Source organism: Castanea sativa, chromosome 11, assembly GCF_040712315.1.
Source record: "Castanea sativa cultivar Marrone di Chiusa Pesio chromosome 11, ASM4071231v1".
In the NCBI taxonomy this organism is placed as follows: domain Eukaryota; kingdom Viridiplantae; phylum Streptophyta; class Magnoliopsida; order Fagales; family Fagaceae; genus Castanea; species Castanea sativa.
In genome coordinates, this window is record NC_134023.1 from 44,144,207 (window position 1) to 44,210,371 (window position 66,165).

Sequence of the window (66,165 nt, forward strand, 5' to 3'; positions counted from 1 at the left end):
AAGTCGAATGGGATTTGTGTATTGAAAACATAATGTAGATCGTTGGATTTTTTTTTATAGGAATTTACAATTACTGATATTTAATTTAATGGAAGATTATATATAACTAAAAAAGAAAAGGTAAGATTTCAAAAAAGTTATACTCAACCAAATCTCTTAAAAATAGCAACTTAAACAAATAGATCATTGAGAGATGAATGGTCTTCCATTACTGATATTTAATTTAATGGAAAATTATATATAACTAAAAAAGAAAAGGTAAGATTTCAAAAAAGTTATACTCAACCAAATCTCTCAAAAAAAGCAACTAAAACAAATAGATCGCTGAGAGATGAATGGTCTTCCATTAAGTATAACGCACTATTTGTTTTAACGTTAATATTTTCTGTAAAATGAATTACTTTTTAAAAAACATTTTTTTAAAATGTACTTCATTTTTTTTTTTTGATAACAACCTTAAAAATGACATTTTTTTGGGGTTTGGTATGCACAAAAAATTATTAAATATTTCTTGTATAATTCAAAACATGAATACTATCTAAAGAGCCAACTAATATAGATATTTTGAAAAACCTAGTATAAATTTGATTTTCCAACTAAAAGGATTGATAATATTCAAGTTCTTGATAAACTTATACTATTAAAATTAGTTGTCCAATATTATATTGTAAACACCCTATTGGTGTCATTGATGATTTTATTTTCTAACAGTTCATTTCCAATTTGCCTTGATGTACAAATTTACGCCTACACTCACACGACTCTTGGCTTTGAGATTAGTTAAATGTATGTAATCTATCATTACGGTTTTCTTTTTTGGAAATCTATCACTGGTTTTACTTAGTAGTCCAGTTGCTGGTATTATGAGATAATTAATTAAGACAATTATAATAATCTATCATTGGGGTTATATATATATTATTTTGAAGGCATTGGGGTAATATTTTTTTAAAATCTATTATTAGTTTTACTTAATAGTCCAGTTGCTGGTATTATGAGATAATTAATTAAGACAATTATAATAATCTATCATTGGGGTAATTTTTTTTTAAATTTATTAATAATATTATTAGTTTTACTTAATAGTCCAATTGTAAGTTTTAACATAGTACTTAGGGTCCGTTTGGATATAGTTTATTTTGCTAAAAACTAAAAAAGCTGTAGTAAAATAATTTTTAAATGGGTGAATAGGGCCGTGGAGACCAATTTTTAATATTTTTTTCTGAATAAAGTGGTTGTGGGTCTCGTGAACAGTGCGTAAACAGTGCATACACAGTGTGAACAGTGCATGAACAGTCACTTTGTCCCCTAAAGCTGAAACGCATGCAATAGAAAAGCAGAAGAAGAAGAAGAAGAAGAAGAAGAAGAGGAAAATGCTGAAAATGCAGACACAAGTTCATCCAGATCCAAACACATACTTAGAGTCTGTTTAGATACCGCTGAAAACTAAAACTGAAAATACTATAACAAAATAATTTTTAAATGTGTGAATAGTATCGTGGGACCCATTTTTATTGAAAAAATTACTGAAATGTGAGATTTGTGGGTCCTGTGAACAGTATACGGGACTCACTGGTGTGACACATTTCAATGCAAATCTTGGAGTTCAAAGAGGTAGTGGGTCCTGTGTACCACTGGCAGGTCTGTGGGAGACGTTCACATGCTTTTCAATTAAAAAAAAAGAAGAAGAAGGAAAACACAGACGCTAGCATTTTCATCCGTATCCAAACCAACACTTAGTAGTACTATCTTATACAGATCTATCTATCTTTGAGCATCTATCTATCTTATGCAAGTTTCTCTCTTAGTATCTGTCCATTCATAAATGGATTCATTAGACCCCAATTCAAAATTTTACTCAAAATTTTACTCTCTCTCTCTCTCTCTCTCTCTCTCTCTCTCTCTCTCTCTCTCTCTCTCTCTCTCTCTCTCTCTCTCTCTCTCTCTCTCTCTCTCTCTCTCTCTCTCTGGGGGAGTGTTCTAACTAAGGGCTAGTTTGAGGATTTTGAGTGCAATGGAAAGTGTTTTAAATATTTGAATAATTTTAATGAAACAGATTTTAACCTATTAAGGTAATTCACACTTTCATAGAACCATTAGCCTCTATGAAGATTGACCAAGAGAGAGGCGCCGATAGTTGAAGAAAAAAGGGAAAGAAGAAAAAAAAAACTAAGCAATAAAACCTTTTCTCTCTAGTGTCTATGTTATGATATCAGTTGTAAACATAATCACTAATCAATAAAGGGAGAGAGAAAATAAATGCTAGTAACTTAGTAGGCAGGATATTTTTTTTAGTAAACAGTAATACTTATTAAAACACACAAGAAAAAAGTAATATTAGTATTTTAAATCGGGTTTATAATACATTATTTAACTAGAGTATAACTACAAAAGGGTTTAACCTTTGTAATTATAGACTAGGGTTATAAACAGCGGACATTAGACACATACAACCAATGTGAGATAAACATCCATTTTTTTTAGTAAACATTAATACTTATTAGAACACACATGAAAATAGTAATATTAGTGTTTTAAACCGGGTTTATAATAAATTATTTAACTAGAATATAACTATAAAAGAGTCTAACATTTATAGTGTTGACACCTTATTTTGCAACCCGTATTTAATCTCACCTAGAGGGTAAAAGGGTAATTTTGCCTTGAAAATTTGCATCTTGATTCTAGTTATTAGATTCTTAATCTCATTTCACCAAAATAATCTTGATATTGTAACGATCAAATTGACTGGTCATAAACCCTAATCGGACCACCCGATTGAAAGTTATCATCAAATCAAGTTTTAATGACTGAAATGCACTGTCACAAATTGAGTCCGACCATATGTGATTATGAACAATTGATTTCAATTGGTTATATGTATAATCAATTTGAGATCAATGATGTGTCATAATTTGATTGGTTATGACTACATTTTATTGTAAAGTTGCATACACCTAATTAACTAGATAATTAAACATTAATTATTCAATGAATAATTTGTGCAATTATCTTTTAATTAGAGGAAAATTTGGAATCAATTAAGTCTAAAATGAGAGTGATTGGAGCCATTTAATGTTAATTGAGAGTTAATTTGGGACCTATTAATGTTAATTATGCTGAAACCATTTTTTTAACAAATGACCTCTGCTCACTATTTCATCGATATCTCTCAAAATATTTTGAATCTGTGAATGAGGTTAATTTTTCCAGAAACTAGACATCTAGGGCTTCAATTTGAGCATAAAAACGAGACAATTTCGATCAGATTTGAGTAAGATATGATTTTTTGAAGTTGGATCTACAAGCTGTTACAGCAGTTACGGAAAAACCGAATTTTGGCTTGCTCCTCATTCTCACAAATCTCTACATTTAATGCTCTAGATTTCCCCCAAGTCTAAAATGAGGTCTAGGTTCATGATTTTTTGTCAACTATCATTAATGGTCTTCCATTCATATTACCACCACTACTACTATATAAATCCCCCGTCTCCTTCATTCCAAGACACAAAAACCTCATCTCTTCTCCCCTCTTGAGTTCTAGGAAGTGGAGTAGTCTTATCATATCTTGGTCATCTTGAGACTCAAGGTATTGAGTGAGACTCACTCTTCCTTTCCTAACTCTTCTTTTCCTCCACCCTTAGGAGCTCTCTCAAGAGTCTCCTCATCCACCATATAAATCTTGCATGAAGGTATACTCCTTTTCCCTTATTGTTTTTTTGTGTTGTCATGATGAGAGTTTAAGATTAAAGCATGATAGCAATCATTTAAATTCCCTTGAATATGTTTGAATGTTCTTAATTGTTCCTCACATGTTCTTGGTTATTCATCACATGTTCTTGCATAACACTAGTTTTAATTTTAAATTCACATAAAAAATATGAAAAACATGTTTGTTTAAAATTCTTTCAAATCCTTGAATATAGGATATCACCATCCACACACATTCACTAGAATTTATTTTTCAAATCCAAATGCAATGCTTAATAAATTGAATTAGGTTTATCACATTCACATGCATTAAATTCAACATGCAAATTGATTGATAACATATTGGATGATGTAATATGAATGTTGGCCACCATAGTCTAAAAGACCGGTTTCACTGGGTAAGGTGGGTGCTTAACACCTTCCCAACTTGTAACATATCCTCCGAACTTAGATCAAGGGTTAGTAGATCAAATGCTTATCCATGTAATTTTCAATTTTTAGATTGTAACTAGGAAACAAAGCCATGTACTTTATCTTAGATTGTATCTAGGACCAAAACCATGTAATTTTCCTATGATCAATGTAAATTCAATTGAAAATTAATAAAATGAGGAATTTTTCAATTTTGGTTTTCTTATTTTTCCAATAATTAAATAAGTGACAACTCATTGTAAAACCCTTGATCTAAAGGGGAAAATATAACTAGTTGAACAACCATTTTGAGAGGCAATAACACGACTTCACCCATTCACGTGGGTTTGACCTAACACTCTATAAAAACGAGCCGGGGGCACGGTCTCTCACATATAGTTGTAGACTGGGGTTATAAACAGTTGACACTAGACACACACAATCAATGTAGAATAAACATCCATTTTGTTTTGAGTAAACAGTAATACTTATTAGAACATACATGAAAATAGTAATACTAGTGTTTTAAACTGGGTTTATAATACATTATTTAATTAGAATATAACTACAAAAGGGCCTAGCTTTTGTAGTTGTAGACTGATGTTATAAACAGTGGACACTAGACACACACAACTAATATGGGATAAACATCCATAAATGTTAAGTGATGATGTAAACAATAGTAATTTTTAACGGTTAGATCTCTTAATAATTTATAGTGTAAAAATAGTGTAATTTTGCAAAATTACATCAGGTGTAGTTTGAACTCAAACGATATATATATATGGGTTGGATTCAAGTTACACCCGGTGTAATTCTAAGTAATGTTATACCACCCAATAACTTGTTATTGAATTAATATTTTAAAAATTCAATTGTTGAATTACATGTTCTATATGTTCTTAACATGCATACCAATTTTCATATCAATCGGATACTATTTACCATTTGATCTATAAACTCATCTTTTATGCATTATTTTAAATTACAAAAATTTGAATTTTAACAATTGATTGATGATATGACTATTAATCTTTGATCACCTCGAAATTTTGCAAGCATGAAGAATATACGAAAATAATGTAATCTAACGGTGGATTTGTCAATATTCGCATCCAATTAAAAAATATTGAGTGGTGTAACATTACTTAGAGTTACACTAGGTGTAACTTGAACCCTCTCTCTCTCTCTCTCTCTCTCTCTCTCTCTCTCTCTCTCTCTCTCTCTCTCTCTCTCTCTCTCTCTCTCTCTCTCTCTCTACACACACACACACACAGTATTCATGTTAACTAATGAGATCTCATGACTGACATTTTTTAAAGGTATTCATGTTAACTAATGAGATCTCATGACTGACATTTTTTAAGTTTAAAAATAAATAATGGAAAGAAAATTATTCCCCATTAGTCAAATATAATTAAACCAAGTTTATATGGGTTGTTCAAGATATATCATATATGTGTGTGCATGCGATTGTCAATTCATAAAATCTCATGAAACTTGCCTTTTAGAGTTTAAAAACAAAAGGATAACTACACTCTTCTCTCTTGAAGTTTGAAAGAATAATACTCATCAACTTCAAACTTGAAGGGAAAATACAATCAACCCCAATAACATTTGTTTGACCAAACAGAATTAACTTATTGTTAATACATCTTATTCTTCTTCTTTAAAAAAAAGATGTTTCCTATATCTTTGTCAAAACATCCTTTAATAACTTTTTCCCCCTACGACTTAATTACGTGCTTTTCAAATAAGGTTTTGAAATTATAAATTAAGAACTAAAAACTAAAATCTGGAAAAACAATAACCATTTTTTCCTTCAACACTTGAAACGCACAATTAATTGAAAACTGAAGAAGGATCATGAAAATAAATGTGTAAGATAAATAAAATATGAATAAAAAAAATTCAAGACTAAAATAATGGATATATATGTGTTATATTTTTTTTATGATATTTAAATTTAGTAGTACACATAAGTTCTTAGTATAATTTTAGAAGATTTATAATAATAATAATAAATTGTTAATTAGAGGTATTAGGTTTGTGTGTGTAGCCCAAGGGGTCCAATTCTATTGCAATCTCATATATGCCTAACCCTAGCTCTCACTCCCAACATAAACCCTACTTGAGATTACGGTAAAGATGTTACCGTAAAAACTTTATCTTTGTGGATGTAGACAGTTAAATCAAACCACATAACTTTATATTCGTTCTCTTCTATCTATACTCACTTTTTCCATATTTTTATAAAATCTAACATGACATTAAAGTAGGAGATCATGGGTTTGATATTTGTCATTACTTTATCTCATATTTAAAATGTTAAAAATATCACGTGTTAATTGGACCTTCACTTATTAAGGGGAAGTTTATGCCTATTCATGAGGGGAGTACTAGAATTATAGTTATGTGCTTAAATTTATCATTTCTTAATAGTTTAAATTTTTTAGAGAATTGGTAATTTAACAAAAACAACTAAATAATTTATATATGTATATATATAATTTTTTCATATTTTCAAGAAAATAAAAATATTTATTGTATCATATTTTTAATTTAAAAATTATTTGATTTTTTAATTTTAAATCTAACATACATACATTATGAATAGCATTTAAATCTAATCATCCAAATTATTACAAAAAATATTAATATAAATAAATTCAAAATTATAATAAAAATATAAATATTAAGCATTAAACTAGGAAATATTCATTTTTATAATACATAATAACGTAAATTGGCATAATATACAATTATAGTACCAATAAGAGTATTAAAATTAATTCAAGCTGAAGTATTTATATATAAATATTATAAGGCGCATATAAATTTAATACATGTTTTATACTTTTAATCATAGAAAACGTATATATATTTTAGATTTTTTTTTTGGGTACTATAAACGAAATTTTTTTAAAATAAAAATATATATATACGCATGACATTTATTATATTTGGTATATATTTATAAACAAAAGTTTTTGTTTTTTTTTTTATTTTTTATATTTATTAACTGTAATAGTAATTGGGAACGTAAGACAATGTAGCTACCCCTTGTTGTGGTGCCAGTCATCTATACATTTCATGTAGAGAATGTATATATATTTTGATATATTTTTTTTTATCTACAAACTGAACCTCGGACTTAAAAATTAAAACACTCGAAGAAGCTTCATCAAATGAAAAATTCAATACTATTTTTCTTTTTTTGGTAACCAATACTAATTGCACTTTATTTATTTATATTTTTAATTTTGTTAACCAAAAAGGGGTGACTATATTGTAAAGTGACTATAATAGCATTTGCCGCTGAGAAACCAATATTTATTTAAAAGAGGATAGAATGGAGATGAGATAGAGAAAATAGGACAAAAAATTTGAGGAGGGGAGTAGGCCGAAATTAGTTAATTTCGGCCGACTCTACCATATTCTTCCTCCCTTTCCCTCTATTCATATTGGCCGCAGTTAATGGGTTCAACCATGGATTAACCTCACCCTTACTAATTAAGGTCTTTTTCAAAACACAATTTTACAATTTCAACTGAATTCATGTTTTCAAAACATGATTCCAGCCTTTGTGTACGTGTAATGTGTGCGTAATCTTTGGTCCATACTAAAAGCAGAATTTTTGCATTCAAAGTCGTCGTTATCTATTATGATTAGCACATTGACTTTGTATTTTTCTAACTATAATAGCGATTGGAAATTTGGAATGGATGGAGAATCTTTTTTTTTTTTTTTTTTTTGAGAAGGATGGATGGATGGAGATTCCAGTTACCCCTTGTTGTGGTGTCAGTCATCTAGACATTAGTGACAAACATTTTTTACTATTATCATAATTTGATATTAATTGCATCATCTTTTGATTTTTTTTTAATATTATTTAAAAATCGAGCTTCCAACTTAAAAATAAAAAACACTCTAAGCGGCTTTAAATTCAAAATTCTATTTCTTTTTTGGGGTAACCAATGCTAGTTTGAATTATTTATTTTTTTATTTTTATTATATATATATATATATATATATATATATGTGTGTGTGTGTGTGTGTGTGTGTGTGTGTGTAAGGACCAAAGTTCGTAAACCAGCCTAGAGTATCATAGCTAGTTCCCTCACTAAAGATCCGAATACAATATATTTGGTAGAGAGGGTCTAACAACAAAAAGTCCCCTCTCTGTATCTTCCGGTTTCTATTTATATCCTTGGCTCCTATCATCTCAGCCCTACACCTTGCAATCTATTCAGCTTCTTCCCCCGACATCTGTCCGTCGGTAATGGAGCAAATCCCTAACTTTGCGTTCCGTACTGTTCAGGTCACGTCTACATTAATGCAACGGACAAAGTCGGTACTTTCTAATTAATGAGGCCAAAAAGGTTGGTGCCGGACATTTAATGCAACCTTTTAAGTTATCCTGCCACATTCAGCTATTCGCAATACGTCCCCTATGTCATCAACGCCCATGTCATTTCATCTTCAGGTATCCTCGGGTATGTTTCCTTATTCCTTTATTCTCCCTTGCTTACTATGTCTCGAGCTTCCCTTCCTCGGGTCCTCGGGTTTTTGGGTCTTCGGCACCTCCCTTGCTCTGATACCATTATAATTTCCTTCTTTCTATTTCCACTCCTTTTTCTTTCTTCTCACTTCAATCCATTATTCTCTTTCTCTTCATCTGATCCGTCTTCATAATTGACCAAAAGTCCTGGGAAGGGATGCTTATTTTCATATACCCTGGAGCTGCTTCCAAAGTATTCTTCCCATGCAGCTTGCACTAGGATGTTATCCATATCTTCTGAATCATCTGGATTAGGAATAGTAGTTGTGACTAGCATTTTGAAATGTTCATACCAAATATTCAGACTTTCGTTCATGGCCTTGCTTCTTAGAATACGAGTTTGTAAATCTGATGGCAAGTTGGCAACGACACTTCTTAGAGTTGCTCTAGTCTTAAGACTGAGCTTAGCATAGTCAGTGCTCATGATAGTCATTTTGTCCATTGAATGGACATCCTCTTTGCCAGAGAGTTGACTAGTTAAGATTTGATTCCTGGCTTCAAGGTTTACTAAATGGATTTCTAGTGCCCTGAGGGTTTTGAGGAATAGGTCTTGGTTATTTCTGGTGTAGGCAAAGTGAAGGTTATCAAGGAGGCATTTGATGGAGTAGGGTAGGTCTGTGTATGTTCCACTATTGAATTGCAAAGCCCTGGATAAAACTTCCTGTAAAACAATAGCCATATCACCATTGGAATATGTCACCGTTGGAGGGACAAATTCCTGAAGGGATGTTGCTCCTCTATGGCTGGTAGAGGATGCGCCTTCATGCTTTACAAAAGACTGTCCCGCTGGTAGTCTTTTGTCTTGAGGATAGTCCCTTGCGGGTGCTTTCCCCTTGTCCTTCTTCTCAGCCGAAGAAGTCATCTCCCACTTACTAGTGGTATTAAATATTGCTTTCTTTTTATCCTGCGAAGAAAGGTTTGAATCATTTGAGATTTTTAAATAATTGCTAAAAACCCTTTTGCTTTTAAAACTGATGGATGCAGAGATGCTAATATTTTTATGATGAATGCATGATGACAATTGATTGGAGTCAAAAGGATGATCAATTGTTTTGGTTGGATCAAGATGCTGGGCTTGATTATGAGATGAAAGAATGGTGATAGCACTGAGAGTTTTTGATATAGAAGCTTTCTGGAGGGAGCAAACCTCCCAAGGTTCTGGGCTTCTCATAAATTCAAATTTGACAGATTGGCCAAAAGAATGGGCTGTGATTCCTTCAGTATCTGTGATGAAAGGATACAATAAACACGAGAAAGGGTTTCCTAGGATGACTCTATCTGTCATGTTCTTGACAAGGACAAATTTTGTCATAAAGGATATGCCGCCTTGGCAAACCTCAGCTTGTGGGATATTGAAATCAATTTGCATTCTCCCGCCACTTGCAGATGTTAATCTCTCCTTAGACCTTTTGAAGTACCTGGAAGGAATGATTCCTTCTTGAATGCAGTTAAGATCAGCACCTGAATCAATTAAGGCTATGACCTCAAATTCAAAATCTTTGCTGATGACAATCCTGACTTTGGAATGCCATTTATGGAAGTTAATCCTACTGATGGTGTCTAAGAACAATTCTTTGCTAGGTTCCTGGATAAGATCAGCTGTAGGGTTAACTGTTTGATCAACTTCTTCATCTGAGAGACTTTCCTCATTGCTTTGATGAGAAGCATTTTCCAAAAGTTGGATTCTTCGATTAAGGAGATCATAATCGACCCTAAGAATGGTTAATTCTTGCTTTAGGATTTTGACTTCTGATTTGGTTTCCTTAATTTCTTTCTGAAGGTCGTTGGCTGTAACTTCCTTCTTGGACTGGGTAAACCTATTATAAATTTGCTCTAAGTCTACCTTAGGTTGCTGGATCTTAAGGGCAGGCTTGCTGGTTTCCTTAACTAAGGTCTGATGGAAAAGAGTAAGCTTTTGAGCTTTGATGACAGGGTCTTCTATAGCCTCTATGAGGTCTAAAAGAAGCTCTTCTTGCCTGTTCAACACATTGATGGTTTTGTTCCTACAACAACCATCTCTGCATGGTGTAGGTTCATCCGGGCCACTAGAGGTGTTGGTACTAGAGGAATCAGAGGATGACCTGTATATCTGCCTAAGCTCACTGTCGCTAGCACTGCTGAAGGACTCGCTGTCTGAGCGGTCAAGTTCTAGTAACTTGAAGATCTCATTTTTGCTGGGTTGGTCACTAATAAGAGTATTGATAAGGGATTTGGCTTTAGCCCTGCACTCATTCTTGAAATGACCTTTCTTTCCACAGTTGTAGCATCTGCCTGATGCTTGTGCAATGGGTTCCTTGGATTTTCCTTTCTTATAGAAATCGTCAGTTTTGTACTTCTGTTTTCTATAATACTTGGCTGCTTTCTTCCTATAGGATTTTTCAAAGGGTTCCTTTCCTTTGTGCTTGGATTTCCTCTTGGAAGGTTTGACTGAGGGTAAGCCATACTGTGTACAGAAATGTCCTATTTCGTACTTGGCTTTGTTCTTGTTGATGTGGCTTTGGATTTTGAGATCCCTGCACATCTTCATCCCTTCGCTTCGAATAGTGCTAGAGATGTCTCCATAGGTTAGGTTATCATAATCTATGACACCTAAGGGGCTGCAAAGAGTTTCCTTGACCTTCTGGCTGAAGAGGGTTGGTAGACCATTAATGAATTTCTCCTTCCAAAATGGAGAATTACAATCTCTTCTGTGCATGACCCTAGTGGTAAAGACATCTTCATACCACTTGTAGTCTCCTAGAGTTTTACACCTAAGGTTACTCAGCTGCTCATAAATCCTAGTTGTGATATTGCTGGGTTTTCCTATGAAGTGTTTCATGATTGTATAAATCAAGGTATTGACTCCATCAGGAATTCCTTGTTCAATTTCATTGATGATGGGGTTTCCTTCCTCATCTTTCTGGATGGCGTACTTGATGTCTTCTTTAGACATTTCAGTAAGGCAATTGTTCCACCATTGCTGGAGTTTGCCTGTAAATCCTAATGCCATCATCTCAATGACTTCTTTATAGGGATGGCCTTCGTCCAGGTAGTTGTTGGCTACCATAGTCATATGCTGGATTTTGTTTAGGATTTCCTGTTTTGATAAACCATCTATGTTCCATTCATAGAGTCTACCAGTAGATACAGAGAATTGGTTACTAACATTCCTTTCCTCATACCGGAGGTCAGGGGGTGAAGGTCTAGGGTACCAATTCTTAGTTGAGCTGGTTGGATCGGGATGGTAAAGCCGTTTTACCTCTAAATCCTGAAACTGGTTTTCTAATTGTTCAAACTCCTGGTCAGAGGCTTGGCTAGAACTGCTAGAGGCTGTCTGGATATCTAGAACATTAACTGATGAAGGGGTGGCTGGTTCCTTCTTCACTAGTTCTTCTAGCTTCTGGGCAACTATTTCTAAGGCTGTCTTATCCTTAGGATAACTAAGGCTGGTGTGTCTAGTTGTGGGTAACTTGATTAAAGGTTTTTCTATGGCTTGGATCGGTTTGCTAGAGTTTCCCGTCTGGAGGATAACTTTGTTTTCGATCTTATCTTCTATCCTGTCAAGCTGTTTTCCTATGACATTTAGACACTGGTTGGTATAGTTGTTTTGCTCAATAACCTTGTCAACAGGCTGATGTCTATCTATGGTGGCCTTGAAGGGAGAGGCTATTATCTCCGTCCTGCGATGGTTGAAGGTTATGGCTTCTAGGGGTGGATGACTAGACCTTACAATTTCTTTGGTTGCATTGGGTCCTTCTATGGTCCAGGCTCTGGTGAGGACACAAAACTGCTTGTGCTGGCCAAAATACCTTTCGAAGTATATGAAAAAGGGGACATTACGGGATATTTCCCTCATGAATGCCGTCCATGCTTCAAATACTTTTTCCTTTTGATCTCTGGTATAATTGGCTTTGTAGGCTTCTCTTTTAGTTCTGTTCTCCTTAGAACTAAACTCCTTACCTAATTCTTCTAGGTCAGGAACGAAATCTCTGTTTAACACCAAAATGTTCAGAGATTCCTTTTGTTGATCTGGAGGCTGTTCCATATCAGTTCCAGATGGGGATAGAGGGGATTGCTCACGATCATCTTCCTCATTGACAATCGAATCCTGTTTGGCTGTGTAGCAAGGTGTGGTGAGTTGGGAATTAGTTCTAACTCCCTGGAGCTGAACACCTAGATCTCTTCGAGACCTAGGGAAAGGTGATCCTAGAGGTCTGGTTGAGCTACACTGGGATGCAGGTCTATTTCTAAGGTAGAAAGGTGACTGCCTACGGGGCTGATGTAGATCGGTTGGGGATCTAAACCGGGATGTGTCCAGAGGTTGCCTACACTCATACTCTAGAGGAGTGCTAAGCCTAGATCTGTCGAAACTTAACCTAACCGTGCCGTCGGCTAGTTGTTGGACAAATTCTAGATCTGGATTCTGGGCTGGGTTTTGGATCTGTAGAGTATGGTTCTCATTCTCTAAAGTCCAGTTAGCTGGGAAAGTGATTTCAGACCATTTGAGGGTTCTTGGAACCTTAACTTTGGCACTAGGGTCAGTGGTCTGGATGAGGGTTGTCTCACCCTTCTATCTCCTATCAAGTGCTCCAACATTCATGTTTGTTCTCATGCACTTGTAGTAAACTCTGTATATCAAGGCGATCTGACTGGTTCCCTGTGTCATGAGGGTTCCATGGGTCTTGATATTGAGTGTGAGAGCTTTGATAACTGTGCTGTCATGGAGAAAGATAATAAAATCTGGGAAATAGTTAAAATGGATGGGTCCGTTACTAAGACTGGTTTCTATGGTTCCTAGGAGGCTGTCATCGAATCTGATGTGACGAGCATCTCTAAGGGCCATGAGGATTGAGCTGTTCAAACCTCTTCTGGTGAGTGGTTTCACTCCAACTTGGACTAATCCTATGTGTAGGAAGTTATGTCCTTTGTCTTTATGCTTCTGGATAGCTGAAGGGGATAACAAGTAGCACGTTTCGTACTCCTTGTTGATTCCATAGACTTGCTCTATGGTCTTGACATGGTAGTCTGTTTTGAAAGCTGTTTTCAAAGACTATGAAGACTTATAGAATTGGCTGGTGGCAACTTTTGGGATATTCCAATCTCCTATGTCTAGATCTAGATCGGATAGCTCATAAGACTCCGAATTAAGTGCTCTTACGTCTGCTGGGATATCAGGAATGGATGTGGGTTGGGAACACCTACTGCTGGTGGAAGAGTAATTTCTAAACAACCTATTAATGATTCCGGGGTTACAAGTTTAAATCAACGATTACAACCTAGTCACCTTTATCCTCAAACTTCTGGATCTAACCTTTAGATCTGAAGCAAAAGTACAACTATGGGATAGACACCTGATCTGTGAACTCCTACCTACCGGACTCTCCTTCAATAATGGGGACCACCCTTACACGCCTTCTCTCGGCTTCACACGGGCTGACCAAACCAAACTTAGGAAGATCTTCGGTCGTCTTAGGGCTTGGAGATCCACACAGATTTTGGTAACAAATCTCACAGGTATAAATCTGCAACAAACTTTAGGGCTAAACACAAAAATAGGAAGAATAGGGATAACAGGGAAGCAAAGGTTAATCTGAACAAATAATCACAGAATAACAAATAGAGTGGTTAGAAGGAGGCTCAGCCTAGCATTTGCAGATGTAATAGAAAATGATGAAATAATAGCAGACGAAGAAATAAATAAAAGGGAATGGAAGAGTTATCATGAAATAGATGTAAAACAAAATATGGGGTATGGGAGATATATCCATGAAAATAATTCAAAATAATTATAATGCCAAAATAATCTGGATAACTATGGCGGCAGTGCCGACCAACTTGATTATATGATAAACAGTAACTTACAATCCGACCGGGCCAAACTTGGCTCTGATACCAAAAAGGGGGGTAAGTTACAGGCTAAGGCCGGTTGAGGCCATGTGCGGATAATACAGATAAAGGCCGGCTAAGGCCATGATATTACAGATATGAAAATATGCCATCTGATTACAATGCTAAGGGTTGTAAAGAAGAGGCAAAGCTGAGAAAGATAAACTCTTGGCTGGAAGAGGAGGGAATTTTGGAGTTGCTGAAGTTTCTCCTAAAATTGGACCTGCTGAAGACTGGAGTCTTGGCTTCCTTATATAGGCTGGAGGGAGCCTTGGATACTGGCTGAAGACTGCTAAAAACACGGAGAGTAAATTGCTTTTACTGAGGTGAAAGCTGTTTCCACCGAAAGCAATAGGAACTCTGGATGATTGTGTTGGTGAATAGTAAAAACTTTCATTGTTCATGCTACAGTGCTTTGACCCCTTGCTTTTCCAGATTCGATTGCTGTTGAAATAGTAACTTTGTCAGGGAATCTGCTGGGTGCTGGTACTGTTCATGATGCGGTACTGTTCATATCAGTGGCTGGTGCTGAATTTGAATAGTAACCGGATTGTGATCTTATCCTGAGTTGCTGAGTCAGGATGCTTTAGTTAGTATCAGGAGCATCTGATGGATATCCATCATAAGGATCCCATGGGGAATCGTTATCGCAATCGTGCTCGTGATATCTGGCATAGGTGTTACAGAGTCCACAGTAGAGAAGTGGTTCATGGACAGGCTTTTTTCCTGTAAGAAACTCTCTGGGACTATCAGGACCAAGTTTTTTAAGATTCCTAATGGTGGAGTCATATGGCCGTCTCCCAAAAACATAGATCTTGTCAGTAGAGCCTATAAAATGGTAGTCTTTCCAAAGCTCTTGGCTGATATCAATGATTTGGTTATTGAAGTAATTCCTCCAGTGTTCTGCTAGAGCATTAGGGTATTTGTATGAAATATATGTGTCTCCTTCATACCATGGGCCCTGATATGAGAAACTATTAATGAGGACAAGGTGCTTTGAAGGATGAACTTCCATCCAATTGTTTTTGTCCCATTCTGGTAAAGTACTCCAACATCTGATAGAAACAAAGGGGCTGTTGACTTGCCTGACGGCATTTTGGATGATCTCGGGAAGCTGGCTAATTTGGTCATGACTTGTAAGTTTGATAAGTCTGATAAAACCGGACTCAAACATCTGGGAGATCAAAAAAAGCTCAAATATATATTAATAGGCAAAGCTCAAAAAAAGTCTAATTAGAATCTGAAATTTGATTCCAACTTAGTGACACCTATGTCCATTTTATCAAAAAAAATGTGGAGATCACACTATAATTATCCTTCCAAGTATCCATTCTAATTAAATCACTTATTGTTCATTTTAGATCCCTGTAAACTAGATTTTTTAACCTAATTAATTCACCAAGTGAATACTTAGGTTTACTATTTAGATATAGGTTAAAACAAAACAATCATATCATGCAAAGCAGTGGAAAATTAAAGAACACCACGATATGATGACCTAGGAAAACCTAACCAGTAAAAAATCTGGGAATGATTTAACTTAGCTATCCTCAAGGTAAAAAGCAAATCCACTATAGAGAATTGAAGTTTACAATAAGACTTAGACCACTAACATCCTATTGCTACCACATGTAGAATTTACTGACACGACCACGTGTAAGCTTTGAATCCACGGACTCTTTCACTATTAGGCTTTTGCAACACAAGCATCCCCACTTGTGACTTTGAGACTCCACTCAAAGGTTTTGGATCTCCTTAGACGTTGATCTTGTATGCAACAACTTCTACAACACTGGATCTTGAGATTCTTCAAGCAATAACATTGGTAGAAGACTTTAGAAAGTTTTTTGGTACAAAATCCTAGGTCTACAAAAGAGGCACAAGATGCACTCTAATCTCTCTAAAAAACTCTGAAAACCTCCTCTAGGGTTAGCTTATGATGTCCTTTAAATACTGGAAAAAACGAATCGTGATTTGGGTTTCAAACGGATAAGCTATGACATTTTTATATTTGCTGATTTTTGCTGATATGCGACTTTTGATCGATTGAGTACCAATCGAACGAAACAAATTGTAACTCAATTTTTTCATCCCAAACTTGAGTTTTTTGTCTTGGACTTCAATGTAGACCATTCTAAACCAATGAGACTTAATTTTTGTCATGGTTTGCCAATATTACAAACTCAAAACCTAACACTTATACATATAAGACCCACCAAGACTTGGATCACCTCCCTCTAATCAACCAGCTTTTAAGCATATCAGAAAACCAAAATTCAGGTATTCATTCGTATACAGCTCCACTCGCCTTTTCTTTCCCAAATCATACGTTTGTTTCGTAGATCATCAAACCCGCCTTTTCTTCCCCAAATCAGATGGTTGTTTTGCAGATATGAAAACCAAAATTCCACTCCTACACAACTAATGGTACATCTTGTAAGATAAATTTAGAGTTGCGAAATAAAATAAATATACCTCCAGCCATAGTTATTTAAGTGTTTAGAGCAAAGAAGACTCACTATATGATGATAGTTTATATAAAAGGGTCTTCTAGACTATGGCCTTTACCTTACACATATTCTTTTGATGGAAACATAGGTTATATATATAGGCTAGATTAGGGACCATTTTAGATGAAGATTTTCATAACTTTCCTTCCATTAAGGAGGTTAACCAAAGATGTATTTTATTAACCAAAGAGGTTATACCAATTAAGGGTTACTAAAGGATGTTACACCTAACATGTAACTTTCACAAATAGGAAACTTAAGACATGAGTTTCATCTTCACTCAAATATGAGCCACATAAAATTCTCTTTAAGGAGATATAATCCTACACATCTTACCACACTGGTTTAGGAATTCCTTTGTATACATCTCCCTTCGTTTTTTCATTTATAGTATGGAATTTGAAAGGGGATAAAGTTTAGTTACAAAATTAGTTATAGCCTAAAGTTACAACTTTCTTCAATAAAATATATATTAATACATATTTTAAAATTTTAATAATTGAATTACATATACTTTACATTCTTAATACACATGTCAAATTTTGTGTCAATTGTATATTACTTACTATATGATTTATAAACTTATATTTTATGAATAATTTTAAATTACAAAAAACTGCAACCTAAACAATTTATCGATGACATAGGTATTGATCTTTAAATTTCTAGAAATTTTGCAAGTATAGAGTATTTAAGAAGAAGATGTAATTCAATGGTGGATTTGTCAAAATTCACTTCCAATAAAAAGATATTCAGTATGATTGCAGTCTAAGACTACAACCAATTTATAGCTAAATTTGTCCTTTGAAAGATTTTGGGTATTCAGAGGGTTACTTCCCTATCTTATATATATTGAAAGAGATTCTCCTTCCCTTCCAATTTTAGTTTTCTACAAGGTTTTAATGGTCCTGACTTATGCTCTGAAAACCCTATTCCAAGTGTTGCTAAAGTTTGCTTACTCCTTTCTTTCCTCTGGCTTCACTTAATTTCTGTTTAGTTGCAATAAAATGACCGTGTGTTTACATGTGGTAAACTTTTTTTTGTTACTAGGAGATTGTCATGAAATTGGGAAACTTTATTGGCAACTAAGTCATGTATTTTGAACTGTTTATTTAAGGTCGATTGTGTTTTTTTGTTTATGTTCTTATTATTAATGGTCAATTATATAATTGGTTGTTGATATTCTTTTTATTAGAGCTTTAATGTTTTAATTTTTGCATTAGTTACACTTCTACCGGAACTTTGTATTTTTCCAGTCAATAATTTTTCAATGATCACTTGTATCTCTGCAAATTTCCCATTTAGTTTTAATTCTTTTATTTGTAATAGTGATGGGTTTGTGTCAATTTAGGAGCTTTGCAACTTCAATAGTTTAATTTTCATTTATTTTGAGATAATATAATGTGTATGGAATTTGGTACTGAAGTGGTAAAAGGGTGGTGGGTAATTTAAATTATTGATGTCATAATATTGGAGCTACCAAAAATAGATCGAGGACACTGAGTCACTGGAATTATTGTAGTGTTTGAAATTGGAATAGGATTGGTGGATTGTCCCTTTTATTCCTTTGCATAAAATTTTAATGTGAATTTTATATGCAAATGCATCACAGTTCTATTTACGTATACTTTTACGTGAATTTGAAAGCATTTCAAAAGAACAAAACATCATAATATTGGAGCCACAATCATTAGTTGCGGCATCAACAACAAAACCATAAGTTTTAATTGGTTTCACATTCAATTGTTCTTCTTCCATATGTTCACAAAAAATCAAATAAAGGTACCAATGGTTAAGTTCTTATCTAACATCTCCTATCCACATATAAGAACTCTGTTTTGAAGCCTATTTGAATGAAAAATGTTTGTTAAAATGTCTGATAAAAAATCTAATAGCCTATGTGCAAATAAATATTAGCGGCTAAACATTGCCAAACCATTTGGACTAACTTTATAACAGTTCATTATTGTTGCCTCTTTTACTTCTCACAAACTTTTATGATTAGATCTTTAACATAATATGTAATTCATATATGATTATTTTAAGAATTCCATTAACTTCAAACACACAACATGGTCAAAATAGAAGTTATTTTGATAAGAATCTACCCAAGAGTGAGTAGATTATAAGAGAAATAGCTAATTCAAGGCAGCTGACCTCCAAGAATGAGAAAGAATATTTAGAGAGAATAGAGAAGAAAGGAGAGAAACAGTTGCTTATTTCCAGTTTGCTTGAGTATTCAAAGCTATTCCAAGTAAAGCCATATCTGTTACATTCTAAAAACCTATCAGACTAACTGACAGCAACTAACATATTAACAGCTTCTACGGTAAATGACTAACAATTACCTAACTCTAATGCAGCGGCTTAGGACAGGTGTATGTTAAACAACATCAACAATAAATCTACGGCAGCAAGTCAGCTACAGCAGCAACATTACATGCAGTTGCTTGAAGACTCTTAAAAGTATTCTATACTGTTAAGTAATACAATAGTTTATTATATTTTAATATAATGCATTACTCCTTTTCTTTACCTATTGTTTGGTTACCGAGAAAATTAAGGAAAATAAGCATAAATAAAATTTTAGAGTTTTAAATGTTTCTCAACTTTGTATAATATAGAAAATCAGAGTACAAGGATTTTGGAAATAATTTTCCACACTGGAATGACTATCATTAATATTTACTTATGGCTGTACAAGTAGGATTATACAAGGAAAATTTTGACGCACAGGTTACTGTGATTTGTCATGATTTATTATTGCACAATATTCTCCTTGAGTTTGGCAATGATTTGATTTGATTCAATGATCTTCTGTGTTCTGGTTTTTACCAAAACGAGAGTGATTTTCAAGATTTATGCTGGTTGGACCAATGCTTATGGTTGGTGGCAATAATGCTTAACTTAAGTTGCTGCATAACTGATGTTGGCGCTACTACTGTAGGCTTAAGTAGCTGCATAATTGCTAGTGTTGTTGTTGTTGGAGGCATGATGGATGCTTTAATTGATTTGACGTGTCATTATATAAATCCATAAATTTAGAATGATAGCATTTATTTCTCATTCAGGAGTAGGATTAAGAGAAGATAAAATTTGCGGCTCAAATTGTTATTTACTTTAAGATTAACAATCAATTGGTACATTATTTGCAAATTTCATCCGGAATGAGAACCTTGAAGCCATATACATCTTGGGCTAGGAAATGGTAAGGGTATGCCTGACTTAACTAAAATTTACTTCAATTGGTACTGACTTTCACCTTGAGTAATTTTTCCAATTTTCTTTCTCATAAATTTTTATTCCATAATCCTAGCCCTTTAGTTGTTTGGTTTTGTTGATTGTTGATAATAGCTTAATTTTGCATATTTATATCATTATTAGAAAAGCATTATTATACTTATTTTGAGTTAATTCATGCATTTTATAGTTGATTTTGGAATAATGCTAAATAATCAATTTTGTGCTTAATTGAATTTTGATGGGTGAATTTGTCTTTTGTAGGATAATGAAATTAAATAAGTGGATTTGTGCAAAAGAGAAAGCTAATGGACTTTAATTTTACAAGGGCCATGATGAAGTCAAAGAAGGCCAACCCAATTAAATTCAAATCCAATTGGAGCAAGGAATTAAAGGAAATTTGCACCTAATCCAAGTCCAATTCGGATTAGATTTCCGGCTTGTGCACCAGTTAGTATTTGGAGCATAAATTTTGGTTCATATGTCCAATCGAGATGATTCAAGTTGGGCTAGAAAGCTAACTTAAAGGGTTATAATGTTGTAGTTTATCAAAAGTCTGAATTCTGAAGTTAAATGGGTCAAAAACGTCGGTTAAGTGAAGCCTAAAAACCTGGGATTTTTTCTGAAATAGGAATTCAACTTGTAATAGGATTCCTTGACCTATTCAAAAGGCTCTTTAGGGAAAAATTCATAGAGAGAGCTACTGTAGAACATAATTTAGGTTTTCTTACTGTTTCTGAAAGTTCAAAAAGCATGTAAAACACTTATGAACGTTTAAACCCCCAATTAACAAATTACCAATTCAAGCTTAATATCAAACAAAGTATGTGTGGAAGATGAACATAAGCATATAACAGAATTGATAAATAATTTAAACCAAATAAAATCATATCCACAGCAGAAATTAAATGGCAAAGATTAAGAGAAGAGAGATGTAAACACAAAGACAATACAACGATGTGTTATCAAAGAGAAAACCGAAGCTCTCGGCGTAAAACCTCTCCGCCGCCCTCCAAGCAGTCAATAATCTCCTAAAGAATGTAGTTGGGATACATGGACAGCAAAAGACCCTTTAATCCTAATCTACTTAGTGTACCTAAGCCCTCCAAGCTCCTACTCCAACGAGGTTGCGCTGAACCTATTTCTTCTTTAGCTTACCGAATTCCGCTAAAGCCCATAGCATCAACCAACATGAAATTGGTCCCTTCTCAACTGCTTCCCAAAGCACCAAACAACATTCTCATTGATATGGGTATGGTGAGAAAAGGTTTTGGTAATGGACCTCTCAAGGATGTAACAATGGAGAGGAAAGAGTAGAGGAATTTGAGGATTCTCTATGTAAAGATTGTGGATGAGGCAATCTTGGTTTTCTCTAGGGTTTCTCTCTCAAAATTCTCTCTAGAAGCTCTCTACATTTCGTGGGTATAAGGGGTATTTATACTGGAGTGAGAATGGAATGAGAAGAGTCAGGTTTTTCTAAACAGAGCTAGATGGCGGCTTGGCCTCGCGACTTGATTGAGTCGCGAGTTCAAGCCGCGAGCAAACAGAATGGCCAGACTAGACTTTTTGTCTTGTAGTGCTCCAGCTGGCGTGATTGTTCAACTTCTCTGCACACTTCACTCGTGTGCATCATCTGGCGGCTTGCAAGCCGCGAGCCACCTGCGAGATCCAGCTGCGAGTCCTTGCTTCGCTGCACAATCTTGAGTATTTCTACACACTCTCTCACACACTACCCTTACATGAATCCCACCTAAATACAGGGTTTCTAAGTGCTGAATTACAAGCAAATTGGCACGATATAAAGCCAAAAAAATAGTTGATAAATTTCAATCTTACAATCTCCCCCTTTGGCTATTCCGTGACAAAACCCTAAAACAAACTCTAGACTTAACATGTGAGTTGGGAACAGTTGAACAAAACTCACTCACAGCTAACTCTAGAATCTGTGTAGCTCTTGAATCATAAGAAAAAGTGTCTCCTGAAACACAACAACATAATATGATCATTGCATGCAGAAAAACTTGTAATGCATATGAGACAAGCACAATGTGATCAAGCACAATGGAGTAAAGTAATAAACCAAAGCTTGACCATACAGGCAATCACTATAAAATAGTGACCAAAATGCTCATTCGCACTTGGAATGAACATCCAGACATGCAAGCTATTAAGCTTAAATGCAAAGAATCATTTGCATGTCCAACACTCAACCAATGCACAATACATGAAGTATATGCATCTAGGAATAAGATCCTATTAGGGCACAAGAGTGATGTACTTAAAGCAATGCATAACAAAATATCAAGTGCATAAGCTACAAAGCATAGATACAAAAACATAAAGGCTACATAAGCATGGTACAAACCATAAAAGCCTACAAAATATAGAAAACAAACCCTAAAAGCTTACACAAGCAACATGGGTACAGATATGATGTACTAAAGAAAATGCACAACATAAACTAAAAGTGCTTAAAGTTTCTTCCCTTCAAAATGATGAGAAGCTGTGATGCACTTGAAACATATATACTTGTAACCTGAAATACTTGCACAAAACACATTAGACCCTCAAGGTAAAGCAAGTAATAAAAGGACAAGTATAATGTAACAAGTAAAAAGCGATCAAGTAAACATGTTGTGAAACATGTTGTGAAACATATGAGCAACTTGATCAAACACATGATGGTCATATGCAAATGACTACAATGATCACATAGCATAGCAAATGATCATCCGAACATGCAATCAATGAAGCACAATAGCACAAGGAAGTATGCATGTCCAACACACAAACACGATGCAAAGAGAACAACAAAGCATAGATACTAAATATAACTCAAAACACCATAAAGTAAACAAGAAAACAAACATAAAGAAACACAAACAAAACAAAATTTTCTTATAAACACAATGTCTTCTCCCCTTTGGAATATGCATCTCCCCTATGGAAAAAACTCTCCCCCTACAAATGTTCACAAGAGTCATATAGAAATGACAAAAACTCTCACCGTTTCATTACAGTTTTTAGAGTTTTAATTGTGTTATGGCTTGCTAGAAGCCTTGCTAAGGCAAGGGGTGAAACCAACCGCTTATTGATATGTTCTTAATAATTATTTATTGGTTTTAATGTTTATCGTTTTTATGTTTTTGATTGTTTTACTCATCCAGAAAAGTGTTTAGTTCTGTATAATCCTTTGATTTATCGTAGACTCCGGGCACGTTAAATGCTTGGTATTCCCTGCGAACTAATTCACTAGTTTTGTTTTGCCTAAAATCAATCAATTGCATGAAACTACCTTAGACAATTAATTTTTTGAGTTTTTATTGTTAAATCATCCGACTAAGATCATCATTCGTATGAATTTTAGTTGAGTTATAAAATAAATATTATTAAGACTACTAATAGATGTGTTGTGTGTGGATCCCTAAACCTTAGCGCTTTAATATATTGTTATTTTTTCTCAATTTAAATTACCTTTACTAAACTATCAAAAATCTCTTCAGTTAAACTTTATTATTTTAGTTTTATTCTATTGTGGTTTACTAATCAATTCCCTTTTCCCTGTGGATTCAACCTCGGACTTTCCGAGTTATTACTTCACGACAATTCTGCACTTAGGAGCATTATTTAAGTCGCAGCAAGTTTTTGGCGCCGTTGCCGGGGATTAGGCGATTAGAGAAGTGTTCCACTTTGTTTGGAGAGGTTTTCGGCATTAAATTTCTTCACATATTTGGTAATATCTCTCCAACTCTTTTCTTTTTTAAGTAGCTTAGCTTTCTTTTAGAGTTTTTCTTTTATTTTTACTTCTCTTTATTGTTAAAGGTTTTTGTTTTATTTTATTTTATTTTCTTTTTCTTTTTTCTTTCTTGGTTTAATATTGCATGCGTGTTTGGTGTCGTGAAGGTGATAATTGCTTGGTTAGAATTGATTCTAATCATTTGTTTGGAAATTTATCTGATTCTTTCACACATTCTCACACACTTGATATCATGGCAGACTTAGAGAGTAATCATGGTGATGAGAATAATTTAAATAATGAAAATTTCCATGCTCACCAACCCATTAGAACTCTCAAGGATTATTTGCAACCTACTAGGAGTAGTCCACCATCATGCATCATTTTTTCAACTAATGCAAATAATTTTAATTTTAAGCCCAGTGTGATTTCATTACTTCCTAAATTTCATGGCTTAGATTTTGAAAATCCTTACCTACACTTTAAGGAATTTGATGAGGGATGTTTTACCTTCCATGACCAATCATGTAATGAAGAGACCATTAGGTTGAAGTTGTTCCCTTTTTCTCTTAAAGACAAGGCAAAAACTTGGCTTAATTCTTTGAGACCTAGGTCAATTGGTACTTGGCAAGAGATGCAAACTGAATTTTTAAAGAATTTTTTTTCCAATTCATAGGACTAATGTAGTTAAAAGACAAATAATAAATTTTTCACAAAAAGATAATGAGACATTTTACCAATGTTGGGAAAGATTTAAAGATTTGGTTAATGCTTGCCCACATCATGGCTATGAAACTTGGCGTATAATTACTTTTTTCCATGAAAGTTTAACTCCAAAGATGTGCCAATTTGTAGAAATGATGTGCAATGAAGAATTTTTGAATAAAGATTCTGATGAGGCTTTTGATTATTATGATCTCTTAGTTGAGAATGCCCAATATTGGGATACCACTAATACCTTAGATAGATCTAGAGCATCTACCAATCCCTCTAGGGGTGGTAAGTACCAGCTTAGGGAAGATGATGACCTTAGTGCTAGGGTGGCTAGTCTAACTAGGAAGCTTGAAGCCATGGAATTAAGGAAGGGCAATGGAATCAATATTATGCCTAAAATTGATGAAGTTTGTAGAATTTGTGAGACCATGGAACACTTTACCAATGAATTCCCTACAATTCCAGCTTTTAGAGAGGTGTTGCATGATTAAGCAAATGCAATGAACATGGTGAAAAAATCATACCCTTCCCCCTATTCAGAGACATACAATTCAGGGTGGAGGAATCTCCCAAATTTTAGTTGGAGGAATGATAATGTGGTTGCACCTCCTACACATGGTTCTTCAAATTATGTTCCCTATAATCCCCATCCAAAGAAGAGTCTTGAGGACACTTTACAACAATTCATGCAAACTCAATACACCATTAATAATCAGACCTCACAGGCCATAAATGACATTAGGAGCACTCTCACTAAATTGACCACATTCATGAGCACAATAGAAAAGGGTAAGTTCCCATCTTAACCACAACCAAACCCCCAAGGTCAATTTTGTGTTGATGATTGTAGTTCCTCTGAAAATAAAGTGAGTTAAGTTAAATCTGTAACTACTTTTTGCAGTGGAAAAATCATTGAAAAAGATATTCTTAAAAGCAATACAAATGAGGAGTCTTCCAAAACAAAGAGTAGTGATGAAGTACTTGAGCCTAAATCTAATGAAATTTAAAGATGTCTTATCCCTGCTCCCTTTTCCCAAAGGTTGATTCCACCTCAAAAAGTGAATCAAAATTTTGAAATCCTTGAAGTGCTTAAGCAAGTTAAAGTGAACATTCTTCTTTTGGATGCCATAAAGCAAATTCCATTATATGCTAAATTTTTGAAAGATTTGTGTACTGTTAAGCGTAAGCTTAATGTACATAAGAAGGCATTTTTGACTAAACAAGTTAGTGCAATCATTCAAAACAATAGACCTCCAAAGTTTAAAGATCCAGGTTGTCCCACTATTTCATGTGTGATTGGTAATTCAAAAATAGAGAAAGCTTTGCTTGATCTTGGGGCAAGTGTGAACCTTTTTCCATATTCAATGTATGAGCAATTAGGTCTAGGCGAGTTAAAACCCACTTCCATAATTTTACAACTTGCCGATCGATCTGTGATTGTTCCTAAGGGTGTTGTTGAGGATGTTTTGGTTCAATTAAGTGGACAAATTTAATTTTCTTGTTGACTTTATTTTTTGGACATGCATCTTGTTTCTAATGCTAATTCTCAAATATCTATGATTTTAGGATGCCTATTTCTTGCAACTTCTAATGCATTGATAAATTGTAGAAGTTGAGTTTTAAAATTATCTTTTGGGAATATGACCCTTGAGCTTTATATTTTTAATACTTGCAAGCAACCTAGGGATGAAGAGGATGTGCATGAAGTTGGCTTAATTGAAACACTTGTTCAAGAACAATTCAACAAAACATGTTTTTCAGATCCATTAGAAGCTTGTCTAGTCAATTCATGTGATTTTAATTTTGATGAGAATTCTGAAATTGCATACATTCACTGTCTTTTGGAATCTGTGCAGGAATTGGAAGCGAGCAATTGGAAATTGAAATATGAGGAGTTGCCACCTCATGAGATAAAGTTGTTGCCATCTAGTGAGCAAGTACCAAAATTGGAGTTGAAACCCTTGCCCGTTGAGCTCAAGTATACTTTTCTAGGAACCGATGAGACTTTTCCTGTGGTAATATCGTCTAAACTTGACTCTTTGCAAGAAGGTAAGTTATTAAATGTTTTGAGAAAACATAAGAGTGTCATAGGATGGAACATAGCTGACATTAAAGGAATTAGCCTATTGGTTTGTACTCACAAAATTTATTTAGAGGACAATGCTAAACCATCTAGGGAGATGCAATGTAGGTTGAACCCTACAATGAAAAAGGTAATTAGGACTGAAGTTCTCAAATTGTTAGATGTGGGTATCATATACCCCATCGCAGATAGTAAATGGGTAAGTCTTACTCAAGTGGTGCCTAAGAAATTTGGAATAATTGTGGTAAAAAATGAGAATAATGAGTTAATTCCAACTCGTGTCACCACAGGTTGGTGCATGTGTATTGATTATAGAAAATTGAATGCAGACACTAGGAAAGATCACTTCCCTTTACCATTCTTGGATCAAGTTTTAGAGAGAGTAGCGGGTTATGAGTACTATTGTTTTTTAGATGGGTATTCTGGGTACTATCAAATTGAAATTGCACTTGAAGATCAAGAGAAAACCGCCTTTTGGTACTTTTGCATTTAGGAGGATGCCATTTGGTTAATGTAATGCACCTGCCACTTTTCAAAGATGCATGCTAAGTATTTTTAGTGACATGGTAGAACATTATTTAGAGGTTTTCATGGATGATTTTTCTGTGTTTGGTGACTCTTTTTGATGAATGCCTTTCTAATTTGAAAAAAGTATTAACTAGGTGTGAAGAAAAAAATTTACAATTAAATTGGGAAAAGTGTCATTTCATGGTCACAAAAGGGATTGTATTAGGCCATATTGTTTCTTCAAAAGGTATTGAGGTGGATAAAGCAAAGATTGAGTTGATTGCTAATTTGCCTACACCTAAGACTGTTAAAGATGTGAGATCATTCCTAAGACATGCTGGATTTTATAGGAGGTTCATAAAAGACTTTAGTTTCATATCTAGACCTATGTGTAACCTCCTAACACATGACACTCCCTTTGAATGGCCTCAAGCTTGCCAAGAAGCTTTTGATAAGCTAAAAGGCATGCTTACCACTGCACCTATCATGCGACCACCAAATTGGACTTTACCTTTTGAAATTATGTGTGATGCAAGTGATTATGCGATTGGAGCTGTTTTAGGGCAAAGAAAAGATAAAAATTCTCATGTAATTTATTATGCTAGTAAGACTTTGAATGAAGCTCAAATGAATTATTCTACAACTAAAAAAAAGTTACTTGCTGTGGTATTTGCCTTAGATAAATTCCGTTCATATATTCTTGGTTCTCTTGTTGTTGTTTTCACTAACCATGCAGCTTTAAAATATCTTCTTTCAAAGAAGGATGCAAAGCCAAGGTTGATTAGATGGATTCTTCTACTACAAGAATTTAATATCACCATCAAAGATAAAAAGGAAGTAGAAAATGTGGTGGCAGACCATCTGTCGTGCCTCTCTTTTAATGAATGCATGGATGCATTGCCCATTAGGAATTGATTCCCTAATGAACAATTGTTTTCCATCTCTACTTTTCCTTGGTATGCTGATATTGTCAATTTTCTTGTCACAGGCCAAACACCATCTCACTGGAGTGCTCAAGATAAGAAACGCTTCATGGTTGAGGTACGCAATTTTTTCTATAATGATCCTTATTTATTTAAGTACTGTCTAGATCAAATCATTAGGAGATGTATCCCTGATAAAGAAATATTTAGTGTCATCTCCTTTTGTCATAATGAAGCTTGTGGAGGCCACTTTTCTTCAAGGAAAATCGTTGCAAAGATTTTGCAATGTGGTTTTTATTGGCCTAATATGTTTAAAGACTCATCATTTTTGCAAATCTTGTGAGTCCTATCAAAAGTTGGGAGGAGTAACTCGTAGAAATATGATGCCTTTAAACCCAATTTTAGTTGTTGAAATTTTTGATTGTTGGGGCTTAGATTTCATGGGTTCGTTCCTTCCTTCTTTTGGATATCTTTACATTCTAGTGGCTGTAGATTATGTTTTAAAATGGGTTGAGGCTATTTCTTGCAAAAAGAATGATCACAAAATTGTTTTGAAATTTTTAAAGGAAAATGTTTTCTCAAGGTTTGGCTTCCCTGGGGAAATTGTTAGTGATGGGGGCTTGCACTTTTGCAACCGACCTTTTGAGGCATTAATGAGAAAATATTGCATAACACACAAGGTTGCCACCCCATATCACCCACAAACAAGTGGACAAGTTGAGCTTGCCAATAGGGAGATTAAACAAATTTTGGAAAAGACGGTTAACCCAAATCGTAAAGATTGGTCTTTGAGGTTGAATGATGCACTTTGGGCGTACCGCACTGCTTATAAAAATATTCTTGGTATGTCTCCCTATAGACTTGTTTATGGTAAAACTTGTCACTTGCTTGTGGAATTGGAACACAAATTATATTGGGCAATAAAGATGTTTAACTTTAACTTAGACAAGGCTAGTTCATTGAGAAAATTGCAATTGAATGAGTTGGAAGAAATTCGGCATGATGCATATGAGAATTCTAGGATTTCTAAAGAAAGAATGAAGGTTTTTCATGACAAACAAATTTTAAGGAAATTTTTTGAACCATCTCAAAAAGTTCTTTTGTATAATTCTAGGTTACATTTGTTCCCTGAAAAATTGAGATCTAGATGGATTGGACCTTTCATTGTTAAAAATGTTTTCTCCCATGGTGCCATAGAAATTGAAAATCCTAAGAATGGGAACATATTTAAGGTGAATGGACAACGTCTTAAGCCATTTCTTGAGAATTTTTCACAAGAGGAGGAATCCATTAATTTGGAGGATCCCATTTATCAAGACTTGCCAAGCAATTAGCGTTAGTATTTGTGTCGTAGTTTAGATTTTTTTTCCTTTTTATTATTTTTGTTGTTTTTTTTTCTAACCATTTTTGCAGGAGTTAAAGTTTTATTCTATTCATTTATGTTCATTTCTTCAAGGTACTCTCTGTATTCTCTACTCTTTATTGTTTTTCCTTGTTATCAATGAGGACAATGTAAGTTTTAGGTTGGGGGGAGGAACTTGGGATGATTTGCATTTGGTTTTATTTTATGTTAAATTTTTTTTTGAGTTCTTTGTAGGGATTTTTGTTTCTTTTTTTTAGTCCAATTTTCAAAAAAAAAAAAAGTGTTGCTTTAGCAAGAGTTTTAAGTCAAAGTTCTTTATGCTACTTCTATCCAAAGAATTCCACTGTTTTTCATGCTCAACTAGTATGCACATGCACTTTAACCACATAAACATGTTTCTTGGTTAAGAAATAGAGATGACTTTGAAAATTTTGTAAAAAAAATGTAGAAACCATAACCCAAGTGAGTTCTTGAGCCATTCATTTTTTTAGAGGGTTATTTTCTTTTGACCTCATTTTTCATTTGGAAGTACATAACTTTGTTATTGCTTAGTCTCATTATTCTTTGATTTGGTCGAATGCTAAGAATTCATCAAATTTTATGCCACACCTAAATATGTTATAGTCATGGATTTTGAAGAACTATCCCAATACTTAAGAGATGATTTTAGTCCATCTTTTTAAATTTTGAGCCTTTATCATTTTCTTTCTTGATACATTACTGCTAGTTACCCATTTGAGCCTATTATTTTAGCCGTTCTTTCTCAAACCCTTTCCTAAGGTGTTCCAAGAATGAATGCAATCAAATTGTCTTATTACGATAAATTTGTGGTGAAATAGTTGGAAGAAAAGGAGGACCACTCAAAAAAGGAAAAGAAAAAAAAAAAGAGTCATAAACAGAAAAGGAAAAATGTTGAAAAAAAAGGGAATGTGAAAGAGGAAAATAGAGAAAGAATTTGTTGATGAAATTTTGAAGAAAAAAAAGAAAAAAAGTGAAAGTGCGATATTCAAGAAACTTGAGAGAATAAATTAATTGGCATATATTCAAAAGAAGTTTTCTCTCTAATTATTCTTAGGAACACCTTTTATTTTTACTTATACCCTTTGTTCTAAATTCCTCATCTTTACCCTACATTACATCCCAATGAAAGTCCTATTTGATTTTAAGGAAGGTATGGTTTAGATCTTGACATGACTAATCAATGTGTGTGATGTCATATTCTTAGTGTTTGGCATCCTTTCATGAGACTATAAATATAATTTGTTTTGCTTCACTGTTCTTTCTTATTCATATGTGAGATATTAGTTTTTGTTCTATATTATTTTGCTCACATATGTTTGAGAGTGTTACACCCTTTTCGGAGTGATTTTATTTGTTGAGTGTTAACAACTGTGATATTTGAGTTGAAGCATAACTTTGGATAGAAATTCAAGCCATGTTTTATCTTAAGATTAAGGTTGTGTTTGTGTTGGCTAAACCATTCACACACTTAGTATTGATGGCATGTAGAATATCTTTGGTGGTTATTAGTGTTTTGACCTTTGATTAACTATTTTTACTAAAATAATAATTTTTTTTGTTATTTTGTGTCTTTGTCTCGAGTTGCTTAAATTGCTAGGGACTAGTTGCTGGTTGGGGAGTGTGATAATAGCTTAATTTTGCATATTTATATCATTATTAGAAAAACATTATCATACTTATTTTGAGTTAATTCATGCATTTTATAGTTGATTTTGGAATAATGCTAAATAATTAATTTTATGCTTAATTGAATTTTAATGCGTTAATTTGTCTTTTGTAGAATAATGAAATTAAATAAGTGGATTTGTACAAAGAAGAAAGCTAACGGACTTTAATTTTACAAGGGCCATGACGAAGTCAAAGAAGGCCAACCCAATTAAATTCAAGTCCAATTGGAGCAAGGAATCAAAGGAAATTTGCACATAATCCAAGCCCAATTCGGATTAGGATTCCAGCTTGCGCACTAGTTAGTATTTGAAACATAACTTTCGCCTCCGATTTCCAATCGAGATGATTCAAGTTGGGCTGGAAAGCTAAGTTAAAGGGCTACAACATTGTAGTTTACCAAAAGTCTGAATTCAGAAATTAAATAGGCCAAAAATATCGGTTAAGTGAAGCCTAAAAACTTGGAATTTTTTCCAAACGGAAATTCAACTTGTAATAGGATTCTTTGACCCATTCAAAAGGCTCTTTAGGGCAAAATTCAGAGGCAGAGCTACTGTAGAACATAATTTAGGTTTTCTTACCATTTCCTTACAGTTTTTAGAGTTTTAATTGTGTTATTGCTTGCTAGAAGCCTTGCTAAGACAAGGAGTAAAACCCAACCGCTTATTGGTATGTTCTTAACAATTATTTATTAGTTTTAATGCTTATGTTTTTATGTTTTTGATTGTTTTACTCATCTAGAAAAGTATTTATTTCTGTATAATCCTTTGATTTATCGTAGACTCCGAGCACGTTAAATGCTTAATATTCCCTACGAACTAATTCACTAGTTTTGTTTTACCTAAAATCAATCGATTGCATGAAACTACCTTAGACAATTAATTTTTTGAGTTTTTATTGTTAAATCATTCGACCAAGATCATCCTTCGTATGAATTTTAGTTGAGTTATAAGGAAAAATATTGTTAAGACTACTAATAAATGTGTTGTGTGTGGATCTCTAAACCTTAGCGCTATAATATATTGTTATTTTTTCTCAATTTAAATTACCTTTACTAAACTATCAAAAATCTCTTCAGTTAAATTTTATTATTTTAGTTTTATTCTATTGTGGTTTGCTAATCAATTCCCTTTTCCCCGTGGATTCGATCTCGGATTTTCCGAGTTATTACTTCGCGACAATCCTGCACTTGGGAGCATTATTTAAGTCGCAACAACTATTAGATGACTCCTTAGAACTGAGAGATTAAATTTCACCAATAATGGCAAATTGAAGAATGTGATCATCTAAATATGCACCACGTAACAAAAAATAGGGTTTAATTATAAACCTATATTTCTATAAGTGGCCTGGTAGACATACTTTGAATAACACCAAATGGTTCACATCAATAATGATATCTGGTTTACTTTCATGATTTCAATTTAGCTAGCCTAAAACATGCTTATGATATCCATATCTATTTATAATAAGAATAAGTATGTGCTTCGAGCATGAATGATTTCTTGGGGCATGTCATGTTTATGGTGAATATATTTCTTAAGCCATATCAAATGTTGTATATACGGAATGGGTATTTGAAATGTAGCTATTGGAAATGGTTGTTGATCTTTAAATTCTTCTAATAGTGATGATCTATGTGTTTGGTTTGATTGAACAGGGATGGCCAAAGAAAATTTTGCGGTTTCTTTTCCAAAAATTGTTGAAACATAGTCATGTGGGTAATTTTGGAATATTTAATGGCAAAATTGTTTTATTTTATTTTTTTGAAAGTGGGCAAAATTGTTTTATCTATGTTATTGAACTATTTCGTTAATACAAAATTCTTTTCTTTTATTTCATATAAAATGTTCATGACTATTCTTGCAATGGATTTATAAGCGCCAATGGACTTAAGTGACTTCGCAAGTCATCTATTCAGGTTGTCAACTGAGGTAAATATTTATTCACTATCTCATTTTTTTTCTTTCTTTTAATTTTGACATATTATTCTCTGGTAAGTTTTTTCAATTGGTGGTGTTGATGTCAAGCTTATGATGAGTAGGTGGTAAATACAAACAATCAAGCCTAAGTCTTGACATCTTAGATAATTTTCTTTTTGTCTTTTCTGCTTTATACAAATTAGTTTGTTTAGATTTTTATTGTTATTTTTTCTCAAAACTAATGAGCATATTTTTTATGTTGTTTCTATTCTGATATTTTGTATGCGAAGATCTTGGAGGTAACAAATTATAATTGAGCTGAATGATCACATGCACCTCCATTCAATGTAAGAGATACTATTGAGTCAATTTATTCTTTTATTTTGTATTGTATGCAGTAGAATTTCACAGACAAACATTGTGAATTGATATTGTATATGTAGTATCTAGTAGTGATTTTCAAAATTATATACGTAATAATAGTGTAATGAGAAACTTGACGTAGCCAATATCATAAAAATTGCAAGAAAAAACTATTTTAGTATCTCCAAATATCTTGATCAAACTAATATTCTATATGTTTAATAATCCAAGCTAAAATTAATAGCACCACTACAATTCACCATTCTCGTACATAAGCACAAGTTACATACTAGTTTTATTAACCTAAAATGGATGACAATTTTGTAATGACTATAATAACATTTACCCGCTGTGGAACCAATATTTGAGAGCAGATGGACCGGAGTGGAGAAAATGGGACCAAAAAAAAAAAAGTCATTGATTCAACCGTAGATTAACCTCATCCCTCAATAATTAAGGTCTCACACGCAAGTGCATGCAACTAAGAATGGAGAACTAAGAAGAGTCACCAAGTAAATTGACAATCTCGATTAGGTGATTTCAAAATTTGATCGTTGTTACGTAAAATATTTCTTTGGATCCCTATCAAGAATTGTGATTATTTTGGTATGAAATGCAAATATGTACTATAGTCATTTCTTTTGTGTGTGTTAAAGGGAATATACACAAAATTCCCAAATTTATGAGATACAAAAATAAAGAAAAATATGACCCAAAGAAAAACAACTACACAAGATAATATTTACATGAATTGACAATTTGCCTATGTCCATAGAATTGCAAGGATTTCTTTATTCACATGAAAAAATACAAAATATGACAATACAGTTTTCTCTCTAAAAAGCAATACAAAACCCTAATCTCTAAAATAACAGTTTTTTTTATCTTGTGCAAGATTCATAATGGTCTACAAATGAGCCACAAACAGTTATTCTATCCTAAGCTCCAGTTTACGCCTATCGGCCCAAGCTTCTGCTCTATGAACTAAACTTTAGAAAAACTCTCATTAAAAAATCGTAACAATTTTATTGCAAGTTGATCATAATCCAAATTAAATACAATTAAGCTTCACAAAGCCCAAAACAAGAGAGAGAGAGAGAGAGAGAGAGAGAGAGAGAGAGAGAGAGAGAGAGAGAGAGAGAGAGAGAGAGAGAGAGAGAGAGAGAGAGAGAGAGAGTCATAATACACTTGAAAAAATAATTAAGTCTCATGATATAGAAGTTATAAAAAACTAGTTATCAAAAACTAGTTATAGTGGAATCGTGTTTTAATGACACAGTTTTAATTATAATTGTGAAATGACAAATTCTCAATTATTTTAACTATGTACATACATGCACGGTGCTTGTGATAATTATTATTCTAATATATATTTAAATGTTCTCTTTGTTACTCAAGTCTGCACTACTGCGGTTAATCTTTGCTCCACACTAAAAGCAGAATCTGATTTTTAGTGGCAACTTCATAATCCATGAATAGCATTATGTTCGAACTTCTACCCAAACTTACGCAAATCATCGTAGTACTTGTTAAACCATCGTCTCATTATCCTAACTTCTTTTTTTCGTTGTACGATCAACCACTTTGGATCGTTTGCACTTGCAGCTGGCACTATGTCAAGGCAATGAGACCCTGCAAAAATCAACTTTATACTAGTAAACTTGTTCTATATTAGAGTCTAGCAAAAGATAATTACTTAGATTTTTTGGGGGGTCCAAAAGTTCAGCGGAACTGTTATGACCCTAAATTAGGGCAATGATTCCAAACACGTCATTCATTTCACATTTCAAATGTGGATATCTCGTTTGAAATTGTGAACGTAAAGTTATTGCATACATTATTATGAATTACCTTCTTTTGTATACACAGCAAGTATACTATCTGATATGTTCTCCAATATCCTGAAATAGCATATATAATAATGAGATCATTATAATAATTGATAGCTAACTAAGGAGTAACAAATATAACAGAAAAAAAAAAAGATCAATATTTTTTCCCAAAAATATAAAAAAGATTATATATTTTTGAAAAGTTACCCTCCACTGCTATAAGGGTCACGTAGGCCGTTGGAGAGGAGGATGTTGCTACCAAACCTCTTGAGAACCATTTTAATATGCTGCAATTTTACATTGAGAAACAAAAAAAATCATGTACATTATTTTTTCATTACTTATACAGAGAGAGAGAGAGAGAGAGAGAGAGAGAGAGTAGCCATACGTGACCACCATAATTAGTTGTGATCCAAGTGGGCCTAGGTTCGACTCCAAATTTATTCACGCAGTAGTCCCTATATTCTTTGTAAACAAATGGTGATGCAGGAAACATGGTTTCATTCGGGCCATTGCCAATTGGTATGACCAATTCACTACATGTCTACAAAGGCCAAGGCGAGTTCTAATTAAAATCAAGTTTGGTAATTGTTGAAGCTGTGAAATTGATAAAATTAGAAGAAAAAAAAAATGATAAATGCAAGTGCATTACCTGCCAGTCCCAACCACTCAGTGTTTCTGTTGACCAGAAATCGCCTAAATCATAGCACTCTTTATTTTTCCCATAATAAGAAACAACACCGGAGAAAATTCTGCCAAGGATGTCGGTTCCATTGGCTCCTCCATCAATACCTCTGCAGACAACAGTCACTGGATAGTTTGGAGGTCTATCATATTGAGCTGAAGATGAATACAGACTGTTCAAGTAATTCTTTAAGTCGGATGCATCCTTCAATGGCCTATGTGTAAGTTCATCAATACAATTATATAAGATGAAAATGTAGACCAATAAATCAGCATAAATTGTAGTATAAGGTTAACAAACAAATGGGATATGAAGACAAATGAAGAACTCAATATTATTACTTGCAAAGTTTGAATTTCTTGCTGAGTTCGGAAAGACCATTTGATTTATTAGCAACTCTATCGATCTCAGACCATGACTGCTTTATGGTTTCATAGCAGCTCCAACTAGCTTCCTGCAATATCCATGATACAAAGTCAACTTTTTATTTATTTTTAGATAATTAAATTGTTACGAGTGGAAGAGGGTAATTTGAATTATGGTTCTCTTTAAAAAGGAGACTCAACTATGCCACTGAACTACTGAACGTCTTCACACAAAGTTAACCCCATTTAAATATAAGTTATGGTTCTAAGTATTAACTATTGATTTTAACCTAAAAGTCCTTGGTAACAACAGCATAATATGAATTTGCTGGTACAAGGTTAGAGCCTTTTAAACATAAGGTATATGGTTACTATCATGCACCTTTTGCTTGATGGTCACCCCCACAAGCACATGGGACGGCAAAAGTCAGGGTTTCAAGTCTGTAAAAGAAGTTTTACATACATATACTTAGATTAAGTCAAAGTGGAATTTCTATCTCAAAATATAAGATATGGTTCAAAATAAATAGAGTATAAACTATTTATTTTAACCTGAAAGTCCTTGGTAACAACAACAGGATATGAATTATGTGGTACGAGGTCCTCGAAGTAAAGAATGGGTGCTGAAGAGGCAAATGCAGCCATTGCAATATGAGGATACTTTAGGCGGAACCATGTTGCAAGCACTGTTGGAAAAAATTAAAAGGGGAAAACATTAGGAGTGAGATTAATATATGAGATTTAATTAGTTTGAGTGAGATTTAATTTCTAATATTCATAAGACTTACTTCCACCATAAGATCCTCCAACAACTATAACTGGAGAGGACTCAGCTGATAAATTTTTCTTCAAGCTTATAATTACTTCTGCATAATCTGCTATAGCTTGAGCTGAGCTAAAGTATCCGCGAATGGTAGCATTTTTCAATGCTTCTTCTCTTGTAAATCCGGTAGGGATTGATTGACCATAGAAGCGATGCTGTAAGAAAAATCGTTATGGAGCACAACTTTGGAATATATTTCCATGATGGGATTGCCATCGGTGAATTTTGTTCCAATAAAGAAGAAAAAAAATTGAAAGTCAATAAAGGTACACTTTTATTATTTTTATATAATTAAATAATTATCAACAGCAGTGGAATCATATATTTAAAGCAGTGAATCTAGTGATTGAAAGTAAAGATAGAAATGCAGGCTGTTTAGTTGGAGATTTTGTTTAAAATGATGTGAAAATTATAATTTAAAAAGAGTTGTGAAAACACGTGTTTATAGTATTCATAAAGCAAAAAATGTGTTTGGTACCATATTTCAAATAATATATTTCAGTGTATGAAAAAATATAATTGTATGTTTGGTATGTGTGTGTGTTTTTTTAAAAGCTGATAAGTGGGCCCTCTAGTTGGAATTGAAGAAGAAAACTTTGTGTTGTCTAATCAAGTAGGCCTCATATTTTTCAAAATATTTACAAAAGTGTCATTGAGTAATGTTGTTTGATATCTAATAACTAGTAAGAGGTGTTTTTCAAATTCAGTGTTTGAACACCCTAAAATGAGCAACGTAACTTAAATACTCTTAAAAAAAACACGCATATCAAATATGTTGTGTTTTTTTAGAACCACAGTTTTCAGTGTTTAAACATTGAAAACTGTTTTTTAGAATCACATCTCAAACAGGCCTCGGAAAGTCTCACAAGATTTCAGGCATTTGCAAGATTCCCCTTTTTTTTGTTGTGGGTTTTTTTCATCTGGATATATGATTCTTGTGATTATATTTTTCTTACCTGTAATATTTTAGGAGTGGTTCTAGGCTTCCAGCAATCTTGTTTTTCTCATAGCGATTCTTTATCGTGAGTATTTATATCTATTTATACACATATATAAAGCCATATATGAATCAAGTTTTCCTAATTAATTAACAATATGTTTATACTCACCTCAATGTACAGCTCCAAAGCACCAAACCTGCGACAATTCTCTGGCATGAAATTTATAAGACCAACATCATCGTCCAGGGAAGACTCCTCTCCAAGATATGCAAATATGGGAGCAGCCGCCTTGGCACCACGCCAATGCTTAAAATTCACGATATATCTTTCCCGGAAAGTGGTGTAGCTTACGGGCTGATAGTTGAAGTGATCGATTGGTTGATCAAAATAGAACGTTTGATAATCTTTCTTTGAGTCAGATGCAGTTAGAGATGGGTTGTGTACATTATTTTTTGGATTATTGTATCCACCTAGTACACCAAGCGTTGGTCTCCTTGGTGGTGAAGCACAAGTGATCGTAATGAAGAGCAAAAGAATAAGCAAACAAGGAAGCCACAGGGCTCCCTGTAATGATTTATGAGCTCTAATGGCCATGATAATGATATGCAGTAGAATCGCACGCAATGCTTGAATGGGAATCTTGGCGTATTTATGTGAAAAAGAACTGTATTTAAGCAACTTTTGAGTTGATCCCAAAATAATTGCAGGATTTTTGCATTCAAAGTTGGCTATTTTTTATAAATTTATAATTAGCATATAAACTGTCATTTTTTATTTTAGAATCAAACACACACACACATAACATTGAGGGAATAAGACTTTAACAACAATTCATGTTGACTATGTCACCTTCTTAAAAAACTGGACTTCAAGCCATATTTTCCCTTATTTTTTCTGTACTGTGTGTATTATGTACATGTATGCCTGTTGATGATATTTTTATCTTATTTTTATTTTTATTTTATTTTATTTTGTTTGAACAAAAACAAATGAGTCAATTTTGTGCCGTACCGGCAGCCAGCAGGTGGACTTGTGTTGAATTGGACTCGTACAGAAACACATTAATTTCGTGCCAGTTGAAATAAATGCAATATCGGATCGTTTGAACCATACCCATTAACGCAGCCTGTACTAAAGGAAAACCCATTAAATACTGGATTTTGGTCAGTAAAATGGATACCGGCCTGTACTAAGCAAAACCCATTAACGCAAAGTGTGTAAAGAAAAAAAATTTAATAAAATTTTGGATAGAATTTATTGTTGAAAATTGAAAACTGAAAATATTGTAGTAAAATAATTTTTAAAGGGATAAAAAATACTGTTTATGTCAAAAGTTACTGTTTATTGACCTAAAATTACTGTTCATAGCTAATAAACAGTAACAAACATGCATAAAAAAATAAAAAAATAAAAAGAAAACTTTGACGTGGACGTGCGTTTGCGCTATCGAAACACCCTCTTAAAACATAAAAATGACTGGCTAGCTTGTTTTTAGTTCCAACAGCAGGATGGGTTAGCTTTTTTTTAATTTGGAGTTTTTGGGTTTCCACTTTCCAACCACAAGTTTTTAATTTTTTAAATAATTTTCTATTCCCTCAATGTGACCGTCTCTGATTCTCTACGTATCATTTATTATTTCTTATTTACTTTTTGTCTTGTCTTGTTTTGTCTCATGGTCTTTCTTTTCTTTTCTTTTAATTATTAAAAAAAACTTATAAGCTTATTGGTTTAGATATAAACTGAAAGAATTATAGATCCATAAAATATTATATGTACCTTTACCAAACAATTAAATTTATAAACATGCAAATAATATATTTACTATTAAATTCATTAATATTATAATTACGCCGGTATTTATTAGTATTGAAATATTTTATTCTTCCAACTCAAATCGAAACAATCTTCAGTACAATATTAACTTTTTTGACAAAAAGATAGATTCTCTTTATGTTTTCAAACAAAATGTAATGAAGGATTTTTCTTTGTTCGTTTCTAAAAGAAGTGAAGAGATTTTGCTTTGTTGTGTTTCTATAACAAAAGAAAGTAATTAAGAAATTTAGTTATTTTATTATTAATATGTCACCCTTCGTATTATTTTTCATGTTGACAGGTAAACTTTTTTATAATAAAATTAATAACAGCTTTAGGATTTCGATCTTCGTATTATGTTAATCATTTTTTTTTAATGTACAGTAAGACTTGAATTTATAGTCTATGCTACATGATAAACACTCTTTAAGATCATATTAAGGCACAAATAAGCTTTATTTTTTTGGTGTAAACAAGATTGAATCACAAGTTTATCATTTGACAACATAAATTTTTACCAATTTAACTAATTAGAATCATACAATAGCTTTTGTTATAAATAAATATTCCCTCAGAGTTCGTTTGGAAACAGTTTATTTAACTAAAACTGAAAACTTTTTGTTAAAAGTATTGTACATTTGGCATTGGCTTAAAAATGTAGTTTTTCTTATTTTTCAACTTATTTTGCTACTATTTATGGATTCTATTATACTTTTCGGTACTATTCATGGGTCTCATTGTACTCTTTCTACTACCTTTTAGCTTTATCTACGGTATTTTTAACAAGAAGTTTTCAGTTTCAGCTAAATAAGTTGTTCCTAAACAAACACGTAATGTATATAAAGCATGCTAAAATTGTACAGTAGGACTTATGAATAGTACCAAAAATAAGTTAAATAATAGCAAAAATAAGCTAAATAATAGCAAAAATAAGCTAAATAGTATTTTAAAAAAACTGACTTTTTCAGCCAATACCAAGCACAATCTTAATAATTTGTTTTCATTTTTGATAGCTAATTCATATTTTTAATTCATCTATTTTGGATCATCAACCAAATTTAGACATCTATTAATTGGTTTTGGTTATAGATGAAAATTTGGGTATATATAGATAAACTTATTGGAGTATGTTGTAAAAATAGATTGACAAATTAAGTAGTCGATTACGTTTGAGATCCGCTTATTTTGCTGAAACTGAAAACTTTGTGCATAAAGTACTGTAGATAAAGGTAAAAATTAGCTCAAATAGTATAGTGAGACCTATGAATAGTATCAAAAGGTGCAGAGTGAGACCCATAAATAGTAGCAAAAATAAGCTGATTAGTAAATAAATTGGCAAAAATAAAAGTAAGCTTGATACTCTCCTAAGATAATGTTCAAACATTTGACCAAGAAAACAAAAAGGGATACTTAAGACATTATAAAACAAGTGACATCAAGTAGTGTAGACTACGAAATCAAAAAATAAAACGAAATGGTGTAAGTTCAAACACTTGACCAAGAAAACAAAAAGGGATTCTCAAAGCTTTATAAAACAAGTGACGTTAAGTAGCATAGATTACGAAATAAAAAATAAAATGAAATGATGTAAGAGTGTGTTTAGATATCGCTTATTTAACTGAAAAATGAAAATTAAAAATACTGTAACAAAATAATTTTTAAATGTGTAAATAGTACCGTGTGACCTATTTTTAATGAAAGTCTTGCTGAAAAAAGAGGTTTGTCGGTCCTATAAATAGTGCACAGGATCCATTGAAAAAGTATAAAGTTGCTAAAACGCGCTTCTAAAAAAAAAAAAAAAAAGTGAAACGCAGACGCTCTCATTTTCAGCATTATCCAAACGAAGGCTAAGTCAATATGGGATTTGTGGGTTGAAAATATAATGTAAATGATTCTCAATATATATAATAGCTATTCCTTAATAAGTGTAATAATTTCTAAAATTAATATATTTCTAAATAAACAAAAATTTTATATACACATGAGTATAAAAATAAAGGCGTAAATGCACTTTTAGTCTTTATATTTTGGCTTTTTTCCATTTTAGTCCCTATATTTTCATTTTACCACTTTTAGTCCCTAAACTAATTAACACGTGACATTTAAGTTCTTACCGTCATCCAACTAACAGAAAATGTTAACGTGGTTGACGACACAGTAAAATAATAATTAAAAAAAATCTATTTTGGCATTAAAAAATTGCCACGTCAGCATCTAAATTTTAAAAAAAATTAATTTATTAATTTTAACTAAATGAAAAAAAATGAAAAACAAAAAATCACATTAATTGAGATCTAAGAGTGCCTTGAACAAGAACAATAAGAAAAAAATCCCAGATCTAAGAACACAAACCCAGAAATTTATAAAAATAAAAATAAAAAACAACAACAACAACAAAAAACAAGCATTCAAGACCGAATTTTCCAAAAAATCACTAATCCACATGATCAAGAATGTAATGACATTCACATTCTCATTCTCATTATCTGACTTTGAGATCCCAATCAAATATGAGTAAAAAAAAAATGTCAGCTTCCCAAACCCTAGGCGGTCCATCCCAGAGCGGGTGTGTGATAGGGTCGTCGTTAGAAAAGATCATCAAAAACGCGGCGTAGCGCAAGCACTCTCAGCTCGTCTCATTCTGCAAATCCGTCTTGGGTTTTTCTTTCCGATCTAGGTGGTCTCGGATCCGAGCGATTACTTCAGCAAAACTAGCAACAACCAAGTCGCTTACCTCCATCTACACAAACTCCTAGTACAAACAAGCTCAAAGATTCAAGATAGTTATCGATTACCCAACAACCACCTCTTGCATTTGCCTCCGGATCCGCTCCACATCGACTTGAAGAAGCTCTGGCTCCTACAAGTTTTTGTATCAAAATTTTCTCACAAAACAAAACAAAAGCTGAGAGAGAGAGAAAACCAAAACCTTTTGGAGACAATCGAGATTGAAGGAGAGGAGCTCGAAGAAGTAAGGTTGTTGAGCGGAGGAGAAGGAGGCGGAAGCGAAGGCGAGAGAGATGAGGCTTGATAGCGACGACGACGTCGTTTCCTCTATTGCATTTTCCGAGTCCATTTCCAAAGAAGATCTGCTCCGATTGATGAGCTCTGAGAATCAGATTAAACATAAGATCCCCATTAGAATAAAGATGAACAAGGAATTAAATAAGAACAAGATCAATATTCCAAGCTCAAAACAATCTTTCCCAAACTATTAACAAGGACCTAAGCATATAGAAGAACACATGAACCCCCTACCAAAAGCAACAAAATATCAAACCCCAATAGAGCTGAGATTTAGAAATCAAAGCAAAAGAGAGTGTGAGACACGGTAAGAGTTGAGAGAGTTGGACAGAGGAGAGATATCAGCGCCGCCGAGGTCGGTGGAAAGGTGGTCGAGGTGAAGCTCAGCGACGGAGATGGAGATATCGGCAACGTGCAGTTCCAGAAAATCACCTACAGTTCGATCTCACCGTTCGCGCTTCTTCAGAGCCGGAGGAACTCGCTCGACAGACATGGAAATATCAATGATAGTAGTCGAAGAGTTCATCAGAATTTGGATCTAGGTTTGTGTTTTTAGCTTCGTTTGTGGTCTCTTTAGCTTCAAGTTTGGATTTTTTCAGTTGGTTTTTTTGTCGAACGCTTGCTGGGTTTGTGTTTTTGTTTTTGTTCTTGCTGGAAATCAATTTGTGTTTGTATTTTGTGTTTGGTTGACAGAAAGGGCAAGAAAATGCTAGAAAATCTGGGCATGTGTTCTTATGTGGATCTATATTTAATTTTGTGATCTTAGATTTGGGTTTGTGTTCTTATTGTTCTTGTTCATGACACATTTTGATCTCAATTGATGTAATTTTTTGTTTTTAATTTTTTTATTTAGTTAAAATTAATAAATTATTATTTTTAATTTAGATGCTGACGTGACATTTTTTAATGCAAAATAAAATTTATTATTATTATTTTAATAGTTTCGTTTGCCATATGTGCAATTTTCGCTTTTGATGTAACGGCAAGGACAAAAATGAGATGCGTTTTTCAAGATAGGGACTAAAAGCGGTGGAAAAAAAAATTAGGGACCAAAGTGAAAATCGCATGAAAATGTAGGGACGAAAATGAGTTTTTCGCCTATATATATATATATATATTTTTTTAAGGAAAATATTTTATGTTTCCTCGATTGAATTTAAACATTTGGTTGTATTAGTCAATAAAAAAATAATTAAATTCGAAACAACCAAACATTTGCATTTCTTTTTCTTTTTTTTAAGAGTCACCAAAGTTTTTAAATCTAATTGTGAGAAACTAATGCACCACACTTATGTTATTTCACTTAAGTTTTACTCTTTTTTTTAATTGCATATTTGTTCATTAACCTCCAATTTTTATTTTAAAGCTACTTCTATACATCAAAATATATCACTTTAATCCGTACACTTTCAAAATTGTTTAAAAAATGATTGAAAATATTGGCGTCACAAGCAAACTTTACGCCATGTTATAAGTTTCACTTTAACTATGGATTTTTTTTTTCTTTTTTTATGAAAAGAAAAAGACACACATTGCTTGTCTATTATCACCCCCCCCCCCCTCCCCCCAACTCCACATGGGGAAAAAAATAAAATAAACATATATATATATATATATATATATATATATATATATATTTCATCATTTAGCTCAACAAGTTATGTGGTGGTCAAAAAGTAGAAATTAATGATAATCTTGAAAACTAATAATTTTTTAATATCACAACTTAGTTATACAAACTGGGAATTAGATGATCCATAATAGGAAACTTGAACAAGCATAAAATTTAAATAATATTGGTTTTTGATTGATTACAAGTATAATACAAAACTTGCTAAAGATACGGACATCCAAAAACCAAGGACAAAAGTCACTCTCCAAGAACTCTCTCTATTCTCTCCAATTTTTTCTATATCTCTCACCCATGTGCATGAAGTTGTTATTTATACCCCCCCCCCCCCCTCCCCATCTCCTCCTCCTTCTTGGAATGTGAAATCATCATGTAGATTGTGAGATACTTGTCCCATCAAACATCTTCTTCTTTCTTTTCACAGTGAATATGGACTTTGAAGTTTAAAGTACTGTTCAAGCTGACCATTCAGTAATAAATGCAACTATATTAGGCAGGTATACCTAATTAATGCGGATATGATTGTTGCTTTATTCAAGAGTTTATCTCTTCTGGCTCCTTGGATTCAGGTCTTTCCTTGGCTACTTCGATGATGTTGGTATCCTCGATAACGTTTATCCAAGGTGTCATACCAAAATGGGCCTTGGTGAACAAACATGGGACTCTGACCAAGGTTGGGCTTTTAACATGCTCATTGGGCCCAGGATCTCTCCTTCATAGTAGGGACTGGGCCTGCTTCCTCAGAAGGCCCAGATAGTATAATATGGAAACCACTCCCCTGCAAGTTCAATCAAGTCTTTTAATAATACGTTGACCCAAAATAAATTCATGTTATTATGAGTTGGATGATATACACATAGGATACTCCTATTGATACGTACACAATTTGTGGAGAGATAAATATAAATATTTAGAGAGCCGGGAAATAAAATTTTGGTTGTTTCTAACGAAACACTTGATATGTAATAAGAACAAAAGATAACAAAGGAATAAAGTTTGGATTTTGGATTTGATTGAGGAAATCCTAACTTCTGGAAACCAACTAGAATCCAACTTGATTAAACTTATCTGATATCTTTATTCAATTATACTTGGCTAGTTTTATACCAGTTGCTATAACTTAACAATCTTAAAATAAAGACTCCACTACATTTATAATCTAAAAACAAGGAACTGCCCACAAGTGAGCTACAATGACTCAACTACCCAACCTATTAGGAGGTTAACATATGACAACAAACTCTAACATTACAATAAATAAAAAATAATAACAACAATAGCAAATACCAAATTCTAATGTTTATAAAACAATAGTAAATAAACTAAATTACTAATGGCACCTAATATTTCTCATATCACTTAATTGTTGGCTCCTACTATTTCTCAACACCCCGTATGGACACCAACTACACAACACACACACCCCCTTAGCAGAAAAATCACACACACACACACACACACACACACACATATATTAGTCGGTACTCATGGGCGGCTCTAGTTATTGTTTAGGGGGTTCAAATGAACCCCTTAAGCTAGGCCAAAAAAAAATTATATATAATTTTCTATTTTTTTTTATTTGACTCTCTTAAAATAAACTTATGAACCCTCTGAGCCTAAATATTTTTTTTAAGTGCATCTGAAATAAACTTATATATGATCATCTTGACAATATCTTTGTCTTTTTAAACATTTAAAAAAAAAAAAAAAACAAACAAACCAATTTGATCTAAAATGTGGGGGAAAAATAGTAAGCCTAACAATAAAAGTATAAATTTGTTCATCTTAAATCTTAAAAAAAAATTATAAAAAAAAAACTCATATATATCTGAACAAATTCGAAATAAACTAAAAAAATAAATGTTTATTGTATTTAGATCTCTTTTGGAGTTCACTTATGAGCAATAATTAATAGGCTTATTGTATTTAAAACAATAGATGATTTCAAAATTTTAATTTTAGCAAGAATAAATAGTATGTTCATTGTATTAAGCAACAATATGCAATGAACTTATAGTTTGTCTTATATGAGCAATGCTATGTTCACAACACTTTTACAAAAAATCCTAAGTAGCAGATTGTTACTAACTGTTACTGATTGACAAAAAAGTAATTTTACGTAAGATTTATTGGGAAAATGTTGTGGACATAGCATTTCTTATCTTTTATTCTCTTGCTAGTATCTATTATGGACAAATTTGTAATAAGAAAATCACGTAGACCGCATAATTCATTTTATATATATAAAAAAAAATACACCTTCTTATTAACCCTGTAGAGAGGGAAAATTTCCGACCTATCACAAGCCGACACATCATACTACCAAGTCCACAAAATACAACCAATTACAAAGCGCCACGTACTGCTGCTAGGTTTTGCCATCACTATTCAGAAATCAATAGAAATTTGCCAAGTGTCATTGAAATAAAGGCATGAAACTGCATCAGCAGGTGTAAGCGATGACACAAGCAGCCCCGCACGTGTAAGCGATGACACAAGCAATCAGTACGTGTAAGCGATGACATAAGCGGACCAATTAGGTTGTGACATGTGTCACCAATCAGACTCCGCCACGTGTCGCTCACCCACCCCTAAACTCCTATAAATAGAAGCCTTCCTAAGACATTTAGGAGGATACACAGGGCGGAGATAGAAGGAAGAAGATATCTTGAGTTCAGAAATCCAGAAGCTCTGCCGGAATCAAACCCCGAAGCCTCCAAGAACTTCAAGAACTTCAACCTCGAATACAGACAACATTCGAAGCAAAATCATCCAAACTACTCGTCCAGATCTCAAAGTTCACTGGAATCAAGCTCAAAAGCCTCCAGAAACCTTAACAAACCATAAATCAACGAAGCTCTACGGAATCAAGCCTCTAAAGCACCGAAGAATTTTCACCACAAACCTTCAGAAAAGAAGAACGCACGAAGAACACGAAGAACACACGAAGAACAAAGAATTTCTAACAAGCTCATAGCCAAAGATTCATTGTAATTCTGTTTCAAAGATCTTCGATCCATTCCTTAGCCAAATTGAAGAATATCTTATGTTTGAATTAAAATCACATCACCACAATTCTAATCAACAAAACTTTCAAGAAGATCGAATCAGAGGATCACTCTTTTGTAATCACAGAGAATTGTACCACACATTTATGAATACAAATTCGTATTTGTGAAACTATTTTACTTGTTTGATTTATTTCGAACTAAGAATTTAGTCGTCTACAGACCCCTCTAAAAATATATCCTGGAGCCGCCACTATCGATACTATATCACAATATTAATAAAACTTATAACAATTCAAGTAAAATCACTTCAACGAATAACAACCTTGTGATTTAACAGGTTGGGTCAAAAAAAAAATGTAACAAATATTTTCGTGGGTCAGGTTTCAATTTATAGTACTATAAACACAACTGTTTTCATTTCAACAAACTATGAGTCCATCACTGATATTATACTTTATTATCCATCATTAACAATTAGCTACATAAGACAATTACAAAATTTGTTGTAAACTATGTGAAGTTTTAGACCCCTTAACACAATATGATTAACTTAATATTAAGCCAAGTTGATTAACAAGTTTGTTAATTAACACTAGATTAAACCACAATGTGTAAACAAAATTAATGCGGAAAATATAAAGACACAAAGATCTGATGACCCAAGAAAACCAAATCGGTAAAAAACCTGGAGAGGATTAAGGGTCCGTTTGGATAGAACTTATTGCTGAAAACTGAAAACACTATAGCAAAATAATTTTTTAATGGGTAAAAAAATACTGTTCACTCTTTTTTTACTGTTCATATGCCTTAGTGCACTGTTCATGTCCCATGAACAGTGCACTAAGCACTGGTCTTAAAAAAAAACGTGGAGGGCTGGACGCAGACGCGCTATCCAAACCCTCTCTAAACCTAGCTATCCTCAAAGTAAAACAGATCTACTATGAAAGAATTGAAGTTTATACAGTAAGATTTAGACCACTAACATCTTATTACTACCTTGAATAGAAAACTTCCTACCACGACCACGTGACAGCTCCAAGTCCATGAACTACTTCTTTCTTTGATCCACTGCAACCACAAGTTTTCCTACTTGTGAATTTTGATCTTCTTGAATGTTCTTTATGCAGCAACTAGAATGAACACAAAGCTCTTGACATCAATCATGATCTTGATAACCCTAAGTGTGTATGAAGGTAAACACCTCTAGATCTCACAAGAAATTCAAACACACAGCATATCAAAAGCCTCTAAAACGTAGCTAGGGTTTTTTCTATTTATATGAGACATAAAACATAAAACCCTATACGTCAAACTGGGATTGGGCTGCGTTGGAAAATTCAGCAGAAAATTAATCTGCACAAGGTTTGATCGATCGAGCCTAATTTTCGATCGATCGAGCCTTGCAGATTTAGACCTATAAATCCTGCAATCACTTGATTTCAACTTTACAATTAAACACACTTTGAGCAACCTAAATCTAGACTCTAAGTTTTGATTATGATTTGCTAACACATTACAAATTGAAGTTCTAATACATTTAGTTCCTAATTTCTTAGAACCTAACAAACTATGTTAAGACTCTAGATTTATTTTTTCGTTTTATTCCCACCTGATTTTTTTTCCCTCAATAATTTAAGTCAAATCAAAACCTAACATTTTTTTTTTCAAACAAAAAAAAAATTAAAACCTAACAGAGAAAGTCATGCTAATAAAATAAAGCCATTTTTTCAAATGTAATCTCATATTGTTTCATGGAAAATGCTCAACGCTGCTTTATTTTGTACTTAAATTTGCCCCATCCCCTCGGTTTCCCTCAAACATGGGCCTGAAGGCTAAAGCCAATTTTCAAGTTGTGCCCCTCGACTCTACGTAACTACAAGTAGAATAGTCATTGAATGAGTTTTAAAGATTCAAAAACTCTGTAGAGGAAATAAATTTTGGATGCTGCTTAGTACATTAGCAACACTAGTCAAGTTCTAAGAAGTCAAGGATTAATGATATTTACCGAATGGCGAATATGATGGAAGACAAATAAAGGAGTTTTTTTTTTTTTGGTGGAGAAATAAAGAAGTTTGATAACTTCGGTTCTCCACCAAGACATTGAAAATTATTCTTCGTTGAAAACAGAACTTTGTTTTAGCCAAAAACAATAATAACTTTGTGTGCATTGTAGACTAGTTAAAACTTAAAAGAGTATAAGTGGGTTCTAGTTAGCTCAATTGGTAAAATCTCTGATGTTTGAATAAGAGATTTAGAGTTTAATCCCCACTTACACAAAAAACCGATTTATGTCTTGGTCTAATGATAAAGAGCAAAATCATCAGAAGCGAACGTCATAGTTTAAAACTTTATAAAAAATTTAAAAGAGCATTAAAAAAAATTCCACATCAAATGATCCATATTCCATAGTTCTTGATTGCATCAGCATAAATATGGAAATGAAGGCCTAGTCCGTGTCCATTTTGTATAGTGTATACATTCAAATCAGTTAGTAACTGTTTCCAAACAATGATATTGAACTTGTTATAAAAATATATCATATCATATACTATATGATGGTGAACCAAAAATTGAACTATCTCCAGTTCATCCATAGTGTTGTCCAAGTCCAGAAAGGTTGTCCCAATGTAAGAAGGTCGTCCAAGTGTGAGAAGGTCGTCCAGCACGGAAAAACCTAGTCGACCTCCCAACACTTAGAAATTTTCATAATAACACTCTGTTTGTTTCACTGGAAAACCTTCTATAAAGATAGTTTTCCACATTTTCCAGTGTTTGGTAGCACAAAAAAAAAAACTGGTCAATGGAAAACTATCTTTGGTCAACGGAAAACCCTAATAAAAATAAGACTTATTTTCTATAGGTTGTTTTCCAAAAAATTTTTGGAAAACAATCTCTCTCTCACGCGTTGCATCTCCTATAAATATTATCTTTGTCTATAGCCATGGGAAACATAATTTTTTGGTGCCTTGTCTCTCTCGTGGTAAGTTTTCTCACTTTTTCTCTCTTCCTTTTACTTTTTCTCTCCTCACACTCTCACTGTTACTAACTCTAGTCTCTCATCTTCCCATAGATCTCTCTCTCTTACTATCTCTCTTCTCTCTTTTCTCCATGTTTCTCTTCCCCTCTGTAACACAATTCTCTAATTAGATTTTTTTTCCTTCACTCATTGGTCAATAGCTCCGACTTGCAAAGGAGAACAAATTTGCAGTGGTGATTATTTTATTTCTCTCTACCAAAATCCTAATTCTTTGCTTTGAATTTCAAGCTCAATTTTCTTTTTTCTTTAAGAAATTTTCGATTTGATGGATTCCAGATAGAAGTTACTTCTTTTTTGTACATAAAGTGCAATAAAATAAAATAAGAAGAAGAAGAAGAAGAAGAAGAAAGAATGAATGAAGTAAAAGATGAAAATTTTAAACATAGTACCTATATTGCTCTAAATTGCTTTTACATGGGACAATCTTTACCGTGGACTAATAATATTGTTATATAATGAATGATAATTGTTTAGGAGAATTGCATTTGTTGGCAAATACTTTTTTTGTTGGCAGATACTATGCAGTGATGATATATTATACAATACATTATGTAAATACATAATTTAGAGTAATATTGAAAACTTGTGGTTGACCATAGTAGACAATTAGTATACCAACAAAAAGAGTAAACAATTAAAAGTTATTATTATTTATACTTATTGAAAATGTATTCCCCTGTTAAATATATATATATATATATATAGACAAATGGTTGATATATATGTGTGTGTACATACGTTAATGTCTATATATATGAGCAAGATGAGTGGCAGAAATCATGAAAATTTGACAACTAATTAATTTTGATTGTATCTATTGTCAAAATTTTAGTATGTAAACCAAATTCATTCTTGGTTTTTTTATTTATAATGATTACATTAGTTAGTTTACATAATATATATGTTTTAAATTATACAAGAAATATTTAAAAAAATTGCATACCAAACACTAGAAAACATTCTCAAGCTCATTTTCAAGGTTGTTACCAAACACTGGAAAATGAGACAATTTTATAGAAAATGCTCTTTGGAAAATGAACCATTTTCTAGAACTATTCCAAAGTATGAGCAAAATCTTTATTCATCACTCTAACTTCCCACTAAGTTTTTAACTTCAAATAGCAGTTGTAGAAGATAAGTCTAAACCTTCTAACTTCTAATAGTAGTTATATAAGATAAGTTTGAACCTTCTAACTTTTATAGCAGTTGTGAAAGTTAAGTTTGAACCTTCTAACTTCCATCCATGTTGAGGAAGTTACTAAACAAGTAACCACTCCAAAGCTCGCAATAAAAAGGACTCATCCATATCAAGTGAAGGTAAGTTTCCACCGCTCCAAAAAAGTTGAAATTCTTGAGTTATAGAGAGAAAGCTAACTTACGCATCGAAGGGTTCTTGGCTGGTTCACCTCGGTCACCTTTGATTTTGTTTTTCTTTCTTTTTAGGCCTTCCAAGCAACCACTAGTCCATTGAAACCCGGAACATTCAGCCTACTGATTTTCTATGCATCATCACTATAGCAGAAGTTTTTTCCTACAATCAAGGTGGTATTGCCACGTAGGAAAAATATACATCTAAAATTCTGCCACATATAAGTTAAAAAGCGATAAATTATGTTGTTTGGCAATGCTACGATTCCGTTTAAAACCCTCCCATTATAAATAACAAAAAATAACCGGTTAAAATTAAATGTACATGGAAATAGAAATAGAGAGAGGTGATGAGGGCACGGAGAAAGAAGCAGAGAAAGGGAGAGGTGATGAAATAGAGAGATGATGAGGCCTGGGACACGGAGAAGGAAACAAAGAGAGGCATAGTTCCTAAAAGCCATCCATTGTGCGTTACAATCAAAAGGGAAAGAAAGTAGAGTTCGTCTGAACCATACACCGTTCATTCCCTTGCCAAATTTAGACCATTAGGCCGGAACTGACATTGACAACGGTACTTTTTTTTTTCTCAATTTTGTAAGTTTGGGTATAAAACGTTACTTTTAATTGAGTTTTTTTGTTGGGTAGGCTTTGATTTGATTCATTATTGTTTTCGGTTTTTGGAATCTCTATCAAAGTGATTGTTTTCTCAATTTTAGATTTTTGCTTCCTTTTTTTTAGATTATAGAAATCACTAAAAATATTGATTTGGGTATGAAATGTTACTTTTGATTGAGTTTTCCTGTTGGATAGGTTTAGATTTGATTTTTTTTTTTTTTTTTTGTTTCAAGTTTTTAAAACACAGAATGATTGAGAGGGATATAGAGATAGTGTTCGTGAATGTTGTTGCCACAAGCGTCAGGCTGGCTTCCTACATCGTCAATCGCCTAGCCATAGAAGAAAAATCTATGGACCATCAACACCATAAGACCATATAGCGATAGAGTGAGAACTACCACCGGTAATTTTCTTTTTCCTTTCTTTCTTAGATCTATAGGTATGAAATATGAATTAGTTTTGAGAAATTTGGTACTTTCTGGTAATTCTCCAAATTCTTTTCATTCCAAATTAAATCTATTTAGTTTAAAGTCAAGGTTTTTGAAACTTTAGTTATAGTGCTTGATAGGTGTTTGATGCTGGTTCTCAGTTAATAAATCCTTACTGTTTGTTAAAAAAAAAAAATCTCATGACGAGTGAGAGAGAGACAAAGACAAGTCTTTTGATGATGTTGCAAGAGTTGTGATCTTTCTAATCTTTGACTGTGGCATCAATAATTGGCACTAATTTGTCAAGTTACCCTCCTTCCTAGAATCTTCTCCATTTTGCTCTCCAACAAAAGATTCAATGTCTGCTTTGTACTTTGCCTAGATTTGATCCTTTAAACTTTAGCAAAGGGTTTGCTAATAGCAGTTTGTGTGTGTATAAAAGTGACACTCTGGATGATTCCCTATAGAGACAACATCTTTTATAACTATTAGATACCCTATTGTGAATTGTTGTGAAAGATCAAAGTTGTAAAGAATTTAGCTTTAGTCATATCTAACTCTACGATCATTGTTACATAAGATTTCTTTCATTTAAGTCATGGGTTACAATCAAATACAAAATATGTGTCCACTTTCCTGATATATTTAAAGTTGCAACTATACAGGGAAAATATACAAGGGATTGCCTTTGACTAATATTTCTTAAATTTCGTTATGGATTATTTTGAAATTGTTTCCTTCACTTCTGTCAATGTTCAATTGTAGTGTGCTTAATTTAGGTGCATTTTTGGGTGTATTCATGTTGTAAACATTCTTTTCATTCCCATTTAGAATATGTGCTCCACGTGTCTGACAAAAAGTCTCACTCAAAATTGAAACTTATTGCTTAAAATTAAAACTTACCAAATAACACTATTTGAAATCCCAACCAAGTTAGTTGTGACTTGCACACAAGTTGTTTCGAGGGCTATGGTTATATCATAGGAAAAAGCAGGTAAAGATTCTAGAATCTTTAATTGTTTTCATTTGAGTTTTGGGTGAGGATTTTAGCTAAAAAAAACTCTTGAAAATTTTTCTTCTCCTTCCCCAAAACCCAATTTTGAAAATTAATCCCAAAAGCCAAACGTCATTCTCCTTCTCCTCTCTCTTCTCTATTTCTCCCCTCCTCTCTTCTCTACCCTTTTCCTTCCCCCAAACGACCCAAAAATTTCAACTAAACAAAACCCAATTAGTTAAAATAAACTCAGCCCGAGTCCCAAAAAACTCAACCAGACGCTCTACCCCTCTCCCTTTTTTAGATGCACGCTTTGTCTCTATTTCTCTCACTCATCTGTTTCTACCTCCGCTCCTCCAACCTGTAAGTCTCTCTCTCTCTCTCTCTCTCTCTCAAGGCAAACACAAACATAATTTTGCAATCTCCTTCAGTTAACCTGAAAAATTTTGTTCCTTTTTTTGTTGAGGCAATTTTCTTTTCATTTGTGGTTGAGATCTTCTATTGCATGGATTTAGTTTGAAATTTTTTAAAGCTAAGACACTTACAGATTTATATGCAAAATTTTAAGTTTTCTCTAGGATTATAATAAGATTTGTGTTAATTGCACACACTTTGTTTTTTGAGTCAGTGTTGCTGATTGATAACACTTTTAGGCAGGAAAAAGTCACTATAGACCTGTGGTTGTTACGTAAAGAGGTCAATTTATCTTTCTTTGTTTGTTTCTTTTATTTTTTTTCATTATTTATTTATTTATTTAAAATTTCTTTTCATTATCTTTCATTAGATGATTGTGTGAAGTGGATCCTAAGTGGGTTTCGTTCTGTTTAAGCCGCTGTTTCCTTGTGAAAGTCTTTTTTTCCATGGGCTATGTCAGTTTTGAGTAGTTTTGTTGTATTAGATGCCCATGTTCATCAATTCAAGGGTAGCACCATAGCAGTGATAAGTCTTTATTAGTTTTCTACTTTAGTCTCTATTTGTTTTTTGTTGCATCATTATTGGCAATTTATTTCTAGGAAGAATCTGAAACTGGACTATTTGTGTTTTAGATTAAGATATTAAATGCTTATAAAAAACTTGGTGAAGAGTTAAGTAGCTTGAGAAGTTAAGGAAAGAGAAGAGCCTAACAATAGGAGGAAATAGATTCTTGAAAAGCATTGATAAAGCTTCAAGATAAAGTGTAAATGACTAATTTTTTTTGTAGTACTTATTAAACCAAATGTATAGCACATTATGATGATTATAATATGTTGCTTTATAATATTTGTTTGTTTCTCATTTATAAGGATCGTATATATAAAATTTTATTTGTTTCTCATTTATAAGGATCTTATATATAAAATTTTGAAGGTTTTTGATGAGAAATGTTTAAACTACAATTTTTATCTTATATTAAAGCCAATTCAACTTTCAAATAGTTTAAATTTAGAGAAATATTTAAACTTAACATGTTCAAATACAATTTAAAAGTTTCCATGCATTGCATGGGTTAACAACTATGAAACAAAGCCCATCTAAAAATTTTCTACGTTCACAATTAAGAAGCGATAAATTATATTGTTTCACAATCTAAACACCGTTTGATAGTTTCTTGGTGTGTGTGTGTGTGTGTATTTACGCGCGCGTGCGTGCACGCAACTTCAACTTTCCCCTATGATAAACAAGACCCTTCTGTCTCTGAATTGGATTTCACCTCTTTGTTATTGTAAACACACACATGCAGAAAGCACAAGCATCGTTTCTTACCAATAAACTTGAAAGTTAAGCAAAAAAGATAACAATAAAGAACCATAATAATCTATCAATAACATTTACAATACAAATATGTATCACAAAGTTTGAATTGCAAATTTTTGCAGAGAAAAGTTCGAATTACAAACTATGGTAGAGAATGGATTAGTTGCTTAGTTGCAGAAAATCTTGGCCCCACTCGTACGCTATATTATTATCATTTATGTTTATTGAATTGAATTTTAACCTCATTTGCATTTATAAGACAATAATATGTCTGATTGTCTGATATTCTTTAAGGTGCATTATATTTTTTGCTCTTTTCTTAGATTTAGTCATGTTCACACTTTAATGCTTAAGGAAAATTGTCAACCTGCTATGACTGATGTATATAGTGTGTGAAGGGTGGTTACCATTAATTGGTTGTGTCAAAACCATAGTAATCTTTGTAGAGCTTTTAAGTTGGTAAATTTCTATAAGATGCTATGTATAGAATTATAGGGATGTAATATAATGTAATGTTCATTCTTATTTTTTAAAATTGTTGAAATTTCCTTCTCTTTTATTCTGTTCTAAATGAAAATTGTATTTTTGAATATCTTTAGCTGTGCCAAGAGGGAGAGTTGCGAAACCAAGAGATAGTTATGTTAAAGATAATGGAAGAACAAGTGTACTTCCAAAGTTTTAGAATGAACAGGAGGTAGATGTGAAAAGCACACCAGCAATTTCGCTGCCCAAGAAGAATCATGATTCAGTCATGAGCCGCATTGATATGGAGTTCTTGCCACCACGACTTCCTCCATTTTATCCTTTCGAGAAGATCTCTCTAGAACCAATGGTACCTTTCAAAGTAACTATAGGTATACATCCTTCAAAGAGTCTGAATGCAAGTTCTGCAAAAGTTCACTATTGCGTTGCTTCAGCAGTATACAATTAGCTTTTCTCATGAAAATTTTATTGGTGAAGGTATGCTTGGTAGTGTTTATAAGGGTAAGATGCTTGATTGAAAGGTAAGATACTTTTAACTTAATAAGAACTAATTTGCCAGGATGATGGCGTGGCTGTTTGATTATGTGGCTTCTACTTCAGAATGCCTCATGTACGTTGTATTTGTTGTCTTTTTTTCCCCTTCATCTTCTCTATCCTCACTAGGAGTAGGAGAGTAGTCGAGAAAGAGCCATAGACAAATAAGAAAATGCACTAGAGAAGCTTAGAAGAATGCAAAAATTGTCAATATCCTTATGCTTCAAGAAATTTATGGAAAAGGATTGTGCTAAAAAGCATCAACCAAATGTAAATAGATTAGGAAAGGAGTAGGTAGCCGTAGATTTCTTTGTGAAATTTCACAAGTGTAACTTTGATTTAGTGCCACCATCTTTTAGTTTTTTATGGGGAGTACAATCACTACAAGAAAAAAGACATAATTCAACAAGTATTATTGCAAAAAAAAAAAAATAATAATAATGTTACATCGAAATGTGTTGTTGTAATAGGCAACTCTTATTTTATAATTGAGATAGGTAATTACAATATAGTTAGATTGTTATTTATTGAGTTTTTTGTGCTCTAACCCTCTCTAATGCAGTCTGCCCTTGTGTTTCTTTCTTTGTTTCTGTTTTCCTTTCATTCTAATTCCTTAGCATCATGGTTAGGAAAACTAGAGCAAATTAGAAAACCTGCTCTTCATCTACACCTGTTTTTGAGAGTGATAGGTTTAGGTTTGAGAAAAACCAAGAGAACTATGAGAAACTCTATATCTTTAGATCGGTATGGGTTGAGTGTAAAGTGATCCTAGATGAGTTAAATCCTGAGATACGTAGGAATTTTGAGAGTCGGGGTTGGTTACCTCTTATGGACATTGAGCACCCTCCTCCTTCTGCCTGGATAAGAGAGTTCTATTTGAACCTCTTTGTCCACTCCAATGATTCCAATACTCAATATGTGATGAGTTGGATAAGGGGTGAAGAGTATGTCATTACAACTCAGGTAGTGGCCACTGCTCTTGGAGTACCTTTGGTACGACAGCCAGTTTATCCTTACACCGAGGTCTCTCCCCTTGATGAGATCATGTCTCACATCACCAGTACTTCCATTAGATGGGGTTCTGATTCTCATATCACTACTCACGAGCTTACTGACCTCAATTATCTGTTTTTTCGGATTGCTTGTCATTCTATTTGGCCTATCTCTCACTTGCACACCATTCCTATTGAGAGATGTGCATTTTTGTATGCCCTTGTGACTAATGCTCTTGTGAGTTTTCCTACTCTTTTCATTCGATCCCTAGTTGAGGTTCATAGGAGTAGTTCTAAATCACATGGTCTTTTCTTTCCGGTCTTTATTCATAGGATTCTCTTACATTTGGGTTTAGAGGATTTTCCTGCGTTTGAGTTTGTCCATATTATCGCTCCCATAGGTGCCACCTTTCTTAGGCAAAGAGCAACTAAGATGAAAGCTAGCTCTAAACGCTCTTGAGTTGAGTCTTCTACAGGTGCATCTATGCCTCCTACTTCAGATGATCCTACTATTGAGAAGTATGTCGACCACAGCTGCTGTTGATCCTCCACCTTCTTTTTCGAGCGATGCTTCTCTACGAAGTATTCTGGATACTGTCATGACCGTTCAGACGGCTCAGGGATAGATTTTGGTAGATGTGCTTGCTGAGCTTCAGGCTTTACTAGCTGATTTGGCGAGTGCTAGACATTCTACTCTACCTCCACCTTTTGATGATGAGTCATGATTGCCCTTTGGCAATTCATCACAAAAAGGGGGAGTACATATCATGTTGATAGGGGGAGTTTTTGTTTTGGAGATAGATTGTATTTGGGTGCTTCTTTGATGTATTCTTTTTATTTGGCTCGTGATGTGTTTATTTATGTGGGTTATATATGTTAGGGGGAGACACTATGTTTTTATTTATTTTATTGTTTCTTATTTCACATGTGATACATTGGTTATTGATTTACAGTTATGAGGTTATTCATGGTATATGTCTTTTATTTTTATATTTTGTGAAATCAAGAATTTATTTTGTTTTACTTGTATTTTCCACACATGTGTTTATGTGTTTGTTGAGTGTTTCAGGAATATACAGGTTAATTCAGTCGTGCTGCTATCTACATTAGCAATTGATAGATAGTAGTTAGGTTGAATTTTTTATGAGCATTTTAATTTTTAATGGGCTATTTTGTAACTTTGAGCATTTCAGTTTTGTGATGTGTTTTGTCACGAATTGCCAAATGGGGAGTTTGTTAGGTTCTAAGAAATTAGGAACTAAATGTATTAGAACTTCAATTTCTAATGTGTTGGCAAACTATGATCAAAACTTAGAGTCTAGATTTAGGCTGCTCAAAGTTTGTTTAATTGTAAAGTTGGAATCGAGTGATTGCAGGATTTATTGGTCTAAATCTACAAGGCTCGATCGATCGAACCTCATGCAGATTAATTTTTTGCAGAATTTTCCAACTCAACCCAAGCCCCGTTTGACGTGTAGGGTTTTATGTTTTACTCCAAGTATAAAAGGAAAAACCCTAGCTACTTTTTAGAAGTCTTTGATGTACTGTGTGTTGAATCTCTTGTGATATCTAAATGTGTTTACCTTTATACACACTTAGGGTTATCAAGATCAATATTCATGTCAAGAGCTTGGTGATCGTTTCAGTTGCTGCTTAAAGAACTTAAAGAAAGTCACAAAGTAGAAAAACTTGTGGTTGATGTGGATTAAAGAAAGAAGTAGTCCGTGGACTCAGAACTATCATGGGGTCTTGGTAGTAAGTTTTCTACTCGAGGTAGCAATAGAATGTTAGTGGTCTAAATTCTATTGTACAAACTTCAATTTTTTCATAGTGGATCTGTTTTACCTTGAGAATAGTTAGGTTAAATCCTCCCCAGGTTTTTTACCAGTTTGGTTTTCCTGGATCTTTATGTTCTTTATATTTTCTGCTGCTTTATTATTTATGGTTATTTGTGCTAAACCTAATCTTAAATAACGATATTGTTAATCAACTTAGTATAATATTAGGTTAAGCATATTGTTTTAAGGGGTCTAAAAATTGTACATATATGATGTTTTACAACTTTATACTTATTTTCTTATTTTATTTCCAAAATAGGTGGTAAGTCAATGAAATGGTCGTGACGCATGTTTGGATAACACCTTTGGCATGAAACTATTCTTTCATGTTGTATTGATGTTGGCATACTTTTTGAAATTATGTGATTGAATGTAAACTCAACAAGTTGTGTATATATTTGTGTTATTTGACATATGTATTGAAATGAAGTATTTCAAATTTTTCATCTTTTATGCATATCTTTAATTTGTTAGTATATTTTGTAGATATTGTTTTTGAATTGCAAAATAGGTTAATGAAAAAATTATTATTTAAAAAATGATTTATTTATTTTTAAAAATTTTTAAAAAAATTATTTTTTTAATAAAAAAATCAACTTATTGCAACAAGATTTTCAAAGTAAATCCTTGCAATATATGAAATTTATTACAACGAAAATTTTGTGTTGCATAAACCTATTGTCTCGGAGTTTATTACAATGGCTTTCATCGACTTTTTTGTCATTGCAACAACACCTATAACAACGACATTAATTGTTATTACAATGATTTTTTTTCGTTGTATTAAGCATTTTTCTTGTAGTGAGTGACTAGTATTGATAAAACTCTACAATTTAACCTTTTCAAGAGTTTTGATTTTTTTTCCCTACCCTAAAAAATATCTTTTGAGCAGTTTTTGTATGTATTCTTGAAATTAGTTGTAATACCTGGAAAAAAAAAAAGGATTTAAAAGGAGGGGTATTTAAGTAAAAATCTTTGTAGTGCCAATTTTATAATTTATAATTATAAGGGAGTTTTAGAAAATAAGGTTGAAATCCTAGCGATATATAAGTTTATTAAGTCAATGTATATAGAGAGAAATTTTGAGAGAGGAGACTACTCAAAAGACTAAGTAAAGAAGGATTGACTACACCTTTGAGGTAAATGTTTAAGAAATTTTATTATTTTGTCAAATTTAGACTTTATGTGGTATTAGAATATTTTCTTATGTGAGTATTTTGCCCAACAGTGAGACTTTCTTTAGCCATGGCCGTATGGGTTTGCTCTAAGTAATTTTTTCTTAAAGGAATTGTATCAGAACACCAACTTCTTTCTAATATATTATTATTTGTTTGTTGACTTGGTAGAGGAAGAATAGTGTTTCAATAAAAGCTTGTGGCAGAGCTTGGTTTGTGTGATTTGTCCTCGTGCCAAAAGAAAACTAGAGGCGGCAGTGGAAAAAAAAAAAAGAAGAAGAAGAAGAAGACGTGTAGAACTATAGGAGATGGTCTAGGGATGAATGGAGTTAAAAAAAAAATATTATATGAGCACAAGTATAGAAGATTAGGTGGTATACTTTTGACCCTATATGGCTATACCTATGGTGCATCTATAGGCTTTATTCCTAGGTACTATTAGCGGCAGAAAGTGGAGGATATATATATATGATGAATTTGGGGATTTTTAACTATGAGATAATAGTGGCAATTATTGGATATTTTTAACGGTCTCTCTTCTGGCCGAGTATTCATATAAGTTTTATTTTAAAAATATGGGATTATTGAGTAAATGATATTTGATAAATTGTTTAGGTGATATCTAAGGATTTTAGAGGAAGTGTTAGAGAGAAGTTCCTTTTGATATGGTTTTTAGAGGTAAGTAACCTTATCCTAATTGGTTTTATTTTGCATATTTTAACTACGAAAATTATTTACAGTTGTTACAATTTTATTTCTATTGTATTACTGATTTCAAGTAAAGAATTATCACAAATATATCTTATTTCTGAATATATGATGTATTTTATTTAACTGTTTTTAGCTATACTGGTTCAAAGTAAAGAATAAAGAATTTTCACAAATATATATGAGTATTGAATATAAGATTTATTTTATTTAATTGTTTTTGGGCTATTTTGATTTAAAGTAAAGAATATAAAAATATCACAAATATATTTAAATACTGAATATATGATTATATATATGTATTTGAATGAGATATATTTTTGGTTTGAACTATGATTTAATATATATGATTATGGACAATCTGACTGTAAATTGATTCTCTGATACCCAGCCAATGGGGGTCATTCATTGGTATTCTAATACCCAAACCAGTGGGGGTTTTTCATTGGTACTCTGATACCCAAACCAATGGGGGTTATTCATTGGTACTCTAATACCTAGCCAATGGAGGTTATTCATTGGTATTCTAATACCCAAACCGATGGAAGTTATTCATTGGTACTCCGATACCCAGCCAATGGAGGTTATTTATTGGTACTCTGATGCCCAGTCACGGGGATATAGTGTGACCATAGTCATAAGATTGTTAAGGATATGAATTACGTTTGAATGTTGAACTATTTTGAGTCCTTAAAACTATATATGTGATTTTGGAAATGTTGAGTATTTAAACTATTTTGAGTCACTATAATTGCTTATGTGTTTTTGGAATCTATTGTAAGTTATAGCTTTTGATATATGAAAAACTGACTATTTTCTAAACCATCTATGATATAGGATTAAAGTATGTGATCTATGTACAACTTATTATTTTAAGACTATGAAACTTCTTCAGTTATTTTGAAAATACATAGTATATTATAACTTTTGAAAACACATATTACATCTTATACTTTACAGATCTATTGCTTGATGGAACTTATTAGGATTTTGGTTACTTATTAAGTTGTCAACTCACCCCCTTTTTTCCCTCTAGTTTCAGATTGTGAAGAATAGCAAATTTTAGAAGTTTTGATATTGTGTTGTGAGCAGAGAAAGAAGTTTAGTGATTTTGGAATTAGATGGCCTTGTAATAGTCTTATATCTTTTGGCCAATTTGCATTATGTACATGAGGTTTGGATTTTGTTCCTATTAAATTATTGGAGAACTATTCATAAAGAAATTGTTGAGGTAATTTGGATTTATTTGATTTACTTTTTGAGGATAAATTTTAGTTGCTAAAAAGGCCTTGCACACTTGTAGGATGTGTACTTTATAAGTGTGTGGCAGTTGTCACGTGCCTATCTTATAGTTGGGTTCGGGGCGTGACATTAGTTGTCCTCTGTGTAGTTTAATTTGGATAGCTATAATAAGAATCCTATAATCGTGACAGCATAGGTTAACGTTGTATGAAAGTTCAAATAGCGTATAAAACACCAATGAACGTTTAGACCCCCAATTACAAAATTACCAACACAAGCTTATACACAAATAATATATGTGCGGAATGATGAACATAAGCTAAATCCAAATTGGTAACACACTCTAAACCATATTTAATCACAAACACAACAGTAATTAAAAGGTAAAGAGAAAGTGAAGAGAGATGCAAACACAAATATAACACGCCGATGTGTTATCGAAGAGGAAACCGAAGAATTCAGCGAAAAACTTTTCCGCCGCCCTCCAAGCAGTCAATAATCCACTAGAGAATGAAGTTGGGATACATGAATAGTAGAAGACCCTCCAAGCCTAATCTACCCAGTGCACCTAAACCCTCCAAGCTTTTTGCTCCAACAGGATTACGCCGAACCTTGTCTTTTCTAACTTACCGGATCCCACAATAAGCCCATTGCATCAACTAAATGAATTGGTCCTCTCTGAACTGCTTCCCAAGCACCAAAACACCTTCTCACTAATATGGGTATGGTGAGATAAGAATTTGGCTAATGTACCTCTCAAGAATATATCAATGGAGAGGTGAGAGTAGAGGAATTTAAACAATCAAATGATGAAGATTGTAGATGAGTCAATCTTGTTTTTCTCTAGGATTTCTCTCTCAAAATTCTCTCTGGAAGCTCTCTACATTTCGTGAGTATGAAGGTATTTATAGTAGGGTGTATGAGGAATGTGAAACGTCGTTTATCCAAATAGGGCATTCTGGCGACTCGATCTCGCAACTAGAACGAGTCGTGAGCCTACTGCCTGGCTAGACTGAAAGTTTTGTCCTGTAGTGCTCCAACTGTCACGACCCTTCAACTCCCCTACATGCTCCAGATGTGTGCCACCTTTGGCGACTCGCCAATCGCAAGCCAGTCGCGAGGCTTTTCTTGAATGCACACATTTGAAGTTTCTTCACACTCTCTCACACACTACCCTTACATAATTCACACCTAAATACAGAGTATTTAATTGCTAAAATACAATCAAATTTGGCAGGGAATAAAGCCAACACATGATTGAATAAATTCAACCTTACATTGTATAATTGAGGTTTTTTGTATGCTTATTCATTTGACCATATTTAATGCATAAACACACCTTCAATTTTAAGGGAGTTTCTCATCATTTTAAAAAATAAAAATAATTAAGAAAAATAAAAATAAATGGGAAGTTCTTTTCCTTTTTCTTTTTTTCCTTTTCATTTTCTTTTCAAAAAAAAGCAGTTTATTTAATTTTAATTATCTATGGAGTCGTCATAATATTTTTATGATTTTACATATTTTTTCATGAATAATAAATAAAAGTAGTCCGCGCATTGTGCGGGTCATACGCTAGTTTGCATAAAAGTAAAGGAACAGCTTGCCAAAACACACAACATGTTCAACTGTTTATCATAACCCGGAGAAAATGTGAAAGAATTAAGGAACCATATGGATTGAATAAAATAAAAAATGGAATCTGGAATTTCTTTGGATCAATTTTATTGAACTGTACCTGTAGAGGTCCGGTTAATGTAAAATTTATTCGTCGGCTGGATTTAACTCAAGAATAACAAGAGAAGTAAATGACAGGTGAAACAAGAAGTGGAGAATGCATTTTCATTATCTTGGTAGATACTGAATCCCTTATTGCTGCCAAAATGTATCATATCTCAAACAGAAGCTCTTTTCTTTTGCTGGTGTATGACAGCCGAAACTGGAGTACCCACTCCAATAAAGAAGACAGTCCACGTTGCAAGGGTTGCTGTCAACTTCTGGTGTTTCATTTTGTCCAAGTTATACATGTGTTTGGCATGTTCGTAGTATGGTGCATCATGACCATGTCCCCCCATTCTCTTGACCCCAGTTGAGTGGAGTCCCCTCTTTGCTGTACCAAAAAAGAGAGGTAATTGTTATAGTTATTAACATTGATCAACATTTGGAATTTGACATTTTGACAATTCAGCTATGTGTAGAAATAGGGAAAGTAGACAAACTCGACGCCCATAAGAACCCACGGCAGACTAAAAATTAACACATTTACAGTTTTGATGTTTTGATATCATTTCAATTCGCTAATTTAACATTTCAAATTGAAGCCTACAAATATGCATCGTTCAAGATTTATTGTCTTGTTAAGTTAAAAACCTACATCAGTGTTGGTTCAAAGATTTCAATACACCTGAATAAATAGGAACTAGAACATATATTACTGACCTTTTTGCTAATATCTGTAAATAGTGGGCTCTCAATATACACAAATATTTATTTATGCAAATAACAGGTGCATGCCCAATAATTTATGTATTGCTTTGTCTAAAATGTAAGCATGTGGCTTTTATAACTCAATTTTTATGGCAGCAGTGAATAAAGATGAAACTGAAACTCAAAATTCTGCATTTCAACAAAATCTTCAATTTGTCACAATATGATCACCTCATGATGTACAAGTTTGCACACATAATTTGCCCAAAACATTTCTGGTATAACATTGAGCATATACTTTCTTTTTTTTGCTGAATCTTAAAATATACTTAACTATAACGTAAGGCACAGTTAGAATAAAACAGAATAAGTTCAAGAAAAGTATTTTCCGCCAAAAGTTGGTGTAAATGACAGAGGGTAATATTAAATTTGTGGTTACCAACAAAAGGAATCAAATGAACCTGATTTTTGGAGAATTGCTTCTGAAGACATCAGCAACTTTGTGTAGGACTTCATTCCACTGTTCCAGGCCATGATGGTAGAAAAAGAATAAGCTTTTGCTTGTTATTGGCCTGCTCAATCATTGGCTCATTCAATTAAATGCCTCTTAAACATTCACATAAGTCACTGCTCAACCAGAAACATCCTTGTTCTGTTCCCTAGAATTCTCCAAGGAATCTACTGAAACCTTAAATCTACTATACAATTCAAACTATATCTCTTATGCAGTACTAACAAATTTGTAGAAGTTTTAATTGATAATATCAAAGATAATAGCTAACCAAAAAAAAAAAAATCAGTCATGTCAACTTATATTTCTCCATATAATTCAGATAGAATAGAATTATGGAAAAGAATACATGTGGATAACCTTG

The 66,165-nt window shown here is 33.1% G+C and overlaps 1 protein-coding gene, 1 long non-coding RNA gene, 1 other non-coding gene and 1 pseudogene across 4 annotated transcripts; 2 read left to right on the forward strand and 2 right to left on the reverse strand.

The window, feature by feature from the left end:
- The first annotated feature begins 24,287 nt into the window (after nucleotides 1–24,287).
- Nucleotides 24,288–29,595, forward strand: LOC142616557 (uncharacterized; annotated as a pseudogene).
- LOC142618134 (small nucleolar RNA R71) lies at nucleotides 24,718–24,824 on the reverse strand. The gene has a single exon (XR_012841184.1). It is a non-coding gene; the product is annotated as a small nucleolar RNA R71 (small nucleolar RNA).
- A 5,495-nt stretch (nucleotides 29,596–35,090) lies between the features above and the next one.
- Nucleotides 35,091–38,835, reverse strand: LOC142616558 (uncharacterized). Its single transcript, XM_075789384.1, has 9 exons — nucleotides 38,410–38,835; nucleotides 37,266–37,455; nucleotides 37,030–37,163; nucleotides 36,454–36,566; nucleotides 36,080–36,326; nucleotides 35,816–35,971; nucleotides 35,635–35,714; nucleotides 35,447–35,496; nucleotides 35,091–35,227 (listed from the first exon to the last, which is right to left on the reverse strand). The coding sequence occupies exons 1-9, from the start codon at nucleotides 38,833–38,835 to the stop codon at nucleotides 35,091–35,093; spliced, it is 1,533 nt and encodes a 510-aa protein (XP_075645499.1).
- Nucleotides 38,836–52,424: 13,589 nt separating this feature from the next.
- On the forward strand, nucleotides 52,425–60,197 carry LOC142615376 (uncharacterized). 2 transcript variants are annotated; one of them, XR_012840734.1, is made up of 4 exons: nucleotides 52,425–52,694; nucleotides 52,972–53,141; nucleotides 56,494–59,658; nucleotides 60,001–60,197. It is a non-coding gene; the product is annotated as an uncharacterized LOC142615376 (long non-coding RNA). The 2 variants fall into 2 exon arrangements; XR_012840735.1 differs by lacking the exon at nucleotides 60,001–60,197 and having other exon boundaries at nucleotides 56,494–59,758.
- Nucleotides 60,198–66,165: the final 5,968 nt, after the last annotated feature.

Bases quoted from the DNA above. Each gene is read 5' to 3' on its own strand.
- LOC142616558 (XM_075789384.1), bottom strand. From the start codon at position 38,835: ATGGCCATTAGAGCTCATAAATCATTACAGGGAGCCCTGTGGCTTCCT. The intron at 36,567-37,029 runs GTTAAAATAAAT...TGGATATTGCAG, and splicing joins TTGTTACCAAGGACTTTCAG to GAAGCTAGTTGGAGCTGCTA. The intron at 35,972-36,079 runs GTAATGCACTTG...TGGCCTTTGTAG, and splicing joins TGAGTGGTTGGGACTGGCAG to ACATGTAGTGAATTGGTCAT.